Source organism: Pelmatolapia mariae, linkage group LG3_W (genome assembly GCF_036321145.2).
Source record: "Pelmatolapia mariae isolate MD_Pm_ZW linkage group LG3_W, Pm_UMD_F_2, whole genome shotgun sequence".
NCBI classification, from domain to species: domain Eukaryota; kingdom Metazoa; phylum Chordata; class Actinopteri; order Cichliformes; family Cichlidae; genus Pelmatolapia; species Pelmatolapia mariae.
In genome coordinates this window covers 74,739,617-74,810,984 of record NC_086229.1, presented here as the reverse complement: position 1 = coordinate 74,810,984, position 71,368 = coordinate 74,739,617, and the positions used below count along the sequence as shown (strand labels likewise).

General features: G+C 41.0%; 5 protein-coding genes across 6 annotated transcripts; 4 read left to right on the top strand and 1 right to left on the bottom strand.

Annotated features, from left to right (window-relative positions):
• Positions 1-4,604: 4,604 nt before the first annotated feature.
• On the top strand, positions 4,605-6,161 carry LOC134623964 (nuclear factor 7, ovary-like). The gene is made up of 2 exons (XM_063468963.2): positions 4,605-4,654; positions 4,756-6,161. Exon 2 carries the CDS (start codon positions 4,773-4,775, stop codon positions 6,159-6,161), a length of 1,389 nt encoding a protein of 462 aa, XP_063325033.2. The 5' UTR covers positions 4,605-4,654; positions 4,756-4,772.
• Positions 6,162-10,482: 4,321 nt separating this feature from the next.
• LOC134623963 (nuclear factor 7, ovary-like) lies at positions 10,483-11,945 on the top strand. The gene has a single exon (XM_063468962.1). The coding sequence runs from the start codon at positions 10,563-10,565 to the stop codon at positions 11,943-11,945; it is 1,383 nt and encodes a 460-aa protein (XP_063325032.1). The 5' UTR covers positions 10,483-10,562.
• A 23,140-nt stretch (positions 11,946-35,085) lies between these two features.
• Positions 35,086-36,816, top strand: LOC134624811 (nuclear factor 7, brain-like). The gene has a single exon (XM_063469889.1). It carries the CDS (start codon positions 35,112-35,114, stop codon positions 36,501-36,503), a length of 1,392 nt encoding a protein of 463 aa, XP_063325959.1. The 5' UTR covers positions 35,086-35,111; the 3' UTR covers positions 36,504-36,816.
• A 4,949-nt stretch (positions 36,817-41,765) lies between these two features.
• On the top strand, positions 41,766-47,655 carry LOC134624821 (uncharacterized). The gene is made up of 5 exons (XM_063469900.1): positions 41,766-41,838; positions 46,029-46,218; positions 46,401-46,559; positions 46,786-46,922; positions 47,537-47,655. The coding sequence occupies exons 2-5, from the start codon at positions 46,038-46,040 to the stop codon at positions 47,588-47,590; spliced, it is 531 nt and encodes a 176-aa protein (XP_063325970.1). The 5' UTR covers positions 41,766-41,838; positions 46,029-46,037; the 3' UTR covers positions 47,591-47,655.
• A 1,248-nt stretch (positions 47,656-48,903) lies between these two features.
• Positions 48,904-67,692, bottom strand: plod3 (procollagen-lysine, 2-oxoglutarate 5-dioxygenase 3). 2 transcript variants are annotated; one of them, XM_063469879.1, is made up of 19 exons: positions 67,476-67,691; positions 61,305-61,396; positions 60,089-60,225; positions 58,490-58,653; positions 58,297-58,409; positions 57,710-57,773; positions 56,896-56,993; positions 56,598-56,693; positions 56,376-56,507; positions 55,935-56,056; positions 54,886-54,990; positions 53,901-54,026; positions 52,118-52,262; positions 51,896-52,009; positions 51,742-51,813; positions 51,499-51,603; positions 51,277-51,423; positions 50,209-50,334; positions 48,904-50,094 (listed from the first exon to the last, which is right to left on the bottom strand). In XM_063469879.1, exons 1-19 carry the CDS (start codon positions 67,558-67,560, stop codon positions 49,939-49,941), a joined length of 2,199 nt encoding a protein of 732 aa, XP_063325949.1. In that variant the 5' UTR covers positions 67,561-67,691; the 3' UTR covers positions 48,904-49,938. The 2 variants fall into 2 exon arrangements, with proteins under 2 accessions (XP_063325949.1, XP_063325948.1); XM_063469878.1 differs by having other exon boundaries at positions 51,896-52,262; positions 67,476-67,692.
• Positions 67,693-71,368: the final 3,676 nt, after the last annotated feature.

Below are 71,368 nucleotides of genomic sequence, written 5' to 3'. Positions count from 1 at the left end.
GGCCCAGATGCCGGGCCAGTAGAATCGGGCAATTATCCGCTCCAGAGTTTTTTCGCATCACTATGTGTCCGGCCATGGGCTTTGAATGAGTCGCCTGAAAAATAATTTCCCGGCCCTAGCTTACACCTAAACATGATATACCATGTTTTGACTGAGAGATTTCTGAAAAACATTAAAACGTACAGCTCTGCTATCACTTCCAACATAAATAAATACAGAAAACTAAACAGCATTGATGTTTGTAGGGTTACTGAAGTTGGGCTAGCTGATATATAATGATGTGCTATGTGATTGCTAGCTACACAGCTATGTTAGCGTAACATAAACACAGTGAAGCTGGAGGATGAATACTAATTTTTTTCCACTCGATAAAAGTTAATGGGAGGTTTCCCGATGGTTAGGGACAAATGCAATCGCATGGCAGGATGCTGTAAACGGACCAATCTTCAGTCAGGAGAACAATATGAAGTTAGTCATTAATATACTGCAACAACATGGGAATAGAGCAGCCGCGTGAGAATTCAACATTAATGAAACAATGGTACGGAAGTGGAAGAAGCAAGAAGAATGAGTTGAGTAAAGTCTGACTTACTGTATCTGACTCTTTTGTTTCGCTTAATGTGCCTTATAATCCAGTGCACCTTATGTATAAATACAGACCCATTCATCCACAGTGTGCCTTATAATCTGGTAGCCCTTATGGTCCGAAAAATACGGTAATCTTCATAATTAATAGAAAATTATCAGGTCAGCGCATTCACAAACTTAGGTTCCCCCATTTCCCAATACCCCATTAGCCTTTTATGGCTGAGGGGAAAAAACTTTTCGCATTTCAAATCAAAATTTATTTCTATAGCACATTTTGAAAACAACAGTGTTGACCAAAGTGCTTCACAATCAGCCAAAAAGAGAATAAAAAGTTAAATACAAAACATTAGTAAACAAACAGACCAACAAACAGCACAGGTGACAAATATAAAAAGCAAGCTGGATGATAGTCATATGTATTTGATTCAAAGCCAAAGTAAAAAGGGGAGTTTTAAGACATGATTTAAAAAACTGAATAGACTCGGAAGTACGAATGTCAACAGGAAGGTTATTCCAGAGTCTAGGTGCTGCAGTTGCAAAGGCATGATCACCTCTGAACTTCAGCCGAGACCTTGGTTGAACTAAGAGCATCTGACTAGAAGATCTTAGTGCTCATTTAAACATTGTGAAAAACATATTTAACTTATCCAATTACATCTCCAAATTGCATATAAAGCTGTGCTGACATCTTGTGTTTCTTTTTGTCAAACACCATATAAATCTGAAGAATAATCCATGGTGACATGAACAAACATGAAAAAAAGTGACCGCTTGAGTGGCTGATCAAGAGTAATGAGTCTCTGAGACCAGATTTGACTAAACAGCATACTTAGAAAGGACATGGACATTATGTTCAAGAAACTAGATCTTAAACCCTGCATTGTCATCAGTTCTGCTTGAGAACCCCCCGTGTTAGCCATCAGATTTTTTACTGTGGATTAGAATGCTGATGATGATGATGATGATGATGAACCTCTCTGCAGCTAGAAAACAAAAACAAAAAAAACCCCCAAAAGTTATATTTACCCAGTGCCTAAACATGATGTCTAAAACGATACTCTTTCAGTTTTAAAGTTTTTATAATTTCAGGACATAATAAAAAACAAAACAAAAGAACACGACATATTATACTGTGTCGTTATTTATTTAACAAAAAATAAGGTAAAATGCAGTTTGAAAAACTAAGTACATAGTTATTTTTTCCATGGCAATTCGATCCCACAAGGGAAATTTCACCCAATGTATATACTATATATATATATTTATAATGTTATTCCTCTACCCCCCCCCCCCCCCCCCCCTTTTTTTTTTTGCACATGTCGAGGAGCGTGTCAGGATACATTTCACTGTGTGTTATACTTGTATAACTATGCATGTGACAAATAAAGAACCTTGACCCTTGAACCTTGAAATTTTTGTGTTACAGCAGAACGATCAAGACTAAGAATAGCAGTCTACAATACATAACAAATAAAGGACACAGTTAAAACAAAAAAGCACCAAAGGTCGTGGGTAATGCCTTACAGAGAGTGCAGGAATTTATATATTTACAATAGTAATAAAAAAAGTGAAGATAGCCACAAACACACTCCCACCACATACTCCCATTGCCCGACTTAGGCCAGGAGCCATCCGGCCTAGCCTACTCAGCCCCCTCCCTCACTCACGAGTTTGAGAGGAAATTAGAAAGTGCTTGGGCAATATAGATATATTATAGATATATTATAATATAGATATATTAGATATAGATATATTAGAAAAATTGGTCTATTAAAGCAGTGGTCCCCAACCTTTTTTGCGCCACAGACCAGTTTATGCCCGACAATATTTTCACGGACCGGCCTTTAAGGTGTCGCGGATAAATACAACAAAATAAAACTAGTACCGGTACTGAAAAAAAGAAGATTTATTCATAACAAACGCGAAAAGACCCAGGAAAACCGAGTTAACGATAAAAACGATAACAAAATAACGCTGAAAACCGATAAAAACCCCGAAAACCATACATTTCACACCTGAGCCTCAACTCTCGCGGCCCGGTACCAAACTACTCACGGACTGGTACCAGTCCGAGGCCCGGGGGTTGGGGACCGCTGTATTAAAGGTATAAGGGTACAAAATATGGGTCTATTATGGATATGTTACAATGTACACAATATGAAGGTATGTTATGAATATGCTATAACTATAAGTATGCACAGGCTGTAGTGTGCATACTTGTATTTTATGCTCAGCTAAACAATGGGGTCATAAATGCACTGTCATGCCAGGTCTTGTTTCAAAGCAGAGGGGGATGGGTGTGCAATTTGGACACATAAGTTAGTGAATGCGATAACTTGAGATAAGGCAATGCGATACAATAGATCTTTCTACTAAAAACCTTGGACAAGGTTTAATGCCAGTGACGTCAACCTCAAGGTCAATGGGAAATGTAACAATGCTGGAACCTTGTGTGGGATGGTACTATTTCTTATTAGGTACTTCAGGCTAATATCAACCACGACTCAGCAACAAGCGAGTCTGGGGTTTTAAAAGTTTTTAACATGAAATTTTAATTTTGCTCCTTTGATCATGTCAGACAACATGACCAAACTATCAGTGGGATCAGTGGTGGAGGGATTATAGTAAAGTCAAAAAGCTATTCCTAACAATTCTCTCAGTTTCTCTCATATGTTAAAGCACTTTGTAAGGCTTAATGAAAATTCAGACTATACTAATTCCTCTTCCTTTTCAAGAGGAATTATCATCATAAACAGAAAACAGACAGAAGGAGCCAGCAGGAACTGTTCGCTTTCTGAGAATCTTTACATTTTTTAAAATAATTTATCAGTTTCACAATGATTTAATTAAAGTGTTCATAACATGCAAAAAAAGACACTTCACTTTCCAATGCTCTGGTTATTTTGATCTTATATACTCACTGAAAAGGTATTCTTTCTGTTCATTAAATAAAAAGTTTCAATTTTTATTAAGTTGACTGAACGTATTGAATCTCTTCCCCTTTGTAGATGCTTGAACATTCTCATACTGCAGGATTCAGAATGACATCTGAACATCTAAAGCATCTTCTTTTGTCTTTAATGTCTTTCTTCTCTTGTGCTATGTTCTGAAAATTCAAAACAGTAGCTTTACATGAATCATTTGTAAAACCTTTTCTATCCAGGTCATAGTTTACTCACTGAATTCATCCTCTCTCTGAAACAAATCTGGACTCTGCTAACGTGCTATAGTGTAGCACAGCCTGAATCAGTAATTTGTGATTAATATGTGAAGAGAAATATCACTCATCTTGACTTTAAAATACAGTGAAGTTACTAATAAAATGACAAATATTTTTGGTATAATTTGTCTTCTTTCCTTGAAAATATTGACAAAGGGTGGAATTATTTTGATATGGACATACTTTGTCTTCCAGCACCCTAGTATAGACACTATAAACAGTGCAACCTGTCAGAGTACCGTTTTTCACTAATTATCCATTAAATATTTGATGTGCTGGTGTGCTTTAACAACCTATTATTTAAATATAATTCCAATACTGAGAAACAAGTTCACAAGATTTATCACCAATGAGCTGAAAACTGTTGTTCTTGCCAATAAACACACAAAATTCCCTGTGTATATGTTCCTGCATTACACTCCTGAGGTATGTGGAAAAAAAGAACAAACTCCATTGTTTTTTAAACTTTCAAAGCACTTTCAAAATGAAAGCTCACAAAGACCTCAACGACTGAATGACACTTTCTTTTCTGAGCTTCATGCTGTGACCTGTTTTACAGCTGTCGGCAGGTAAGCGGCTGAACTCTGGAATGAAATACACCTTCGTTTCTCGGTAAAGCGAGAGTATTTGAGAAAGGAAAGTGAATTAACCTCCCCTCCTCATCTGACTCGTTTGAAACGAACCAGGAAACAGGATGTTCCTCTTCCTAATTAAAGACAGATGCACAGATGATCAGACAGTTCAGACCAAACTAGCAGCTTCCTCTGAGTGAGTCCAGCTACAGGAGAGAAAAGAGGAAAACTCCAACACTGCTGCTTCAAGCTGCTGACGCTCCACACACTGAATGTGAGTTTGAGCCAAAACACGACTCAAAGGAAGTTTCAGTGAAGGTAGTAGAGGAGGGAGGGGAGCCAGGACTGACTGTACTTCCTGTCTGCTGTTTTCAGCTTCACTCACAGACTCAATGGCTTCCAGATCAGAGGAGGATCTCTGCTGTCCGGTCTGTCAGGAGGTCTTCAGAGATCCTGTTCTTCTGTCATGTAGCCACAGCTTCTGTAAAGACTGTCTGAAGAGATGGTGGAGAGAGAAACCAACACACGAGTGTCCAGTTTGTAAGAGAAGATCTTCAAAGCAAGAACCACCTTTAAATCTGGCTTTAAAGAACCTGTGTGAGTCGTTCTTACAGGAGAGAGATCAGAGAGCTTCAGAGGCTCTCTGCAGTCACTCTGAGAAACTCAAACTCTTCTGTCTGGACCATCAGCAGCCAGTGTGTGTCGTCTGTTGCATTTCAGAAAATCACACCAATCACAGATTCAGACCCATCGATGAAGCTGCACAACAACACAAGAAGGAACTTCAGGAAACTCTGGAGCCCTTAAAGAAGAAGTTAAAGGTTTGTGAAGAAGTTCAAGTGAAGTTTGATCAAACAGCAGAACACATTAAGGTCCAGGCCCGACACACAGAGAGGCAGATTAAGGAGCAGTTTAAGAAGCTTCACCAGTTTCTAGCAGAGGAAGAGGAGGCCAGGCTGGCTGCACTGAGGGAGGAAGAGGAGCAGAAGAGTGGGATGATGAAGGAGAAGATGGAGGCTCTGAGCAGAGAGATAGCAGCTCTTTCAGACACAGTCAGAGCCACAGAGGAGGAGCTGAGAGCTGAAGACGTCTCATTCCTGCACAACTACAAGGCTGCAGTGGAAAGAGTCCAGCGCTGCCCCCTGCTGGATGATCCACAGCTGCCCTCAGGAGCTCTGATAGACCAGGCCAAACACCTGGGCAACCTGACCTTCAACATCTGGAACAACATGAAGGACATGGTCTCCTACACTCCTCTCATTCTGGACCCAAACACTGCTCATCCAAAACTCATCCTGTCTGAAGATCTGACCAGTGTGAGATATAGAGGAGAGAGGCAGCAGCTTCCTGATAATCCAGAGAGGTTTGAGTGTTCCTACGCTGTCCTGGGCTCTGAGGGCTTTAACTCAGGGATTCACAGCTGGGATGTCGATGTTGAAGACAGTACACGGTGGTTACTAGGTGTGTTTGTAGAGTCGATGCAGAGGAAGGGAGACATATGGACTGGATTTTGGGGAATAGGGTTCTATAAAGATAAATACTCTGCACTGTCACCATCAGCTCCTCGCACTGCTCTCCCAGTAGAGAAGAAGCTCCAGAGGATCAGAGTGAATCTGGACTGGAACAGAGGAAAGCTGTCGTTCTCTGATCCTGATACTAACACACACATACACACCTTCACACACACTTTCACTCACAGAATGTTTCCATTTATTAACACTTATGGTAAAGTGAAGGTGTGTCCGTTGAAGGTGTCAGTGTCAGTGGAGCAGATGAGTTGAGGATGATAATGTTTCTAATGTTGTTTCCTGTCAGTGAAGCTGTTAAACTGCAGCTGTCCTCCTGCTGCCTCGTTGTTCCAAAGCTCTTTGTTTCTCTTTTAGTTCTCACTGTTTCTTTCTGTTTCTGCTGTCCACATTTTCACATGGAAAATCATTTCACTGTTTCTCACTGAATGACTCCCCAAACTAGATTTGAAATTCTGTCAAGTTTCTAATCATTACAAGTGATTCATGTTTCTATTTGATGTGTGTAAATGGAGATGATTTGTTGTTGTAGTTGTAAAACTTTAGATAAAACAAGAATAAACAGAAAATGTTGTCAGTTTCACAAAACAAATTTTAAAAAAAGTGTTTTTAGTCTTTGTTAATCAACACTACCAGCCTGGTATAACTGTCTTTCACATGTTAATGTCTACATGATAAGTAGTGTTTATTTGCTGTTTCTGAACTTCTTAAAACTTACTGCTTGACAAATACCATTTTCTTCCATCACTGTTTAAAAAGGACTGGAAAAATAATGTAAATTTGCCATTAGTTAAAATTACAGAAATTTTCTGTATTTTTACAAAAAAATGTTGTATTTTTAAATTTAAGTTTTAATATTAAATAAACTCTATTCACATGTAAGAACAATGGAATTCCTTAATAATATGGTCAAATACCACTGGGGTCTAAAATTGTCAGAACGTTCTGTTATTACTCGTTTATTTAATCTGATTCTATGTGATCTATGTACTTTTATTTAATGTAGTAAAATTGTATATTATCCAGGTTACCAGCAGATTAAACTTTAACCTAAATTTCAGGTAGATAGTATCTTAAAATCCACAAACGGAAAAGTAAAAAGCAAATCCAAAATTCTTCAGAGAACAAGGAGCACATGAGGGAACTTATGCAAAGTATCTGAGAAAGAAAAAGGAAATAGATTATAAATGCAAGATAGTTAGGGGAAGTGGACACAACTGGAGAAAAGGGAACAGCTGAAACTATTCAAGACAATGAAATAAAATAACAAAGGCTAAATGCATAACATGGGAGACAATTGACTAACAAGTTTACAGAATGAATAACACTAAGGGATAACACAGAGGGAACACTGAGGGATCACCTTAAAGTTAGAGACTACAGTACTCTTTTACTTTTTATGTGACTATAAAGAGTTACTTCAAATGTTTGTGATTATTGTGACACATGATGATGATAAACAAGACACTTAAAAGCACTGTAATTTCTCAACTGAGACTTGCAACCTACTTTACGACATGGACACTCGGATTGTGCTTTATTTTTTGCGTAGCCCTTCTTGATGTGTCAGTAACTTTTTAGGGTTTTCACTGAAGCCCCACAGCTATGACAATGAACATCCTTAAAATGGTTTTGATGTAAGCTCACATTCACAATGCTCCATGACACTTCAATAGATAAATTTCTTTAAATCCAAAAAAGCATGTGTACGGAACACTACTGTGTGGCGATATGTACAAAGGTAAAACCAGTAACATCAGACCTGTAATTAGCTTTACTAGCAAGCCCACTCCCACCATCATGAGAGGAAAGCATTGGGTTAATAGTGTAATATTTAGGTGTTAACCAGCTGCAATATGACTAATCACATTAAACATTTGTTTAATAATAATGGTAAAGTTTCTAAAGGTGTGTGGCAATGTGCACCACTGCTGTGTCTGCTGCTGATTATGAATGGTCCTTTTTCCTCCTTCAAAACTTCAGTTTTACAGTGTTGTCTGTAAAGGTTCTTGTGACCCTAGTGAAGAATTCTTAAACATAAAGATATTTAAATCACACAGACTATGAACTTTTCTGCTTCCTGTTGTAACATCAGTGTTGATGCATCAATGGGAAACCAGGATGTTGCTACTGTGATTAGTGGAGTTAAAGTTGTTTTAGCTGCAAAAACTGGATCATCTTCTTTATTAGAAAAAACAAATAAATGACTGCAAAGGAACTCTAAAGACAAATGACTTCTGTTTCCTGTAGGAGGGACGGAGCATTTACGTGCCTGTATCTGGGTGTTATTTTCAGTATTGTACAGTAAAAACACAACAAGAACAAACAAAAAGCATTAGTATGTAAACCAAAGAAGTTCTAACAATGAGACCACACCTGCATCACACTCAGCCACAATAAGACCTAGTCACATTAGTCACTCTGTCTGCAGTATGTTTGTGTGTGTGGTGGAGGAAGGGAGTGGAGCAGACTTTACCCTGCCTGCAGGAAACTGTCGCTCAGTCGCTACACCAACGATAACGCTGCGACCAGCCTAGGACCTTCACAACAGCCAGTGAGTACAAACTAGGAGAACTGGAAGGAGAGATTCACAGCTGGGAAGGGGAGCGGGGGCACCTGATTAGCAGCCAGTTTTTCTTCACTGATCCTGGCTCTGTTCACTCTGATCTCATAGGTCCAGCTCCGAGTTCAGTCATGTGACCGAACGCCTCACCTGTAACATCATAACAGGCAGAGATGGGAAGTAATGAAGTACAAATACTTTGTTACTGTACTTAAATAGAATTTCAGGCATCTGTACTTCACTTGAGTATTTATTTTTCTGGCAACTTTTTACTTTTACTCCCCAAGATTTTACACAAATATCTGTACAATATCATCTATAGTGTTTATACTGAGGGGTTAAAGTGGGCCTGAACAAGTGCAGGTGTCCGTATGTTGTTGTCAGCATCTAGCTAGTGCTACAGAAGAGGAATGAGCACAACATGAGTGACATTTCAACACAACATAACATTTCTATCAGCTCAACAAACATCAGCAAACACACAAATTGTTTGTGTGCAGTTTGTCTCAGTGTGTTGCAGCTAAAGGTCCAGCTGCTGTATTTCACAGAGAGAGAAAAGAAAGAGAAATTAGAGTTTAGATTCCAATAAAGGTGGAAAGTTTTTTTGTTGGTGTAACTAGCCCCACCTGTGTTTACTCTGAAGTGTTAACCTCAAGGTGACTTTGTGGCAGTCGCTCCAAGAAGTATTCATATCACGGTTGAGGATAGAGTGGACTCAGGCGCGGAGCTCTGAATGCAAGCAGTGCATTTATTTACAGTGGAATAAAGGTTGACAATATTTCGAATGTGCAAATAGTGGTTGGTCGTGTACTCCTTCCCATGCTCAGACCGTGCGTGGTAGTGAGTGCCCATTTCTCCTCCAAGTGTCTCCTCGTGCTCGTGAATCTCCTCCGTCCCAGTTCCTGGTCTCACACACACACACGCGCGCACACGCGCGGACACACGCAGGTCGACCGGTCGGAGCACCGTCTAAACCTGACAATTCAGAGCTGCTCTTTTGATTACGGTTACCAACAGGGTTAACTGGTGGAGAAAAGATGATGACGCTGGTCTTGAATATAGTCTCGCTGATCATTAACGAACAGGGTCAGGTGAGTTGCATAGGTAAGAGGACAAGGGCTCTGCCCCGGGCAGATACCAGAGAGTCATGACAAAACACTGGAAAAGTACCAGAGACTCACCGAGACCATGACAGCTATATGTTGTCAGTCTAAACAATGCCAGTAAAAAGCATAGTCTACAATAGCTCTATATACCTTTATTATCAATTTGATATTAATTTTCAACATTGAAGAAAATGTCAGATCTAATGGGACATATTTAAAATATTTAAACAGTACTTTATATATGTTGAGAATACATGCCACATAATTGCAAAAATCATACTTAAAAGGCTCTTTGTAAGTTCTTGACCAAAAAATCATTAAATTGCCCTCGAAGGCCTCGGTAGATGAAAGACAAATTTTGATGTATTGATAATATGACCCCATTCATTCTCTCTCTAAAGGCCGCCTTTAGAGAGAAATTTGTTAATTTGTTATCATGTCATTATACTATAAAGTGGAAACCTAAGGTTGTTCTTATTTTCTTCAATCAATGATGAATGGTAAGATGTTCTAGCTTCACAGAGGGCTTTTTTCATAGATAATGCAGTAAACTCTTTCTCCAGGCTAAATGATGATCTTCTAAATTAGTGAGACATCATGTCCTCTCCAACATATGAGTTATCTGCACATCTTTGAAAGTTAGATGAGGGAGCCAAGAATTTCTGATTTTAATTTTTTTTTCCCCAGAGGAGCCAAAGTATTCAGAGTCATATACAGATAATTAATTAACTTAAAATCTTATTAATAATTAAGATAATTGACTTCTGTCGGAGCAGCGTTCAGGTGGCTGATCTGCTTTTGTACAAGGTATTGAAGCAGATAAAACTGGATGAATTATATTGTTAAACTTCATTACAGCACTGTTTAAATGTGACTTTGTGCAAAAGCACAACACGACTCAGTTTCAGTGAAGGTAGTAGAGGAGGGAGGGGAGCCAGGACTGACTGTACTTCCTGTCTGCTGTTTTCAGCTTCACTCACAGACTCAATGGCTTCCAGATCAGAGGAGGATCTCTGCTGTCCGGTCTGTCAGGAGGTCTTCAGAGATCCTGTTATTCTGTCATGTAGCCACAGCTTCTGTAAAGACTGTCTGAAGAGATGGTGGAGAGAGAGACCAACACACGAGTGTCCAGTTTGTAAGGAAATATCTTCAAAGGAAGAACCACCTTTAAACCGAGCTTTAAAGAACCTGTGTGAGTCGTTCTTACAGGAGAGAGATCAGAGAGCTTCAGAGACTCTCTGCAGTCTGCACTCTGAGAAACTCAGACTCTTCTGTCTGGACCATCAGCAGCCAGTGTGTGTCGTCTGCAGAGACTCAGAAAAACACACCAATCACAGATTCAGACCCATCGATGAAGCTGCACAACAACACAAGAAGGAACTTCAGGAAACTCTGGAGCCCTTAAAGAAGAAGTTAAAGGTTTGTGAAGAATTTCAAGTGAAGTTTGATCAAACAGCAGAACACATTAAGGTCCAGGCCCGACACACAGAGAGGCAGATTAAGGAGCAGTTTAAGAAGCTTCACCAGTTTCTAGCAGAGGAAGAGGAGGCCAGGCTGGCTGCACTGAGGGAGGAAGAGGAGCAGAAGAGTGGGATGATGAAGGAGAAGATGGAGGCTCTGAGCAGAGAGATAGCAGCTCTTTCAGACACAGTCAGAGCCACAGAGGAGGAGCTGAGAGCTGAAGACGTCTCATTCCTGCACAACTACAAGGCTGCAGTGGAAAGAGTCCAGCGCTGCCCCCTGCTGGATGATCCACAGCTGCCCTCAGGAGCTCTGATAGACCAGGCCAAACACCTGGGCAACCTGACCTTCAACATCTGGAACAACATGAAGGACATGGTCTCCTACACTCCTCTCATTCTGGACCCAAACACTGCTCATCCAAACCTCATCCTTTCTGAAGATCTGACCAGTGTGAGAGGAGGAGATGAACAGCAGCTTCCTGATAATCCAGAGAGGTTTGATTTGTTCTGCTCTGTCCTGGGCTCTGAGGGCTTTAACTCAGGTACTCACAGCTGGGATGTTGAAGTTGGAGACAGTGTAGACTGGGACTTGGGTGTGTTAGCACAATCTAGCCAGAGGAAAGGAAATAAACGGTCTGGATTATGGGAAATAGGGTTAAGTTCAGGTAAATACTATGCACGCTCACCATCAGCTCCATTCACTGCTCTCCCAGTAGAGAAGAAGCTCCAGAGGATCAGAGTGAATCTGGACTGGAACAGAGGAAAGCTGTCGTTCTCTGATCCTGATACTAACACACACATACACACCTTCACACACACTTTCACTCACAGGATGTTTCCATATATTTACACTGATGATGAAGTGAAGGTGTTGCCATTGAAGTTGTCAGTGGAGCAGATGAGTTGAGGATAATTATACACTGCTCAAAAAAGGGGGAACACAAAAATAAGACATCCTAGATCTGAAACAATGAAATACACGTATTCTCATTAAATACTTTGTTGTTCTGTCCACATGTTGCCCTTGGGCTCCATTTTTGAAAAACATAATGTCTCTTTTCATTGCTATTCTGATAATATTCAAATTACCTCGACTTTACTGGGGATGTTTCATCTTCACTACATCCTCTGTTTGACTGTTTGAGGGATGTCAAAGACTTATCATGTATCTCTCTGACTCTAAATGAAAAGAAGATGGAAATTATTGTTTTTGATAGAAATATGCCTCTGGGACAACTGCCTGGTACACTTGGGCCTGTTGCTATTCACCTCACTGATGCTGAATGCGGAATCTTGGATTTTTTATGGATAGTTCCTTCAAACTGGATAAACAGGTGTCTACTGTGGTAAAAACTAGCTTCCATCAACTATGCCAAATTTCTAAGGCTAAACCTTAACCTTAATGCAATGATCTAGAGAAACGTATTCATGCATTCATCACAAGACTAGATTATACTAACTTTCTTTACTTGGGCCTCCAATCTTCCCTCCTTCAGCGATTGCAGTTGTTCCAAAATGCCGCAGCACGTCTCTTAACCAGAACTAGAAGGTATGATTCGATCACCCCTGTTCTAGCCAACTTACATTGGCTTCCTATCAAATATGGAATCAACTTAAAAATCTTGTTGTTTACTTATAAAATCATAAATAATATGGCACCTGATTACTTTGCGGATCTCCTCTGTCTGTAGGAGAGAGAGCATCGGGTCAACTGCTTTTAGTGCAACCTAGGTCTCGGCTGAAGACCAGACCCTGCCATTGCCACTGCCACACCCAAAATTATGGAATAATCTTCCTCTTGACACTGGCGCATCAGATTCTACTCAATCTTTTAAATAATGTCTATAAAACGCACTTGTTTATCCTGGCATTCGAGGCTAATTAGTGTGATTTTCATCTGGCTCTGCATTTATATTATGTAATTATTTTATATCTGTAATTGATATTTTATATTGTTATTTTATCTGTATCATACTTTGGTGTACTTTGGTCTTTAAATGTGCTACACAAATATGATATGAAATATAAAATTATATGATATGATATGGGGGCAAAAAAAAGTTGAGCACTTGCCTCTCTAGTCCATGCTGGCAAAATAAAACAATTTATTTCTCTGGCTAATAAAGCGTGTTGAGAGTCCAAGCATAACACATATTGATCATGCCCATCCTCTGATAGCATGGGATGTGGGGGCCGCAATACTTCTGCTCAAAACAAGGGGGAGGGGCAGTCAGCTAACCTAGAAAACACTGAGTATCAGATAAGCCGGCATGAGCAGCCACCTTATTCTCCACTTCACTTTTTATTGTCTCTTTCAGCGCCCCCCTTTTGTGGCAGCCTAGTACAGCAGCTCCTCTCATTTTAGGCTTCTTTCTTATCTCCTCTTTATTTCCTTGTAAGAGATGGAGACGGAGAAAAGGGTGCAGAGAAAGCTGAGAGGACTGATAAGGAATGGGAAGGACAGGCACAGGAGAAGATGGAGAACTCAGCACAACAACGTTAGCGAAGTCTGGAGAGGCCTCAGAACCACCTCAGGCCACAAAGATTAGAATGATCCACCCAGGTTAGGAGGGAACTGAGGATGATTAAAGCCAAGAACGCAGTGGATCCAGATGACATCAGCTCAAGGATTGTCAGGTCCTGCCCAGACCAACTGTGTGGGATGATGGAGCTCATCTTCAACCTCAGCCTGAGGCTGGGGAGAGTCCCAAAGTTCTGGAAAACCTCCTGTGTTGTACCAGTGCCAAAGACTCCACATCCCAGGGACCTCAACAGCTACAGGCCGGTGGCTCTAACATCCCACCTGATGAAGACCCTGGAGCCGCTGGTCTTGGTTTAGCTTCAGCCCCTGGTGAGCTCATCACTGGACCCACTTCAGTCGGAGTTGATGATGATGCCATTCACCTCCTGGAATGGGGAGATTCTGCAGGCCTTTCCTTCCAACTGCTGTCAAACTCCACAACAAAGACTTCACAGCTGACCAAACACACACATCCACACATGTGCCATGACACAAGGTGGAATTCTATTTTTCTGACAACATTGTATTGTATTCTGTTGTATATAGTATCTCCATTGTTTCTTTCTTAATTTTTGCTACTTTAACTTTGCACTGTCACCTTTCTGCTGTAACAAAACAAATTTCCTAGATTTATCTTATCTTATTCAACAAAGTGTGTTTGGTCTTTTTTCTGCTTGTTTCCTTTCTGTTTGTTGTTTTGCGTGTGTGTGTGTGTGTGTGTGTGTGTGTGTGTGTGTGTGGCACTTAGAACAGTAGGCAACTTAACTGCCTACTGTTAAGTAGGTCCCATTGGCCGTAAACCGCGGGCTTACAACAGACAGGAACCAGGCTAAGCAGGTTGGAGAACTCTCACTTGTCGCAGTGAGGTTTGACTGGCGCATAAGCCAGCAAAATGTGGTCAATACACCAGGGGAATAGAGCCTACAATAGTCACTTGAGCATGGCAGCTTTGATTGCCTTTGCTTTAAAAGAGATAGGGGGTAGGGGATTTTGTGCAATTTCATGCAATTTTTTGCGTAAGTTGTGGGGTGTGGCCAGGCTAGCCAGAGTGTCTTAAACATGTATCCACATACATGACCCCCCCATGAAATTTGTAACAGAGTGGAGAGATAGTCTCGATATGATAGCAAACTGCTGGTTCTTTAGTAAGAAGAACCAAAAACACGTGTTTACAATCCATTTCACTTCTCTAACAAAGTCAATCCACCTTAACACCGAGCCCGTTCTCACTCCCGAGGCGTAACATCCCGACGTTTTGTCACGTCCTGCGGCGTTCCTGAGGAACGCGAAAGGTGACCTGCCACGTTGTTATGGTACGCGGCGGTTTCCAGCCCTGTACTGCAGCCCTAAACTTAACCTTATCAGTAAGCCTAACCATAACCTTATGCCTAACCTTAACCATAACCTTATGCCTAACCATAACCTTATTCCTAACCTTAACCATAACCGTATCCCTACGCCTAAACCTAACCTTATCCCTAAACCTAACCATAACCTTATGCCTAAACCTAACCATAACCGTATACCTAAGCCTAAACCTAACCTTATCGCTAAACCTAACCATAACCTTATTCCTAACCTTAACCAGCACTTTAATGAGGTGAAATAGTGTTTTCTAAAGCGATTTTAAGGGAAAAAGCGAAGATGTGTAGATTGAGTCCAAACAGTTCTCATGTGTCCGCAGTTTTCCGATGTCGTGACGTAGGAACGCCTTGGGTGCCCGAAAACGTAATATGTTGACGATTTGTCACCTAGCGTAAAATGTTACGATTTGGGAGTGAGAACGGGTTGTAACACCACCTGTGTTTGTGTGACTGTGAGAACATTACACTCGTACTGCAGGGAACCTAAAAAAAATAAATAAATAAATAAATCAGAATACAGTCTGAAATAAAACAGCTATGTAAAAAAACAGCTGCACCACTAACTCAAACTTTATTTTCTGAGCTTCATGCTGTGACATGTTTCACAGTTATGGCAGGTGAACGATTGAACCTTGGAATTAAAAACATCCCTGTTTATGTGTGAAGCAACAGCCTTTGTACACGACAGCTGAATGAAGATCCTCCCCTCACGTCACCCACCTGAGACAAAGCAGGAAAGAGGATTTTCCTCTTCATCAGTAAAGACAGACACACAGACGATCAGACTGAGTTCCTCTTAGTGAGTCCAGCTACAGGAGAGAAAAGTGGAAAACTCCAACACTGCTGCTTCAAGCTGCTGACGCTCCACACACTGAATGTGTGTTTGAGCAAAAACACGACTCAAAGGAAGTTTCAGTGAAGGTAGTAGAGGAGGGAGGGGAGCCAGGACTGACTGTACTTCCTGTCTGCTGTTTTCAGCTTCACTCACAGACTCAATGGCTTCCAGATCAGAGGAGGATCTCTGCTGTCCGGTCTGTCAGGAGGTCTTCAGAGATCCTGTTCTTCTGTCATGTAGCCACAGCTTCTGTAAAGACTGTCTGAAGAGATGGTGGAGAGAGAGAACAACACACAACTGTCCAGTTTGTAAGGAAATTTCACTGTATGAACCACCTTTAAACCGAGCTTTCAAGAACCTGTGTGAGTCGTTCTTACAGGAGAGAGATCAGAGAGCTTCAGAGGCTCTCTGCAGTTTGCACTCTGAGAAACTCAAACTCTTCTGTCTGGACCATCAGCAGCCAGTGTGTGTCGTCTGCAGAGACTCAGAAAAACACACCAAGCACAGATTCAGACCCATCGATGAAGCTGCACAACAACACAAGACGGAACTTCAGGAAACTCTGGAGCCCTTAAAGAAGAAGTTAAAGGGTTGTGAAGAAGTTCAAAAGTTAAAGTTGTTTTAGCTGCAAAGACTGGATCATCTTCTTTCTTAGAAAAACAAACTCTTGCAAAGGAACTTTGAAGATGACAGGGGATTTCTAAAAATCACCCCGTGGCTACTTAGCTGAGACACCTGAGTTAGAAAACACAAACGCTGCAGTTGTTTTTACTCGCGAGGACGGTCACAGAGCGCTTGTACTCGCAGGAGACACTCACGGACTCGCACTCTGTCACCGTCTGCGTTCTTTATTTATACAAGAGAAATGAAAACATTTGTTCAGTGACATGAGCATGTGCGTATGTGACTGTGTATGTGTGTGTGTGTCTGTGCGAGGTCAGAACTGCTTGTTCAACTTCTTACTATCGCTGTGGAAAGATTCAGATACAAATATCAGAACACGTTTCATAGAGAACAATCAGTTCTGAGCAATGAAAAGAACAATCAGTTCAAAACAAGAAAAAGATCATCATGCAGCATTCTATCACAAATAAACTTATGTCATTAAAAGCTTATACTGACTAAAAAATACAATTTTCTATTGACAGAAGACGACTGACTTCTGTCTCCTGTACAAGCGGTGGAGAACATTTACCCGCCTGTATGTATGGGTTATTTTCAGTATTTTACAGTAAAATCATAACAAGAACAAACATAAACAAAGCGTTAGTATGTAAACTAAAGAGGTTCTAACAATTGGACCACACTTCATCGTCATCACCCAGCCACAATAAGACCTAATCACAAACACACACACACACAGTGGTGCTGCAAGAATTTAATTGGAGATTATGTATCAGAATTTCATGAGCGGGACCACGCCTCCAAACACGCTCCTTCCGGCTCTCATCTATATAGGTTCCCCCCAGTTCTGCAAGACGATCATTCTCGATTATGTCTGATTCTGAAAGAAAATGGATAAATCATGAGATGAACGACAGGTAGTGTGTTTCCTCTCTCGCTTCTGCCAGATCTTTATTTATACACATTCATGTGTTCACAACAGGTTGCAAAAACTTCTTAACTTCTCTGTCTCACATTCCCAAAGCCCAAAATCAGAATAACCTAAAATAATATAAACAAAAATCTAAACAGTCATCTCTGTTGTTTGTTACTAACAGCTATAAATCACACTTTTTTCACACATAGTTTGATAAAGCAAACATTCCAGTACTGTACCAGATACTAATGGTATATCTGTATAGTGGAAATCTCCACATCAACATTGCAGAGCGATCAGAATTATTATAGGTTATTACACTAACTTTAGACAATAACAGTGACAACACATCAAACTGTCTCTGTGAACACATTAACTCAAATATACAGGAGCTGTGGTGTACTTTTGTTACAAGAGGGTGCCTTAAGTTTAGAAAACAACAAAGCCGACGGCTACTCCAGGATGCAGCGAGCTAAGCTAGTTCCTACTCTCGATCGTAACACATTTCAATGCACAAAACGGACGAATACAGATCTCAGCAAAACAAACTGCTGGTCAGGTTTTACCCTTATTTGGCATGTAAATTATGTGGACCACATGTGTGGCCTTATTACTTACGAACCTGAAAGAAAACAGATAAATCATGAGACGGACGACAGGTAGTGTGTTTCCTCTCTGGCTTCTGCCAGATCTGAAGACGAGCAGTAGCGTCACACTAAACCAGGGGTGGGCAATTCCAGACCCCGAGGGCCGGTGTCCCTGCAGATTTTACATGTGTCCTTGAACCAACACAGCTGATTTAAATGGCTAAATTAGCTCCTCAGCATGTCCTGATGTTCTCCAGAGGCCTGGTAACGAACTAATCATGTGATTCAGGTGTGTTGACCCAAGGTGAGATCTAAAACCTGCAGGGACACCGGCCCTCGTGGACTGAGATTGCCCACCCCTGCACTAAACCATCTCACTAGGGCGGAAATGCCACCTTGTGGCGTAACTAGGGATCACACCGCATGTTGGTTCTCCAACAAAAATCACAAAATTAAGGCCCTTCCTTAACAAAACTACACCTAAAAGCTTATACAATTTACAAAAATTAAGTCACATAATGTGACCACACATTACAGTGTGTCATTGTCTGCGGTGGGTGGCTGGAATTTCCATAAGGCTCCTGAACTTACCTGGGATCCGCCCCGGGCAGGGCCACCTCCTCCAGCTCCTGCACACCTGGAGCCAATTGCAAGCAATCAAGCCAGAGGGATTTAAGCCACACGTTGATGTTCATTCACCGCCAGTTCGTCATCAACCTATGTTGGTAACAGGCCCTTATGCTTCAAGTTTCGTCTGTGATTTATCTTGTTAACACGGCTTTCTTGTGCTGCAGTTGCTGGATTCATCTTGGCTCACGCTCTACCTCCGGACTCAGGATACCAAGCAATCATTTTGAAAATCACTCTGTGCCTCAGCTGCCTGCCCTCCTGCCATCACACTCCATCTGAAGACCCCGGATTTCAGGTCAGCCTTGCCACGCCACTCAGCTCCCCTGGATTCTCGTCACTCCCCTCTCAACACTCTGTGTCCCCTACTGCAAGTAAGAATTGCTATACTTACCACTTCAGAGCTACCTCCACTGCCTCCCTAACTCCACTGTCTTCTCTCTTCAGTGTGACTGTTCCCTGCTCAGCTCCATTCTGCATCTCAGGCCCCGTTCCCTCGCCCTAGCCCCGTTTCCCAGGCCATGCCACGTCAAACTCTACGTCTTATTGTTTTTTTGTTTTTTTTCCTTGCTCCGTTTCTAGTGCTTAAGCCTAATAAAATATTGTTAAACCACCTGCTGTTTCTGCGCCTGAGTTCAGTTCAGGACAGACCACGCGGTCCTGTGACCAGTGTTGGGCAAGTTACTTTGAAAAAGTAATTATAGTTACTAGTTACTACTTCAAAAGAGTAACTGAGTTAGTAACTGCGTTACAATATTCTAAATAATTAATTACTTGAAAGTAACTATTGCGTTACTTTAAAAAAACATTTAACCCTCTGGGGTCCAGGGTATAATTGGCCATTTGGAGCTAGATTTTCCCTCCACATTTTACCTTTAAAAACTATTTGCTTTGCCTTGTTTAGTATCTACACTACACACTAACTACACAAGACAACACATTAACTACACACTACAAACATGCTAAACATCACAAATCTCTCACATTTCAAAACTCGCTCTCACTCTTTTTCTGCTGTCTCGTGCTCTCTCTCTCTCTCCGTCACTCCTAAAGCTTCCCCTGTTTTATTTTTTGCTCATAAGCAGAGAGTGCTTGCTGCGCTGTCCTTAGACAGTAAACGTGACGAAACTATTGAGGAAAAAACGCCGCGTATTTATTGTTTATCATGACTCTGGTTTTACGTGGCCTATCAACACAATTTAAAAACTGGTATATATCACCTTGTTGCTTTGTCATCTTGAACTGGTCATGTGATTGGCTTACCACGACTACTTTATTCTTCCTCAGTTAAACAGCAGCACTCATGCGATTGTTTTGCCCCCTTAGCTCCAGGTGTTGTGCTAGACAGTGATCGTGATTTTCGCGTCTGCGGGAGCGCGCGCAGCTGCTTAAAGCTGTAGCGTCCAGATTACTTATGTAGTCAGCTACTTCCGTGCATCTGATATAAGATGCCTTAAGCTGAACACAGCTTCAACCGTCTGTTTGTTGAAAAATAGTAACGGACCGCATTTTCTTGTTAGTAACTGTAACGGCGTTGTAACGATAGGAATAGTAATTAGTCAGATTACTCGTTACCAGTGTTGGGACTAACGCGTTATTAAGTAACGCGTTACAGTAACTACGTTATTATTGTGGTAACGAGCACGGTAACTAGTTATTATGCCAAAACCAGGAACGCGTTACTCGTTACTGGGATTTAGATAGGCTCGTTATTCGTTACTTCGTGTGGTGGATATCGCGGAGCTTCCACAGATTCAGTAACATTAGCAAGTGGTGGAAGCCAGCAGGTGGATGAAGGAAAAGGGAGGCAAGAGGAGAGACCCGAAGCGGCCGCCGGTCCGAGTGTCAGGAAAACTGAACTTCAGGTAAGAAGTTATGACCTGCAATCTATCGGAGTCAGATATAAACCAAGTTTAGGTGGAGTTTATTTTCGGTATGCTGACATTTTCGTACTGCGTGCTAGCTAGCATGACGGAGTTTCTATACAGCTGGGTGGGTGCTATGTTACTGATGTTGAACTTTATTTTGTTCATACGGTTAATTATTAGAGTTGCCAACCGTCCCCTAAAAAACAGAATCGTCTGGTATTCAGAGAAAATATTACGCGTTTCGTACTGAGGTGAAAAGGAACACAGTTTGTCCCGGACTTGAGCTACAATGAAAAAGACACAAAGCTGGAGCTGCACAGCTGCCTCTTCTTCTCTCATTCTCTCCTGTTTCTACTTCAATCATGAAACTGATCAATGATCAGCTGATCGGCTTTTCTCTCTTGTTTGTTTATCGCCCACTTTGCGCCAGAAAGAGGAAACCAGCGGAGGTCGCGTTAAACAACAGCAGCACGTTTAAGCTTGATCAGCTGTTGTTAGAATTTATTTAATATTAATTTCTAGTATCAGCTGATGTTTGCTGGAGCCACAGCTGTAAATCTGCTGGTCATGATGTCGGTTTGGATATCTGGTGAGAGGGAAACATGAAGATGAAACCAGGAGATGTCCTTACTGAATCATCAGAGCTGAACAGGTGATGGAGAAACAGGTTTACCTTTTAGGTGACATGAATGAGTTGAAGGGAAGTTATGAACTGTTTCTGAGAGACAAATAACACCAGGATCCTTTTCTAAGTAGCTGACAGCTGGTAACTGTGCAGGGGCGAGTCTAGCAAAGTTTTGCCAGGGGGCCAGGTAGGGCATTAACAGGGAAAGGGGGGGACAAGGAAATACTTTTCTTTATTATTCTCATTTAAAATGTCTCGCTGTGTGTTTTTCTTTTTTTTTTTTTTTTAAATTACCTGAGTCTTACAACAAACAATTGATAGATTGATACATATATACCATCAGAACAGTGTACATCACTGTCACAACAGTGTTTGTTTTCATTCAAAGGCTTTATGATTTTTCCTATAATGGTGGGCCGGTCTCTAGTCAAAATGCCCGGGACAATTTTTTGTCCCAGTCCAGCCCTGTATGCAGCTCATCTGCAGTCTGGTGTTACCTATATCTTCCTATTCAGAAGGCAGAATTTCCAAGTTCTGAGTACAATCAAAAGCACCACGACTGCAGTTTTTGTGTTGGATATAAAAAGCAGGCTAGAATCACGACGGTCCAGGCCTGGGATTTCTCTCGTGGAAATGTGCACATTATTTTTTCCTTTCTATTGGTAGGTGGCACAGTGCACTTGTGGCAAGTAAGCAAGCTAGAAGACTGGCAATCTTGCTGGGTATCCAGTTACGGAAGCAACACATTAACAAGAGAATTCTGAGTAAAACCAAAGTTACTTTCCCTAGTAACTAGTTACTTTGAAAGTAACGAGTAAGTTGAAGTAACTGAGTTACTTTTTTAGAGAAGTAACTAAGTTACTAATTTAAAGTAACTTACCCAACACTGCTCGTTACTGAAAAAAGTAACGCCGTTATTCCCATCACTGCCCGTGACACAGTGTGTCACACTTACGTGCCCCACCCTCCCTCCTTGTTCTCCATTCTTTAACTTCTTCACTTTTATTTAGTACACGGGGATCTGCCAGGCCCGGGAGCCATCGCCACTCCCCTTCGAGGCCTTCCCCAAACTGCAGCTCAATTCATGTCAAAGCATTCACTTTTACCTACTAAAACGCTGTCAAACCTAAAATGAGGACGTGGGCCCAGCTAGTGAAATATAAAATCTGAAAATTAGTCACTCTGTTTGCTCTGTGTGTGTGTGTGTGTGTGTAGGGAGCAGAGCAGACTTTGTCCTGCCTGCAGGAAACTGTTGCTCAGTTGCCACACTGCCAATGACGCTGCGACCGGTCGAGGAGCTTCACACCAGCCAGTGAGTACAAACTGGGAGAACTGGAAGGAGAGAGTCACAGCTCGGCAGGGGAGCGGGGGGACCTGATTAGCAGCCAGTTTTTCTTCACTGATCCTGGCTTTGTTCACTTATAGGTCCAGCTACAAGTTCGGTCATTTGACCGAACGGCTCACCTGTAACATCATAACAGGCAGAGATGGGAAGTAATACAGTACAAATACTTTGTTACTGTACTTAAGGCAAGGCAAGGCAAGGCAAGGCAAGTTTATTTATATAGCACAATTCAACAACAAGGTGATTCAAAGTGCTTTACAGAGACATTAAAAACAAAAACAAATAAAAAGCACGATTTAAAATTGATTAAGACAAGCAAACAAACAAACAAACAAAACAGTATTTAAAATCAAAACAATAGATAAAATCAGAACAGTAGATAAAGTCAGTAGTTAAAATGTAAGTTTTGAAATTTAAGCTTAAAAGTGTGGATTTGGTGCTTTATTCAAAAGCAGCTGAGAACAGGTGAGTCTTCAACCTGGATTTAAATAAACTGAGTGTTTCAGCTGATCTGAGGCTTTCTGGGAGTTTGTTCCAGATATATGGAGCATAAAAGCTGAATGCAGCTTCTCCGTGTTTGGTTCTGACTCTGGGAACTGATAAAAAACCGGATCCAGATGACCTGAGGGATCTGGAAGGTTCATACTGGGTCAGGAGGTCACTGATGTATTTTGGTCCTAAACCATTCAGAGCTTTATAGACCAGCATCAGAACTTTAAAGTCTATCCTCTGACGGACAGGCAGCCAGTGTAAAGACCTCAGAGCTGGACTGATGTGGTCCACTTTTTTGGTCTTAGTGAGGACTCGAGCAGCAGAGTTCTGAATGAGCTGTAGTTGTCTGACTGATTTTTTTTTAGGTAGACCTGTAAAGATGCTGTTACAGTAATCAAGCCTGCTAAAGATGAATGCATGGACTAGTTTTTCCAGGTCCTGTTGAGACATCAGATCTTTTATCCTTGAAATATTCTTGAGGTGATAGTAAGCCGATTTTGTTATTGTCTTAATGTGTTTTTCTAAGTTTAGGTCTGCATCCATCACTACGCCCAAATTTCTCGCCTGGTTGGTGGTTTTTAGGTGTATAGATTGAAGTTCTCTGGTGACCTGTAATCGTTTTTCTTTGGCACCAAAGACTATTACTTCAGTTTTGTTTTTGTTTAGCTGGAGAAAATTGTGGCACAACCAGTCATTAATTTCCTCAATGCATTTACCAAGAGCCTGTGCAGGGCCTCGGTCTCCTGGTGACATTGTGATATATATTTGTGTGTCATCTGCGTAGCTATGATAGTTTATTTTCTTGTTCTTTATAATCTGTGCCAGTGGGAGCATGTAGATGTTAAACAGAAGGGGTCCCAAGATGGAACCTTGGGGAACTCCACATGTGATACTTGTCTGCTCAGATGTGAAGTTACCTATTGATACAAAGTATTTCCTGTTTTCTAAGTATGTTTTGAACCAGTTTAGTACAGTTCCTGAAAGACCTGCCCAGTTCTCCAGTCGTTTGAGTAATATGTTGTGGTCAACTGCGGTCAACTTAAGTAGAATTTTAGGCATCTGTACTTCACCTGAGTATTTTTTTTCTGGCAACTCTTTAGTTTTACTCTCAAAACTTTACACAAATATCTGTACGATATCATCTATAGTGTTTATACTCGGGGATTAAAGTGGGCCTGAACAAGTGCAGGTGTCCGTATGCTGTTGTCAGCATCTAGCTAGTGCTAAAGAAGAGGAATGAGCACAAAAGGTGTAACATTTTGACGCAACATAATATTTCTACCAGCTCAACAAACATCAGCAAACGCACAAAGTGTTTTTGTGCAGTTTGTCTCACAGTGTGTTGGTAGCTAAACGTCCAGCTGCTGTATTTCACAGAGCGAGACAAGAAATAATACTAACTTCACTCAGACATGGAGAAAGATAAGAAAGAGAGGAGAGGAAGAAGAGAGCTTAGATTCAAAGGTAATGGCATCTCAGTGTAGCTTGATAAACTACACTGAGATTATATTTGATATCATCATTTTTAATCACATATTGGATGTGTATATTGTTTTTTTTATAAATTATGTATTTTAATTTTGTGAAACATGCTGCAAAACAAACGAGTCTATACTAATTTTGTGTTCATTAAATGTTGCATGAAAATACTGCGTAGTTTTCCTCAGGGTAAACAGTCTGCATTACTGTGGTGAATTCACAGTAATGCACTGTGTTGGACTGCTGCACAGTGGCTGTGGTACTCATGGTCAGATTTAGTTTACATAAACTGTAGCAGAGATTGATTTATATTTAAGATGACGATGCCTAGATTCAAACCTGGATTTCATCATTACCAACATTATACTGTCTACCATAAACACAATATTCAGTATACTGCTAGTCAAGAAATGGAACACAGCCAAGATAGCTGTGAAGCATCTGCTGATATCTTGTTGAATTCAGTTGTGTAAATCCACAAAGAGCAGCAGGTCAGCTGATCAGAGCCTGTACAGTAAGAAAAGAAAAGAAAAGAAGATCACATTAGAAATTGCTGTAGTTATTGTTAGTACTTTCCCCACCCTGAGCCACTACAACAGATCCTAGTCTTCCCCTACCTGTCAAATCTCACTTTAATCACTGACTGTGCTAAATTTTCTGTTTAGGTGTTTAAGGCAAAGTCACCCTGTACAACATAAGCAACAGAAAATAGTTTATTTATTGTCTTTCACTGCAGGTGCCCAACATAGCAGATTCAAGAATTAGAATTTAGATTCCAGTGAAGTTGGTGGAAAGTTTTTATTGTTAGTGTGACTAGCCCCACCTGTGTTTACTCTGAAGTGTTTACTTCAGGGTGACTTTGTGGAAAAGGACAAGGGCTCTGCCCCAGGGCGGATACCAGAGAGTCATGGCAAAACATTGGAAAACTACCAGAGGCTCACCCAGACCATGACAACTATAAGTTGTCAGTGCAAGCAATGGCAGTAAGAAGCACAGTCTGCAATAGCTCTACCAATACCTTTATTATCACTTTGATATCAATTTTTGACCTTGAAGAAGAGGTCAGATCAAATGGGACACATTTAAAATATTTACACAGTACTTTCTATATGTTGAGAATACACACCAAATAATTGCAAAAATCATATCTCCAAAAGTTGAATCTGTTCATCTGAACGTAGCGAGTGCAGCTGACTGCAGGTTTGGGGAAACCTGCAATCAGCTGAGACTGAAGAAGTCACTTGGATGAGTGACGAAACGTTTCTCCCACAAAACGCTACATCCAGATGAACAGATTCAACTTTTGGAGATTTACTTTCCTGGATGATTGAGAATGCATCAAGATGCAAAAATCATAGTTAACCTTTTAAACCCTGACCTAATTTAGCGTTTAAACCAGGGGTCCCCAACTCCAGGCCTCAAGGGCCGGTGTCCTGCAGGTTTTAGATGTGTCCTTGATCCATCACAGCTGATTTAAATGGCTAAATTACCTCCTCAACATGTCTTGAAGTTCTCCAGAGGCCTGGTAATGAACTAATCATTTGAGTCAGTTGTGCTGACCCAGGGTGAGATCTAAAACCTGCAAGACACCAGCCCTCGAGACTGGAGTTGCCCACCCTTGCTAAAAATGCTAACCGTCACCGGTGACGGGTTAGGGTTTAAAGGGTTAAAAGGCTTTTTGACCAATAAATCATTAAGTTGACCTCAAGGGCCTCAGTGGATGAAAGCCAAATTTTGATAGATTGATAACATGACCCCATTCATTCTCTCTCTAAAAGCCCCCTTTACTCTGTTAATGTGTTATAATGTCATTATAAAATGGTATTTGGGAAACCCTATAACACAACTGCATCATTAATGTGGAATTACAAAAAGAAATATCCATTGTGCTTCACCTTATCGATCATCTCCAACTTTAACTTTTTATCAATTTTTGAAAGAGTCAAACATCTGCAGAGGAATGGCTTTTTTGACGAGTTTCAATCAGCATTCAGATTTGTAGAGTACAGTGGTCCCTCGCTATAACGCAGACTATTAGGTGGACTATAAGGTGCACCCGATTATAAGGCGCATTAAGTGAAACAAAACAGTCAAACTTTACTCAAGTCATTCTTCTTGCTTCCTCCACTTCCGTACAATTGATTCATTGATGTTGAATTCTCTCGCAGCTGCTCTATTCCCATGTTCTACTGCATGACTGATAGCCTTGAGTTTGAAATCCACTTCGTATGTTTCTTAACAGGTGCCATTTTGGGGTCCTTATACAAAGACAATACGGTAATATTATGTTGAAGCCCACTACGTATTACTCCGCGAGGCTACTTACTACGGTAGCCGTAATGCTCCGACAATCCATCAAGCGTAGCTTACTAAAGTCATACTAAAACATTTTTGACAGATTTTTGAGTGCACCAAATAAAATACCACAGAAAATCAGTTTGAGGTCAGTAAGCACAACCAGAATTCATACATAAGGCGCACTGTCAGTTTTTGAGAAAATTCAAGGATTTTAAGTGCGCCTTATAGTCAGAAAACTACGGTACGTGGCTGTAGGGTGCCATCAGTGTTGGGGAGTAACGGAATACATGTACCGCCGTTATGTATTTAAAATACAAAATATGAGTAACTGTATTCCGTTACAGTTACCGTTTAAAAAGGTGGTATTCAGAATACAGTTACTTTGCTGAAATAAAGGGATTACACGTCGGTATTTTACTTTTCATATGTTCGGCTATGCCCTCTCTATTTTTGGTTTCCATATCCCAAACAAAACACGCATTAAGAGCCTGTGTCTCAATCTCGCGGCCCATGTCACCCCTACTTGCATAATGACGTGAAGAAATTTTTTTAAAAAATATTTACAAAAATGGTTTAATATGAAGGCAATAGGCAGAGTGTTACAGGCATAGCCCTAAAGAATGTAGCCTCATGGGCAGTGTAGTCCGTGCTGCAGGGAGAATGGACTGACATACCCGTTATGTGTCTGTGAGTGAGGGAGGGAGAAAAAGGATAGTGGAAAAATGAGCTGTCACCGAGCAAAAACGGGAGCTGGAAGCATGTAAATATAATAATAATAATAATAACCACTGCAGTCAAGAAGAGTGGCCGACGAGCCCAGTTGTAAGTAAGCTATTAAGACTCGACTGTACACCGTGTTCGTGTTTTCCTCCGAAACAATAAGTTCAGTTGGAGCAGCCTTTCAACGCCTCTCTCTGTCTCTTGCTAGCAAAGTTGACCCAGACAACAAAGTAAAGCTAGTTTTCAGCTACACGACCCCGATGTATTAGCCAGAGGGCCCTTTACTTCGGTTCGGAGCCGCGGACCTTTTTTATATACGCGCAGAATAGTTTTCTATACGAGATCGCTGCAAAAAGTGCAGCCTTACCTAATGTCCACCCTACTGTTACTCATTTATATTAAGATTTAAAGATCTAGTTGGTATTGGTATGGCGAGTGTCCTTCAGTAATAGTAATAAATCACACAGCAATAGTACATTCATGTAGTTGTAAAAAAGTATGATAATATAATAGGTAATCCAAAGTATTCAGAATACGTTACTGTCATTGAGTAACGTAACGGAATACATTACAAAATACATTTTGGGGCATGTATTCTGTAATCTGTAATGGAATACATTTTAAAAGTAACCTTCCCAACACTGGGTGCCATTAATAGTAATAATTATTATTGTACAATAATAATAATAATAATAATAATAATAATAATAATAATAATAATAATAATAATAATAATAATAATAATAATAATAATAATAATAATAATAATAATTATTAATTTGTGCTAAAATCCATCATTATTATTTACAGGAAAACGTTTATATTTTTATTTCTCAAACAAATGTTTGGACCTGAAAACAGGTTTTGATCTTTGGTTTCATTCTATAATATTGGACTTATTTTTCTACCAAGGTTTGAACTTTGAGAGTGTTTAAACAAGAGAGAAAAGTTTATAAAGTGTGTAGTGAGGGGTTTTACAGCCTTAAAACATCTATAATAATTGTAAAAAGTAAAGCTGGCTACTTCGCGCATTTCACCTATCGCGGGTTATTTTGAGAACGTAACTCCCGCGATTAACGAGGGACCACTGTACTTCACTCTCAGGCTACAGGCTTACTTCTTTACATCCAATCTTCATGAACATCTCTTTTGTCGCATCTTCCTCCCTTCACCCCAAACAGCTGCAACAGACAGATGCCCCTTCCAGAGCCTTGTTGCCAGAGGTGTTTTCCTATTGCGAAAGGAGTTTTTCCTTCCCACTATCACAGTGTGTCACAGTATCAAAGTGCTTGCTCATAGGTTGTCATATGATTGTTGGGGTTTTCTCATTAGTATTTGCTCTTTATTATATAACATCTTTAGGCAACTGTTGATGTGATTTTATAGTGTGTGTTTGCCTCTGCTTGTCGTCGCTCCATCTGTGTTACTCTGTATTCCATGGTGTTCTCTTCATTCGTCCTACGTCTCTCTGCTCTTCGTCCTACTTTATTATTATTTCAGGTCTCCTTTTTAGTTTTCCCAGTTTAGGTTTTTGGTAGTTTCTCGTGCCTCATTTCCTGTTTTCCACTTTGTAAATAAATGCTCACCTGCATCTAGCCGTTTCCTGCATATTGGTCCTCTTTCCTACAAACACCACACGACTGCTGCCCCAGCCGTGACGGTACACAGCGACCACATTGTGGACTCAGCGGATTCGGTGAGGGAGCGTCGCTCACCTTTTGACGGGCTAGCTCTTGGAGGGCCTCCATGCTGCCATTCCTCGCTCGCAACCTACCCTTCGGCCTACTCATGTTTCCTCCCCTTGGACGCCAGCGCCCTGGTCTCGCAGAAAACGCCCCAGCTGGCACCAGGAGGATTACTATGAACCCACGAGCAGCCAGCTCACGCCAGCACAGGTGTTTTACAAAATGTTGGGGATTGTCATTGTGCCACCCGGCTCACCCAGCGTTCCCACACCACAGCCTGAGCAACCACTGCAGAGTTTTCCCTCATCAGGGTCAAGCACCCCCGCTCCCTCCTCCACAGGGACACGACGGATGTGCGATCGGCGCCCTCGGCTCCAACGGGAAACCAACTTCCCTCATGGAAATCCAGCTGGGGTGAGTGATAAAGACTCCGTTCCTCCGCCTTTTGTGTCAGGGGATAAACAGACTGTTTTCACCAAGGCTACTAAAGCTAGCGTTATGAACCCCAGAGCTCCTATTGGTAAAAGTAAAAGGAGTGCTCATTTTGTGAGAAATTACACCTCTCTAGGCTCTAAAGACTGCAACTTATGTTCTTTCTGAGACAAGTGATGGTAAAATTGTTTAATCTGGGACTGTTTTGCTTTCTAATGCGGACTCAATTTATTTTGCTCCTTCTAAGCCCAGAGTTATTCCTGGAGAATCCGTCTACCGTAAGCCTGTTAATTTTGTGTCAGTTGCTTCCCAGCCTATAGCACAGTCACCAGCACAGTCTGCTGTCTATCCATTAGTTAACTCATCAGTTCAGTCTGTAGCTCCACCACTTATCCTGCTCCTATTCCTTTTATTAGGGCTATGTCATCACAACCTTCAAAGGACTGCTTCTCACCCACTGTTTCTGAGCAGAAAGAAAAACCAATTAACAATGGACTGGTTCCTCAAAAGCTGGCCAGTTCAAAGACTGTGACTCACTCCAGGGCATCCCCAGAGGCTGGGTTATAGCCCTCAGTGGACTCTGGACCCCTGGAGGCTAAGAAGCCAGCTGAGGACTGCACCCGGTTGTCGCTGCCTGAGCAGGGTCAGTGTTCTGCGCAGCTCCAGCCTGTCTCATGTGTGCCAGAGGTCCCCATGCCTGCTGGTTCTGCGTCTGTTCTCGCTGGGGGGCCGAGAAACCACTTCAGCCTCCTGAAGCTTCAGCTAACTGGCGACCTCCAGGTCGACCTCCAGAACTGTCTCCACGTCGCTACTGCCTTCTGCATGGCCGACCCCTGAACTGTTTCACCCTGGACTTCTGGGCTATCAGGCCCCGGGTCAGCTCCGGAACTATGTTTTGGGACTTACAAGCCCCTGTGTGTGTGGGTGATGGACGTTTTTGTTTTGGGTCTGCCCCGAGCCCTCCGTACTGGAGCTCCCACCGCCCACCAGGGTGTTTAGAGTTTATTGTTATTATTTTCTAGTTTCTTCTGTTTTTGTATTAGTTCTTAGGGTTTGGGTCTTGTGTTTAGTGTTTCTGTTATCCCTACCTGTGTCCTCTCCCGGTGTTCTGTTTGTGTCTCTGAGTTTGTGTTTGTAAAACAGTCTGTGAATTTCCTGTTTTACTTTGAAGGACTATGCCCATTAGTTCCAGCTGTGTCCACCCCTGCGTGTCATTTCCTCATTACCTAATTTGTATTTATAGTGTGTGTTTGCCTCTGCTTGTTGTCGCTCCATCTGTGTTACTCTGTGTTCCATGGTATTCTCTTCATTCGTCCTACTTTATTATTATTTCAGGTCTCCTTATTAGTGTTCCCAGTTTTGGCTTTTGGTAGTTTCTTGTGCTTCATTTCCTGTTTTCCACTTTGTAAGTAAACGCCAGTGTTGGGTGTAACGCGTTACTAAGTAACGCGTTACACCCAACACAGTAACGCATTACTGTAATTAAATTACTTTTCCACTGAAAAAGTAGAGTAACTGATTACTGTTCATTTTTAGGTATTTTAATTACAGTTACTTACAATGTACTTGCGTTACATTGTAAAATAATTAAACTCGCTGAATATCATTATTTAATTTCAATAATTTATCTTCTAAACGTAGAAGTAAACTCTGCCGCTTTAACATCGCTGTAGTGCAGCTGCACGTCATTTCGCGCCAGTTTGCTGCATAGTCGTATTCTAAAGCGGAAGATGTCGGACTCGGCTGAAGCGAGTGGCTGTTTTATGAAATGAACATATTCCCGTCTCTTCACTTTTCTGAAACTAGCAGACAAGAACATTACGGTAATATGTAAGCTATGTCCTGGGGAGAAAAAACTATCGGCCGCTGTTAATAGCACGAGTAATCTACTGAAGCGATGACACGAGAGCATAGACGAACACTTCTGAGTGATCCTTGTTCATCATCCATGGATAACACCGCGGCAACTCCTGCTAAGCAGGCAAAACTTGATTTTACTTCAGCAGCACAGAAAGCGTCTGAAGGTGAGCTTAAAAAATGATTGCAGCCTACATTGTGGAAGAGATGCTACCGCTGCGTACTGTAGAGTCTCCATCTTTAAAAAAAAAAGAAAAAAAATATTATTTAAAGAGTTTAATTTCTATTGTTTGTCCACTCAAGGTTAAAAGGGATTTTAAGAAGTATTTAGTTAAATTACTTATTAAGTTACTTTTCAGACACAGTAATTAGATAATCAATATTGTATTTAAAATACTTAAGTAATTAGTAATTAATTACTTTTTTAAAGTAACTTTCCAACACTGGTAAACGCTCACCTGCATCTAGCCGTTTCCTGCATATTGGGTCCTCTTTCCTACAAACACCACACGACTGCTGCCCCAGCCATGACATGGCTTTTTAAGTAACAGTCTAACTACTGCCAGTTTGAAGGCAGATATGTTCAGAACATTTAAGACTGAAGCATTAATTAATATTCTTTGAGCAGTCTTGTAGGAATGGGGTCTAAACTACAAGCTCATGGTTTGGAGTAAGTAATTGTTGAAGTTAACTCGGAAAGATCAATTGAAGAAAAAGAGTCTAATTTCATGTCAGTGCTAATGACAGTGCTGTATATAATGTTAGGTCTGTGAAATGGTTATGAGTAATCTTTTCTCTAATTTTTTTTGTGAAGAAATTCAGTAAGTCATTACAAGTAAAGGTTAAAGGGAAGCTTGGCTCTTTTTTTGTCAGCCTAGCTACAGTGCTGAAGAGAAACCCAGGGTTGTTCTTATTTTCTTCAATCAATGAGGAATAGTAAGATGTTCTAGCTTTTTAGATGATGCAGTAAACTCTTTCTCCAGGCTAAATGGTGATCTTCTAAATTAGTGAGACATAATGTCCTCTCCAGCTTACAAGTTATCTGCACAGTTAGAAGTCTAGTACTTCTGATTTGACGCAATCTTTTGCAGAGGAGCTTAAGTATCATATACAGATGAGATATTAAATTACTAATTAATTATTATTAATAATTAATATCAGGGGTGGGCAACTCCAGGCCTCGAGGGCCGATGTCCTGCAGGTTTTAGAGCTCACCCTGGGTCAACACACCTGAATCAAATGATTAGTTCCAGAACAGTTAAATCCTTCCCAAATCAAAAACCCTGGATTAACAGAGATGTTCGCACAGCACTGGCGGCACGGAGCACCGCTTTTGCCTCCGCGAACACATCGGACTACAAACACGCACATTACCAACTCCGGAAGACGATCAAAGCAGCCAAACGTGAGTACAGGGACAAGGTGGAGCAACAGTTTGACAACCCTCGGAGTATGTGGCAGGGACTAAACACGATCACAGACTTTAGAGGGAAAACCAGCACACCGCAGACCACGGCCTCTCTGTGTGAGGATCTAAACGTATTCTACGCTAGATTCGACACAGCGAACACCACGAGACCGGACAGTGTGCGCACCGCGGATGACGTCAGTGCGCACACTGTGTCTGAGGAGGATGTGCGGAAGTGCTTCAGGAGGGTGAACGCACGCAAAGCTACTGGTCCGGACGGGATTCCCGGCCGCGTCCTCAAGTCATGCGCGGCTCAGCTGGCTGGAGTGTTTACACACATCTTCAACCTTTCCCTCTCTCTGTCTGTAGTCCCAGCCTGCTTCAAAATGGCCACCATCGTCCCTGTACCCAAATCCTCCACCATCTCCTCATTGAACGACTGGCGACCCGTAGCCCTGACCCCCATCGTGAGCAAATGCTTCGAGAAGCTGGTCAGGGACTTCATCTGCTCTGCACTACCCGACTCACTGGACCCTCTACAGTTCGCATACCGCCACAACAGGTCCACTGATGATGCCATAGCCCTGACACTCCATGCTGCCCTGTCACACCTGGAGAAGAGAGACACGTATGTGAGAATGCTGTTTGTAGATTACAGCTCAGCATTCAACACCATCGTTCCCTCGAAGCTGGACAGGAAACTGCAGGATCTAGGACTGAGCAGCTCCCTCTGCAGCTGGATCCTTAACTTCCTGTCTGACAGACGCCAAGTGGTCAGACTGGGCAGCACCACCTCATCCCCCATCACACTGAACACTGGTGCTCCACAGGGGTGTGTACTGAGCCCTCTCCTGTACTCACTCTACACCTACGACTGCACGGCCACTAGAAACTCCAACATCATTGTGAAGTTTGCGGACGACACTACAGTGGTGGGTCTTATTACCAACGGTGATGAGACGGCCTACAGGGAGGAGGTCAGCGCCCTGACCCACTGGTGTCAAGACAACCATCTCACCCTCAACGTCGCAAAGACAAAGGAGTTGATAGTGGACTTCCGGAGGTGCAGAGAAGTACACACCCCCATCACCATCAACGGCGCTGCTGTGGAGAGAGTAAGCAGCTTCCGCTTCCTTGGTGTACATCTGGCTGAGGATCTTACGTGGTCAGTACACATAAACAAAACAGTGAAGAAGGCGCAGCAGCGCCTCTTCTTTCTCAGGAGACTGAAGAGATTCGGCATGAGCCCCCGCATCCTCAGGACCTTCTATCGCTGTGCCATTGAGAACATCCTCACTGGATGCATCACCACCTGGTACGGCAACAGCACCGCTCACAACCGCAAAGCTCTCCAGAGAGTAGTGCGGTGTGCTGAACGGATAATTGGAGGTGAGCTTCCCTCCCTCCAAGACATCTACAGGAAGCGGTGCCTGAGGAAAGCGGAGAGGATCATCAAGGACTCCAGTCACCCCAGCCATAAACTGTTCAGACTACTTCCATCAGGAAGGAGGTTCTGCAGCATCCGGTCCCGTACCAGCAGACTGAGAGACAGCTTTTTCCATCAGGCCATCAGACTGCTGAACACTTCATAGACACCTCACCCTCACTACTGGAACTTCAACATTATGCACTCCATACTGTATATAAATACCACTGTTTTGCACATACCAACCTCTGTATATTTTATATATCTTATTTTATTGTTTACTTTATTTCATTTGTAAAACATGTATATACATACTATATACACACTCAAACACACACACGTAGAAAAACATATTTAGTATACACATTCAGTAATGTATATACCTTTACATATTGTACATATATTCATTACTTTTTAGATTAGCCATTTTTATATTTTGCTTGTTTTACGTTATTGTATTTTGCACAACTCTGTTGCTTGTGAAGCTCGCACACAAGAATTTCACTCACATGTACTGTACCAGTGTACCTGCACATGTGATGTGACAATAAAAGTGATTTGATTTGATTTGATTTGATTAGTTCATTACGAGGCCTCTGGAGAACTTCAAGACATGTTGAGGGGGTAATTTAGCCATTTGAATCAGCTGTGTTGGATCAAGGACACGTATAAAACCTGCAGCACACCGGCCTTTGAGGCCTGGAATTTGACACCTGTGATTAAAATAATTGACCTCTGTGGGAGCAGCATTCAGGTAGCTACGATGCTCTGTTTTGGTACAAGGTATTGAAGCAGATAATACTGGATGAATTATATCATTAAACTTAATTACAGCACTGTTTGAATGTGAGTTTAAGGAAAAACACGACTTAAAGGAAGTTTCAGTGAAGGTAGTAGAGGAGGGAGGGGAGCCAGGACTGACTGTTCTTCCTGTCTGCTGTTTTCAGCTTCACTCACAGACTCAATGGCTTCCAGATCAGAGGAGGATCTCTGCTGTCCGGTCTGTCAGGAGGTCTTCAGAGATCCTGTTCTTCTGTCATGTAGCCACAGCTTCTGTAAAGACTGTCTGAAGAGATGGTGGAGAGAGAGACCAACACACGAGTGTCCAGTTTGTAACAGAAGATCTTCAAAGGAAGAACCACCTTTAAACCGAGCTTTAAAGAACCTGTGTGAGTCGTTCTTACATGAGAGAGATCAGAGAGCTTCAGAGGCTCTCTGCAGTCTGCACTCTGAGAAACTCAAACTCTTCTGTCTGGACCATCAGCAGCCAGTTTGTCTCGTCTGCAGAGACTCAGAAAATCACACCAATCACAGATTCAGACCCATCGATGAAGCTGCACAACAACACAAGAAGGAACTTCAGGAAACTCTGGAGCCCTTAAAGAAGAAGTTAAAGGTTTGTGAAGAAGTTCAAGTGAAGTTTGATCAAACAGCAGAACACATTAAGGTCCAGGCCCGACACACAGAGAGGCAGATTAAGGAGCAGTTTAAGAAGCTTCACCAGTTTCTAGCAGAGGAAGAGGAGGCCAGGCTGGCTGCACTGAGGGAGGAAGAGGAGCAGAAGAGTGGGATGATGAAGGAGAAGATGGAGGCTCTGAGCAGAGAGATAGCAGCTCTTTCAGACACAGTCAGAGCCACAGAGGAGGAGCTGAGAGCTGAAGACGTCTCATTCCTGCACAACTACAAGGCTGCAGTGGAAAGAGTCCAGCGCTGCCCCCTGCTGGATGATCCACAGCTGCCCTCAGGAGCTCTGATAGACCAGGCCAAACACCTGGGCAACCTGACCTTCAACATCTGGAACAACATGAAGGACATGGTCTCCTACACTCCTCTCATTCTGGACCCAAACACTGCTCATCCAGAGCTCATCCTGTCTGAAGATCTGACCAGTGTGAGAGTCGGAGATGAACAGCAGCTTCCTGATAATCCAGAGAGATTTCAGTTGTTCTGCTCTGTCCTGGGCTCTGAGGGCTTTAACTCAGGTACTCACAGCTGGGATGTTGAGGTTCGAGACAGCATAGACTGGGACTTGGGTGTGTTAGCAGAATCTAGCCAGAGGAAGGGAAATAAACGGTCCAGATTATGGGAAATAGGGTTAAGTTCAGGTAAATACTATGCACGCTCACCATCAGCTCCTTTTGAAACTGCTCTCTCAGTACGAAAGAAGTTCCAGAGGATCAGAGTGAATCTGGACTGGAACAGAGGAAAGCTGTCGTTCTCTGATCCTGATACTAACACACACATACACACCTTCACACACACTTTCACTCACAGAATGTTTCCATATATTTGGACAGACGATGAAGTGAAGTTGTGTCCGTTGAAGGTGTCAGTGTCAGTGGAGCAGATGAGTTGAGGATGATGATGTTTCTAATGTTGTTTCCTGTCAGTGAATTGAAGCTGTTAAACTGCAGCTGTCCTCCTGCTGCCTCGTTGTTCCAAAGCTCTTTGTTTCTCTTTTAGTTCTCACTGTTTCTTTCTCTTTCTGCTGTCCACCTTTTCACATGGAAAATCATTTCACTGTTTCTCACTGAATGACTCCCCAAACTAGATTTGAAATTCTATCAAGTTTCTAATCATTACAAGTGATTCATGTTTCTATTTGATGTGTGTAAATGGAGATGATTTAGTTTGCTGGGATATGGACTGACATGTGTTGAATGGGAGGAGCAGTTTGTTGTTGTAGTTATAAAACCTAAATAAAATATGACTAGATGAGTTTTTTATAATGTTGCCGGTTTTAGTCTTTACTAATTTCTTTTATCCATACAGTCACCCTGAGGTTTTCATATATCTGTCTATCACACTCACATGAGAAGTAATGTTTATTTGCTGTTTCTCATTTTTCTGTTATGAACTTCTTAAATCTTAGCCTAACAAATACCATTTGTTTAATTACACTACAAAAAACGCTTAAAAACCTGAGATATTCCAGCAGCTAGGGCACCAGAAAATGACATAAGGTAATTAAATTTACAAAAAACTACAGATTTCTTTTTAATTTTTACAAAATGCACATTGTATTTTTATATTTACATGAAATTTTAGAGACATTTGTCTTAAATAACATATATTTACGTGTCAAAACAATGAAATTACTAAGTAAAATGTTCAGGTAGTATTGTAATACAATGAATGAGGTTTAAAATTGTAGAAAATTTATTTTACTAATCAGATTTTATCACCTGGTTTAATGTAAAAAAAAAAATATCCATCATAAAACTGTTGGTAAACAAGTAACTGGGTTTCTAATGAAAACAATCTACTTTTCACGTTTAATTATGTCAACTGTAAAACAGGTTTGTGTGTGAAACTTAATTAAAACATCTGGCATATTTAATAGATATTTACCATTACCAAGGTATTCCACACATAGGGTTAATTGGGGTTTTTTTTGTCAATATCCAAAAAATAGTCTGATAATTAATCCACTAAAGTGTATACTGATTTATTACCGATCTGATAAACATTGGAAGAAATATGTTTTTTGAAACATTAGCTTTACGTTGCTTAATGATATCATAATACAGCTGTAATACAGGATTACTGCAGTTCAGTAAACTATATGTGGCCTTCAATAGGTAATTAATTGCATCCATTAAATTAAAAAACAAAGCATGTTCGACATTAGGCTCAGTCATTCAGAGTCTATACACAAATACACAGAAAAAGAAGTTCATTTTTAGATATTTCAATCAATTGCAAAATACAAATATTATTTAAGATTTAATCAGGCACAGCTGAAACTATTCAAGACAATGAACACAGGACACAAATAATCACCAAAATAAAAAACAGGCAATAAGTTTACCGAATGAATAACATAGAAGGACCGCACAGAGGGAACACAAAATGAACACCTTAAAGTCTATAATCAGGACTACAGTATCTTTTTACTTTTCATGTAGCTCTATAAAGTGTCCCTTTGAAGTCCTGTGATTATTGTGACTCATGATAACAATAAACAAGACCCTTGAAAGCATTGTTATTCCTGAAGTGAAACTTGCAACCTACTACATGACATCGATACCAGTATTGCGCCTAATTTCTGTGTAAATTTTAATGTGTCAGTAGCATTTTAGATTTTTCAATGAAACACCACAGCTATGACAAACTTACTTTTAACATCCCTAAAATAATTATGATGCAAACTCACTTGCACAATGCCCCTAAGCACCAACAATTCATATAATGCATCTACTGAAAAAAAGAAAAGTGATTCTGTGTACAGTATACAGGACATTTGAATAGATACATTTGTTTGAACCCAAAGAAGCATGTGTACTGAACATTCACTGTTGTATGCAGATATGTAAAAAGGTAAAACCATCAGATCAGTAATTAGCTTTGCTAGCAAGCCCACTCTCCTCTCATCATTATGAGAGGAAAGCGCTGAGTTAACAGAGTAATATTTAGATGACTCCTCTGTTAACCAGATGCAATATGACTCGTCACATTAAACTTTTGTTTAATATTAATGGTAAAGTTTCTAAAGATGTGTGGAAGCGTGCACTACCGCTGTGCCTGTTGCTGATTATGAATGGTCCTTTTTCCCAACTTCAAAAACTTGCCCTTGTAAGGTCCTCCTTCACCTAATTCAAACTAGAAATGGTCCGTTTTTATCCCAGAGCTTTTTCTTATTCCCAGGTATCTTATTAAAGCCTTTTCCTTCTCTACCAAAAGGTTAAAAATTCAACACTGTCCGCTTGTAAGTACCCAGAAACCACAATGGTCTCTTTATGTTAAGTGTGTTTTGTTACTGCATCATTGCTGATTTGAAAGTTATCTGATGTTAAAGTTAAGAGTGTGCACCCTACACCCAGGCATTAATGTTTATTGTTCAAATTAATTAATTATGTAAATCGCTTCAAAAATGATGCAGAACATGCTTTTATACTATTACTTGTGTGTAATTTTAACAGTTTGTCAATATTTTTAAAAGATACACAAAATATGATATAAAACATAAAATACACTATCTGCAAAATTATCATAAATATACCTTTTCACAGTTTATTTTTGTATCCATTATAAAAAACAAAAACATAAATTACTATTTTGTGGTGATTTGGAGGAGCTGATTCTCATTCCCACTGCTTCACACTACGCAACGAACGGTTCCAGTACAAGCTGGAGGCCATCACCGAATGAAGCCAACAGAACCACATCATCTACGGAAAGCAGAGATGAAACTCTCAAACTACCCAAGTGAAAGCCTTCCACCTCTTGGATACGCCTAGATATTCTGTCCATAAAACTCATGAACCAAATCAGTGACAGAGGGCAGCCCTAGCAGAGTTCATCAAGCACAAGGAATGAGTTTGACTTATTGCCGGCTATGCAGACCAAGTTCTTGCAAAGGTTGTATAAGGATCTAATAGCAGTGGGCCACACAGCCCGTACTCCCAAAGCATTTCCCACAGGACACTCCGAAAGGCAGAATCCAATGCTTCTCCAAGCCCACAAAAATATGTAGACTGGTTAAGGAAATGCCCATGCACCCTCAAGTTTCCTTGAGAGGATAAAGAGCTGGTCCAGTGTTCCACAACTGTCATGGCAGGTGAGTGCGGGAACGCCTCTGCGTGCCAGTGATTCCACCTTGGGGTGGAGCCACCGCACCTCCTTGTCATCACTTCACCTGCGAGTAATTAGGCTGCAGGATTTTTATGACCAGCGTTCTCAAGCACTCACCGCCAGAACGTCTGCTAACTCACGTTCATGAAGGCCGCTAAAATCATGCAGAAACCTAGTCGTAGTTATTCTTGTGCTAACTTTGATTTCTGTCCACACAGAAATCTTCTGGATGTCAGTGCTTCCAGCTGCTACACCTGCTGCTAAAGTAAGAAAATTAAAGTAAGACTGATTACATCAAACTTTTTACACTCTGGAGTAACGGCTGGATGACCTCCTAACACCTGTCTCCCTTGTTGGGGTGACTGTAAGGTTTCTTTTTCCTTGGCTTCATCTCACAGTTCCAGCTCTGGCTGTTACCTGGTGTCGGGTTCCCCCCTTCGGTCCACAACAGCCCCAAGACTCCGTCATGGACGCCACTAACCTGTTTACCAAGTGATAAACCAGTGTCTCGTTTTTTAGTTTAGGTTGCTTAGCCCGTTAGGGTCTGAAGTCTCCTTCACAGAGTGCCATTAAAGAGTTTGAATGTTGTCTGTAGATTAACAGTGTATTTTCGTTCATAGTACCTTCGTAGAAGAAGTAGTGTATGTTCATAGTATTGCGGCTAAGAGCCCGCTCACAGTATTTCTCCTTTTTAGGAGTTAAGTTGCACTTCCAGCAAGGCAACTTTAATCCCGCCCCCTGTAACATATTAAGGTAATTTAGTTTAGTATCCTGTCTCGCCTTTTCTTAGTTCATAGTGGATGTATTAGGTGTGTTTTGCTCACAGTTTCTGCATCTCTGAGTGGTGTCCGCACCTGAGTCCATTTCCCTCTGTCTGGCCGCTTGGCTGTGACAACAACTATGACAAAACAGTATTGCTCCTCCTGTAGCCGAGGTTCAACTAATGGACATACTCTGTTTTCCAGCACGCCAGTATAGACCTTCCCAGGGAGGCTGAGGAATGTGATACCAGTTGAAATACACCCTTCTTAAAGATGGGAACCACCACCCCGGTCTGCTAGTCCAGAGCTACCACCCCTCAACTCCAAGCAACATTGTAGAGGCGTGTCATCCAAGACAGCCCCATAACATCCAGAGCCTTCAGAAACTCAGGTCAAACCTAATCCACCTCAGGGACTATGGACTTAATGCATACATATTATTAAACTATGGGCTATAACAGTTGTATTGATGTATAGCAACTTTAAATGCTCCCATAAATGGCACTACTGCATGTAAAAATATAAAGATAAGCTCTGGCAGACTTGGTTCTATGGTAGGTCTTAAAGGGTTAATAGAAAAAACAGATAAACAGCTACAAAGAAATTCTAAAGACAAATGACTTCATCTAACTGTTTCCTGTAGGAAGGGTGGGGCTTTTGTCTGCCTGTACCTGGGGGTTATTTTCAATATTGCACAGTAAAACTTTTGAGTTGTGTTTCTTTGTATGTGCTTTGTGTGTATTACTCCTACTGTGAGTTAGAAAAAGGCAAAGTGTTAGTATGTAAACGAAAGAGGTTCTTATAATGAGACCACACCTGCATCACACTCCTTTATACCTTTATGTTCACATCCAGCACACGCCTGGAAATACTTCAGGTAAACACAGACCTCACAGCTCCTTTGTGCCACTTCCTGCTACAGCAGGCGGAACCAGGACCACATTAACATCTAATCACTCTCTCTCACACACACACACACATTTGCTGTAACACAAAAAGAGACAGAGAGAGTATTTAAATATAAAGTCTGAACATTAGTCACTCTGTCTTCAGTGTGTGTTAGGAGGGTAAAAGTCCAGCTGGCTTATTTTCCTACCTGGAATCCATGGTAACGTCATAAAAGCACGTCAATAATTAATATGGACTTTTGTGTGTGCGTGTTTTCAAAGTTTTCCTCACACACACACACACTCTCTCTCTCTGTTATTACAGTGTAGGTGTGTGTGTGTGTGTGTGTGCGTGTGTGTGTAGGGAGGGAGGGAGCAGAGCAGACTTTGCCCTGCCTGCTGGAAACTGTCGCTCAGTCGCCACACCACCAACGACGCTGCGACCAGCTGAGGAACTTCACACCAGCCAGTGAGTACAAACTGGGAGAACTGGAAGGAAAGATTCACAGCTGGGGGTGAGGGGGGACCACATTTAATGCCTCTGTCACTGATCCCGGCTATGTTCAATCTGAGCTTGCAGGTCCAGCTCAGAGGTCAGTCATGTGACTGAAGGCCTCGCCTGTGACATCATAGCAGGGCCCGTGTTTATATATGAGGTGAAAACACTAACACACTGTATGAGAATATTATGGTTTATCAAAGTTGGGGGAAAAGTTTTCATGGTCAGTGTGATCGCTTCTACCCGTGGTTACTCTGCTGTGTGAACCTCCAGATGACTTAATGGCAGTCGCTCCAGGAAGTATCCAGAGCTGCTCGTTTGATCTTACATTTCCCACTGCAGTATTTTAAAGTATTTAATTTACTTTGTTTTGGAAAGAAAATAATTGATTGTATGTAGAAGACTGATTTCTGGACTGCATCCATAGACTGAGGAGCATCACACAGGCACAGACAGACACCTGGTCATTAGCACTGAGTCCAAGTACAATCCAAGAATTTCACTCACAGACTTCTTGAATGGTCTGTTAGTACAATTAACTGCAGCACAGACATATTATTGATCATGTAATCAATTAAAAACGACATGCTCCAACAGCAGGTCTTTGACGTAGCCACTGTTGAAGCACATTCAACCTGCAATCTTCTTAATGTCCAATAGGGGGCGACATCTGGGGTCCGATTGTATGGACGTCTATGAGAAAATGAGCCTATTACGCAACTTATCTCTCACCTCAGTAAATACTTTCCTAATGAGTTTATGGTCTCAGTCTCCACTTTCAGGTCTTATCAAATACAACATGGTGTTCAGTTTGTAACTTACGGACCCATTAGAGGGACAAAGGATTGAGTAGGGAAGGATTTAGAGCATGGATAGGAGCATGCAGTGTAGGAAAGAGCCATTGAAGTTATTTTAAGAAGAGAGGTGACTATTGGTGAGCAGCAATATAGCTTCATGCTGAGAAGGAGCACTACAGATGAGGAAGTCAGGAGTGGTAGGTAGTAGGTGGAGGTATGCCCTGGAGATGAGAGAAGTAAAAGTCATTAGAAACAAGACAGAATAGAAAGTGGATATATTGGACAAAGGCAGCAGAAGGAAAAGAGGAAGACCTCAGAGGAGGTTCATGGATGTAGTGAAGGAGGGCTGTTAGTGAGGTTGGCAGATCTGCCGTGGTGATCCCTAAAGGGAGCAAACAAAAGAAGAAGAAGAAGAAGAAGAAGAGTGTCTCTCATTGATTTCTAAAAAGTCTGTGGCACTAAAATCAGGCAGCTTTGAATCTTGTCTAGAAGTCTTTGTACATCAAGCCGTTCTTCAACAGTTTTTGTGCAGTGGTGCAGCCCACTGACCTGATCTAAGGGCGTGGTGAATGCCCCAAGCTGAACCCTGAATTCAGCTGTCTGTCTTCAACTGCAACTGCTAAATAGCACTGTTACAATGACGTCTTCCTGATGCTCTGTTTTTCTGCTGTTTCTGTGTATCTATTGCTGGTTGGGGGCCGGGATAATCCCAGTCCAAAGAAGCATAGTTGAGACAGCTTTGGAGGCAAGGTGTAGTCAGACTCAGAAATCTGTGTGGCTTTCCTGTGTCCTGGTGGTCTGTGGGAGTTTCTGTCAGGTCATCAAGCCTTAACCTGTGTGACCTATGGATTATGATGGTATGACATCTGCACGGGCACCTGTCGATTCAGTTTGTGAGATTGATGACACACATTTGCCATCAGGATGGCCCTCCCCAGTGCTCGGAGAGCACATTACACCAATGTTACGTTCATTACACTGGCTTCCAGTACATTTTAGAATTCATTTTAAAATCTTGGTACTGACTTTTAAAGCTTTGAATTGTGATGCCCCTGCCTACATTTCTGATCTTTTAGAACCCCACGCTCCCTCTCGCAGCCTGAGATCATCTAATCAAAGGCTGTTGGTAGACCCACAAACTCGTTTTAAGACCAGAGGTGATAGATCTTTTAGTGGTAGCCCAGGTTGTGGAACGCTCTCCCTCCATCATTATGTTGCCTTGATTGTATTTATTCTTTTAAAAAGCAGCTTAAGACTCATTTCATTTAGATTGGCTTTTAATTCGATTTGTGCTGTATGTTTGATTTTTGATGTATTTTATGTATTTCTGTTTTATATTACTGTGAAGCACTTTGTGGTCTTTATCCTGTGAAAAGTGCTATATAAGTAAATTGATTTGATTTGATTTGATTTGATTTTGCTCGCTCTATTACTTTCATTCTTCTCAGTGATCTCTTCAGTCAAGAGAATTTGGACTTCATAACGAAGACTTGGCAGCACAATTTGGAATTTAATCATCTGACTGAGCTCTGTCCAAAAGAGTGCTCCTTTGTTGGTGGTGGACTCGCCGTCATCTTTAAGAACTGCGTTATTTGTTAGTCTGTGTTTTTTGGACATATCTATATCGAAAACACCTCTTGTAGCTTAATGCTGCCCTCATCCCTGTACAGCACGAAAGCCATACCTTTATACTTGCAACATTAAATTTCTGGATGTTTGGACATTAGTTGTGCTTAGCCCCTAACCCATTCCACAATTTAGCCCTACACACAGACACACGAAAACTTTTCCTAGTAGTTCTCACCATGTGCACTTTTAAAATCTTATTCCCGTTCAAATTGTAGCCTCCATCTCTCTGGTTGAAAAGATTTTGAATATTGATTGGTAAAAGATTATTTCTAGCTCTAAACATTATCTGTGCTATATTGTAATTAACCAAGTCATGAAGCTTTAAAAACTTTGACTGTAAAAATAAGAAATTTGTATGATGAAGATACCCAACTCTGTGTGTTATACAAACTGTACATTTCTGTAATATGAGAAGAGAATTTAGTGTATTTTTACAATGATTTCCCCATACCTCTACACAGTAAAGTAAATATGAAAGAATTAAAGAACAAAACAGTATATAGAGACAATTATAATCTAGAACCTGTTTATTATTCTGTTGTTCTTCTCCTCCTGGGCATTTTTTAATCTTCCATTTTAAGGTTGGACATAGTTTTAATTTAATTGTAAATTGATGAAGCAGGTTGTTCCCCTGCACCTCAAATTATGAATGTTATGGAGTCATATAATTTTGTGAGGCATGTTACTGAGTCTGTTTTCTGTAGGACACCATAGATCTGGTTTTCTCACATGGGCTTGTCTGTGTGGAAGACCTTCCTATCACAAAACATAGTTCTGTCTGTTTTGTCTGTGTCTGTCTTTTAATATAGAGCTTACCCTTCCTAAACAGTTATTCAGTCAGCATATTATCATCCAGCATGCCACTGAACTTTATCAGATTTGTTTAATGTTAAGTTAGAGTCAGTATTGGATGCAGAAATGTTTGTTAGAGATTTTAATGAACAGACAGGCATTCAAAGAGTCATTCCTCTGGATAAATGAAGCTTGTCTGCAGTTAGAAGGTCCAAACCACCGAATGAAAAGTGCACAGGCTTCATGTGAAAGAATGCGAAAAGGGAGTCTGCATATTTGATCAGTATTATATTGTGCAGTAAAAGAAATCTTAATGTCCTTTTGATAAAAATAAGCAGACAGGTATCTCCTGCTTTTTCTTACTCACTCGTGTTCTTTAACAGGTATTCTCTAACATTTCTTACTTTTATTATTAAAAATAAATTGTATTATTTATTTAGTAAATAAAGTAAATAATGTTTGCGAAAATGCTGTACCTTCATCTATTCACTCTGTTACTGATTTTTCTTGTTCTTTAAATCTGGATTGTTTTCAAAACCCTGTTGAGTATCACTGATCTGACAGGCAAAATGAAACTTTCATCGAGCCCTGCAGGTGTGCTTCCCACATCACTGTACTAAATGTTTTTAATTCAAAAGCCCAGAAACAAATCTCACCTGGACTCATCCTCACCTGAACATTGCAGATTGGTATCCAGGCCGTCGTTTCTTGTCAAAGATTTGAGAAAAGCCAGGTTTTGTCAGAGGTTTCTTCCTGTTAAAAGGGAGGTTTTTTTTCTCAGTGTCCCACTTTGTTATTGTTGGGGTCTTTGCCCTACAATATAAAGCACCTTGAGGTGATGCTATATAAACAAAATTCAGTTAAATTGAAAAATTATCTGTGAAATGTTGTTTAGAAGTAAATGTATATACTAAAACTTCACTAAAGCTTGTCTCACTGCAGGTGTTCATCATGAATTCTTCAGCACCACCTCCTCCAACATCATCATCATCATCATCATCACCGGCATCAACATCTACCTCAATTAGAGCTGGGAAACAAACCCAGCTCAACTCCTCCTCATCCTCTCACGCTCCTCCTCCTTTTACTCTGTCTCTCGGAAGTCCTGAGCTGCAAGCAGAGTTTCTAAGAGGTAAAAGCCCATCTTCCAAGGTTCAATCTTGTGTTAATGGATAACTGAACAGAACCTGAAACAGGGCCCTGAGGGGCCCGGGTGGTCCTGGGTTTCTGTATCAAACTACCACAAAAGAATTGCAAAACCCCAAATCCCGAGCACAAACAGCCACAAATGTCTTCTTATCTTTGTCTTTCCAGAGTGTCGGAACAAGTTTAAGACTCACAGCGATGACAGTGAATCCAGTGGGGTTTCCTCTACCACCTCCCCTGTGGCCTCCCCCTTCAGCCTAACTCCTTCCTCCTCCCCCTCCAGTTCTTCATCCACCTCGCCGTCCCCTGGCTTCAAGGACAGACAAGGTGAGCCGGCTGGAAGTACTGTCCTAACCTATGTGAAGTGACTAGCTCGCCCTGTTGGAGAGGACCCATTAATAGAAAACATATCTCTGAGAGACTTTGACGAGCTGTTACTGGTTTATTGTGCTGATGTAAAACAAAAAGGCTCCACTCTTGGGTGTTGCATTTTGTGTTTTAGAGATTTCGTTGGAGCCATATGAAAACTGAAATTTGTTTTGTCTTCGTTCAGCTCGTCTGTCACTGTCACTGTCCAGCCCCGAGCTCCTTTCTGAACTGAAGGAATCCAAAAACCGCTCTCTCCGACACGTCCCCGCGCAAAAAGGAATGACCACCGTTTTCTCAGGGCGAGGAAGAGGATCAAGACAGGTGAGCAGAAACAAAGGTTCTCCATCTGGCTCTCCAGCTTTCCTTCTTCTCATTAAGACTACAAACTCTGCTTATTAAAACCTTACAACACAGCAGCCATGATGTAGATTCAGAAACATGTTAAAGCCTTTATTTATTTTATCCATCCATCCATCATCCATTTATTTTATAACATTTATAAACAATGTGTGAAACAATGACACTGAGAAATTTTGTTGATGTTTAAAAAATATTTGATCACCTTTAATACTCTGAAAGGCAAATCTTTCCACTGATGCATTTCAGTTGCTCCATGTAGTCCTACTTTGATTTCATAGAATTTGAGATGCTTCTAGTGGCTGACGGTTCTGGACTACACACAGGCCAGTTTAACAGCTTTACTCATTAATAGAATTTGATTTAGTGTCGTCTTGCTGGAGTAAGAAAGGTGTTGTCTGGATGGCGGAATATGTTACTTCTAAACCTGCAGATATGGTTCAGCACTGGGGCCATCCAAAGAGTGACTTCCAAAAGGAACCAGAGATGTGTTGGTTTTCTGAGACAAAGTTAAATTCGAAGGATACGTTTAAAAGAATTAAATGATCTGAATTAAATTCTTAAATTTTTCTTTTCAGGCTGCTGACTCCACTACACCCACCAAACCAGCCAATCCGAGGGTTTCTCGCTGACTTCATGAGCAACGTGTCAACCAGACGATGAACTCTAATTCTCCGTATTAATTATTTAAATACAGTGTCACAAGCTAAATGTTATGAATGCTGAAAGTGTAAAAACTCATCACCCTCGCCAGTTCCTGAACCATGTAGAAGACCCTGAAATAAAGTACAGAACAAGGCTCTGCAGATTTATATTTGTTCACCAATTAAAAATGTTCAGTTCATTTTTAGAGAAAGGAAAAATCATTAATTTAACCAAACATCTGGTCATGCAGGTTGGAGTGTGGACTTCAATCCATGACTTTGTTGTTGCTGGGTTATCTTGTCTTGCCACTTAGAGTTCTGAATACTAAAGCTCAAAGCTATAAGGAGTAAAAGCTGATATCCAAGAGGTAAATGTTGAATCATGTAATAGTAATTAAGGAACTTGCGTAGTTATTGCTGTGGATATAGCTCAGTGGGGAGTGTCTAAAGAGCAGTTCTTGAACTTTTTCTCTCTTGACCACTGTTTTTTCCCCAATACTGATTGGTACATTAGGATGCCACTTTGTCACATACCTTTAAAGTTGTATTATTCATATTAGACGTCAGGGTTTAAAATACTGGAGTAAATGTACTGTATGCAATCCTTTCAATCAAAATGTTCAGTCTTCAATTAAAATGTCCATTTCAAAGATTTCTTTTGCTGCTTCTGTGGACCAGAGATCCACCAATCAGCACTGAGTGAAGATAGGCTTTCAGGGGTTAGGATTTTAAGGTTAGCTGTCTGTTAGACTTCACTGCATCTAACTGCAATCCTGATTCTGACAGTTTTGCACCATTTTTAGTGCAATTTTCTAACCAATAATACGGCTCCTAAGCAATTAACTGACACAGTGTCCAAGAAATCTATTCTGCAGGTTTGTGAGAGAAATAGTTGTTCTTTTGTGGATGCTACTCAACAGCATGTCTCTGTGTGATGCAATTAGAAAAATGTTATATAGTGGTGGCAAAAACACCAAAATCAAGGCTTCAAAGCTATAGGTAACATCACCTTGGCTACACCTGTATTTAAATTCATTATTTTAACTCCAGGGCCAGGCCGGGCCACACTTTTCTGTAATACCAACTTGTAACACAGGATGGTGCAGTAAGACAGTGCAGTGAATGGAGGAAATACTGGTACTAGTTTAAGACAAGTACTGCCAGTTAACACCACCAGCACAAACTCGCAAAAATAAATAAGAATATTCTTAAAGTAAAAAGATAAATACTAGAGTAAAAAATGGAGTCGTTTTCCTGAGAGTTTGAGAGCCCCAACAAAGGACCACTTAAACTGATGTGACAGTTCTTTTTTTATTAAAATCTCAAAACCTTATTCAGTCAGTCATCAACAAATAATTTAATGCAGTTTGTACAAAGCCAGAGACTTTTGATAAACAGGCACGTATAGAAGAAAACCAGAGGCTGGGTGGAAACACTGCACCTCAAACAGACTAAAAACCATCACAGCATTTTTTAAATAAAGACATAATCCTGCAAGAGGAGGCAGCGCTTCACACCCTAATGATGACTACCCCATGGAAACCTAAGGAGCAAATGTAAATTTTAAAAACAAGACTAAACAACAAAGAATAAAACAGAAATACATAAAAGGCCTTTAGAGTTTACAAAGTAAGAGTCTAAAAATTCCTCAAAGTGGAGTTCCACTTGCTTAAATCTTGTTTTTACAGACTTTTACCAAACATATAGACTTCTTGGCACATCATTCACACGGTTTTCTTTAAAGCATCTTTATATCCATCTTTTTTCTCTGTATCATATTAACTGATATTGAGGATTTGCATGTCTACAATATTGATGCTCAAATCCAGCCGATTTGTCTTTGAGGTGGATTTACCCTCGAGCACATCACTAATACTGGTAACACCCTCTACTTGGCACAACAGGTGGCATTAATCTTTTAGAGTTTGATGGAGTGTAACAGCTGATTGTTGAAACACAACTTGGAGTGTGTTTTGCTTGCATAGATTTAGTTAACATTTAAAACGTAAGGCAGCACGGTGACAACTGAATTTAAGCATGAGACTCTTATTTTGAAATGTCCGACAGCGATGCCTTCAAGACCACAAATCTCCCGTTTTTATTTGCTTCACTAACGTCAGGAATAAAAATAAGGTAAAAACAGAAAACTCTGAAATGTCAACGATGATAAGTCAAATCTTATGTACACCTGAAATAAGGACACAGTGAAATAATAACATGATGCATTCAAGGTCATCACGTCTTTTCCTCCATTATGAATATGATGATGAGGTTGGCTAATCTTCTCATGCTCACACAGACACACCAGCAGCCTTTTATGCACACGCTCTGTATGTTTAGGGGTCGACAAAGGACACCATGATGTATCTGGTCCCTTTGGTGACGCGCAGGCCTTCGTGGTAGTGCGTCAGTCGACCTGGGTGCATGAAGGACCAGCCCTTCCTAGGAGACTCCACCTTACAGTCGTACCGCAGGAACCTGCAACCTCCACCCTGACACAAGTAAACATGTTGCATTAAGAAAGGCAGAGCTTCAGGGAAATTATTCAGGATAGCATGTTATTTGGCTTCCAGTTTATTCATCTTTAGATCAGCAGGATATGTTACCTCGTAGTCAATGTCCTTCCTGTTCAAGGCGATGTTGATAGTGAAGGTGGAGGAGTCATGATGTGGCCGCAATAAAGGCTGCTCATCTGGACGGTAACGCACCACAAAGTTCATAATGGCTTGAGCCTGCATGTAAACAGTACCAGATCATTTTTAAGAGGATTAACAAAAGATGGCACAAACACAACAATGTTCCCAACATCAGATAAAAATCTGACTCAGAAACTTTCTAAAGAAAAACATGATTAATGTATAGCTCCTTAGCATTGTGAATTTGTACATGAAGACTATTTATTTTCTTAGAGTGTACTAGAGAGTGCAGTAGAGCACAGTGTACCCTGACTGTACCCTGGGGCAGATACTGAATATTTTTTTCTGTAATGCCTGCACTGTCAAAAGTTTTGTAATGGATCAATATCTGGGATTAATTTTGAGGTAAGCATTGGGTCTGAGATCATGAGATATTTCTGGGCTGAACTTTGGGTAAGTTCTTGAGAGAACCTCTGAGGACGGTAAGGAGATATTCTGAGGTAGAATTTGGACTGCACCTTGTGTTCAGGGTGTGCACCCTACCTTAGAGGAAGGCTCTGAATGATAAACGTATCTGGAACTTGAACATTATGGTTATGGTGTGGATAGTACCTCAAGCCATGGGGTGACTCTAACCTTAATGTTGAGTCTGGACCCGACCCTCTGGTTAATATCTGGTCTGTATCTTAGTGTAAGGGTCTTGACAGTACCTCGGGATTGAGTATAAACCTAGGGTTTGTTCTGTATATTTAGGTTGGAGGTATTGATGGTACTTTGGCAAAGACTCTACACTGAAAACTAAGATTAGGATCTAAACTACACTTTAGGCTAAAGTGTGGACTCAGAGGGTCTAAACTGTACTGTGGGATTAGGATCTCCTGAGCAATACCTTGGCACAGAGTCTTGAATTGAACCCTTAGGTTAGAGTGTAAACTATACTTTGGGGTAAGCTCTGCTCCCATGAGGGAGGTTGTGGATTGAACTCCTTGGTGGGGTAGGGAGTCTGAACTTGAGACTGGGGTTAGGCTTTTACCGTACCCTGGGGTAGTAGCCAGGATAGAGTTTCTCAGTGACAGGTGAAATATAATCTTTGAGGAACTTGAGCCACTCCTTCTCAAAGCCGATCTGGTTCATGTGGATATCCACAGTTGGGACATTTTCATAACCGCCAGCCAGACGCTCATCCTAGAAACACAGAAAACACAAAACTGTTAAATCTTAGTACTTAGCCCTTGTGTGACAGTTAGGATAAGTGTTTACCTTGTGCGTTCCACCAGACCACTCGCCATGGTCTTCCATGGTTTCTACCATATGGTCACACATTTTGTCTGAGAAAGCTGGAAACCAGTAAACATCTGGACAGGGCTGAAATACAGAGATAGATTACTAAACCCAAGATGATTCTGCAACAAACATCAATAATAATAATGATCTGAAAATACTCTACATGGGAGGTGGTGTTTTGTGCCTCTAGTTCCTGATTTCCCTTCCTCACTTTATTACCTGCTCTACATACGTCTTCTCATCTTCAAAGATCTTGGAGTAGTTTTCGTGGACATACTTCTCCTTCCAGTCCTGCAAATACAGACAGACAGTCTGAGTTTTTTTCGCTTTACCCACATCATCTAATTTGAGTCTTCATGTATATTTTCCTGACCACAGGGTTGTCGAAGATCTGCCACATGTCTGGGTGGAGCCTGGACGTGTTGAAACTGGACGAGGCCACCAAACGGCCAAATTCGTCACGGTTGGACACATACATGAAGACTCCCTGTGGACATATGTTCAATGAAACAACATCATTACTGCTTACAAAAGAACTTTTTTGTAATCCACTCTGACTGTGCTTACAGCTAAAAAATGAGAACGTCTGTGTTACCTGGTCTCGGATGCTCCTGCAGAACACCATGTCAGCGTCCATGCCCCCTTCGTCCATATACAGGCTCACCTGGGACAGTTTAGTCCGCAGCACGCTGCCTTTGATCAGGTAGACCTGAGTGATGTACGGCACATTCCACAGACCTCTGCACAAACACAGACAAAAGGTTATTTTACAGACAGGATGTCACGGTCTCAGAGTTTGGTGCTGGTTCTTAATTCTTATATGTCTTATGGATTCATCTTTAGTTGGACTTGCTGACTTTCTGGACTTTTTCTAATCTGCCAAATGCTTTTTGCTATTTTTGCCTGTTTGAATCCCACATTTGGTTATCTATGCTATAAAATCTGGCACAGGGATTAAAGAGACTGAAACACCAGTGACCCCAAAATAGTAGTCAAAGCAAAATCTCAACAACTGAAAACACAACTGTGGCACTTAAAACATAGCAGGGTGAGCGAGAGATCAGCTGAAAGTAGGAGAAGACTCACTTTTTTCTTTAATGGGAAACCCATCTAAGGTTGGGGTTGGTTTAACCAGATGCTAAACAGTCACCTCTTCACTGGATACTAGAAATCACTCGCTTTCAAATGAGGTCTCAATTAGGGCTGCACGATTAATCGTTAGAAAATCGCGATCTCGATTCATACTTATGTGCGATCTCATTTCCAAATGACAACGATTTAAAAAAAAAAGAAAGAAAAAAAAAAGACAACGATGATTGTGCCGCATTTTTGATCCGGGACGTAATCTTCATGAAAACAAGCGTTCACTCTTCCTGCTCAACAAATGACAAGGGCGGAGCCTTATACCACGTGATACAGAAGCTGTGCCGTGATGCTCAAATTGGCAGGGAAAAACAACGGAGAACACGTCAGGGATGACGAGAAAGTGACAGGAGAAAATCTGTCCCGGTCAACCACCCAAACATCAATAACGGGAACCTTATACAGCGCTTCCCTATACACGTCGAACTCCCGCAGGCACAAAGAAATTACGGAGGCTATTACTTATCACCTGACCAAAGATATATCAACACTGTGCAAAACCAGGGATTTAGGAAAATGATCAACACCCTAGACCAACGCTACACAGTGCCGTCCCGCAACTATTTTTCTATTGTTGCACTACCTGCTCTATACACGCAGTGTCGAGCAACGGTGGAGACGGAATTTCAAGCAGTACAACATTTTGCGGCAACCACAAAATGTGAGGCATTTATTGTTTTTATGTTTATTTATTGTTTTTATGTTCAGTTTAAACTGTTACAAAGTTGATGTGCAGTTAATAAGTGCAATAAATATATATAATGGAAAAGAAAATCGTGAGAGAATCGTGATCTCAATTCTAAGCAAAAAAATCGTGATTCTCATTTTATGCAAAATCGTGCAGCCCTAGTCTCAATCGTTCAATGAAAAAACTAAAAACATATGTAGAGTCTCTTATAGTTTTTAGAATAAAAATCAGAACATGCCAAGAAAACTGCAATATCTACCTCCTGAATAGACATCATCATTATTATTATTTTCATTATGCCATATCTATTCACTAAATGATGGAAATTTAAGACACAAACCGATACCACAATCTAAAATAAAATCACTGAATCAGTTTGACCCATTTTTTTATTACTTAAAATTTAGAAATGGATAAACAGCTATAGGTGGGTTTTTGCTTCTGTTTCATTCATTTAACCTTTATTTAAACTTGAAATTATTTCTTTTGTGACAGTGTCTTGGATCACAATAGGCAGCATTAACCAGTTTCTGTGTGTGTTACTTACACCCTCTTGCCCTGGACGATCTCGATGTAATCTTCAGATCTGGAGTAGTATCCTTCAGGACTTAGAGCACCCCAGAAGTTACTCCACAGTTTTCCGTGTTTGGACAGCATGGGTGCTATGACAGACCTGCAAGAAAAGCAAAGGATTTCAGAGAACTGCATTAAAATAAAAATCAACAGAATTTAACATAAAGCCTGACTACTGAGGTGTTTACACATAGCGCCTGATATGTGGAAAGGAGTAGCAGAAAGTAGTTTGAGAGTATTAAAATAGAAGAGTGACGCAGGTCCCTTTAGTCTGAAGCCATTAGCTGTTTTTAAAATCAAACACTGAGAGCTCAAAATAGTCAAAATTATTTGGCTCCAGTAGAATAATCAGTGTTGCCGTTTACATTCAGGCATCCATCAAACTGAACCTTGGATTTACACTAATGGTTAGCGTCTAGTACACCCTCTATGCTATTAGGGTCTCGATGGTACCTTAACACAGAGTCTGGACTGAGCTTTGGGGGTTAATGTCTAAGCTGAAAAAGATCTGGATAGCTTGGGATAATACCTTGATTTGGGGTAGAGCCTGCAATGAACGTTGAGGCAAAATGTGGCCTGAGCTCTTGGTTAGTGTCAGAGCTGTTTAGGAAAGCTGGATTTGACCTTGGAGTTATAGTCTGGACACAAATACTATCATAGGACAGGAGGAAAATAGCAAAAATGAACCAAACGTCAAGAAAAAGAAAATCTGAAATGATGAATCCTGGATCAGTCACCATGAAAAAGTCCTGATAATAAGCTTAATGTCCACAACGAAACCCTCGTTGGCCTAAAGCATTTAAATATTTGGCACCCGATGCTGTCAGTTTTTAAAAACTTATCAACAAACATGCGACAGTGACATTTTTTGTAGTCTTTTGTTTTAGTTTTTAAGAGTCTCATCCAGTGCAGGATATGCTCAGGGTTGAACTGACGGTTTAAACAGAGCTTCTACGTACTTGTTCTCCTCTATCAGGATCCTCAGGATGTCGGGGTTCGTCAAAGCCACATCGGAGTCGATGCTAAAGTAGTAGTCGCACTCTGGATCCTTCTTACACACCTCGCTGCAATCAAAAAAACACAAATAGCCAGGAAGGTTCATTACCTTCGTATTTAGAGAGTTTCCATAAAGCTGAACATCAGACTTATTTTTTATCTTACTACAGAGAGAATCTGACCTTTTTTAATGTAATCGTTCTAAATACACTCCTCTCATTAAAGAGATTTAACTTCCTGGTTTATAAATATGCGTCACAGAGCAATTTAAGTGTTTTGTTCTGGCTCATTTCTGTCTTTAAATGTCCTGCTTCAAAGGCTCCTGCCAAGTCATGGTTGCTAATGCTGGGTTTTAAGCAAAGAAAGAGATTCAAGGTTGTATACAGCAGTGAGAACTGCTCAATTCCTGGTTGTTTTCCATGTTTTAATGTTTCTCTGTCTCATCAATATGTCTACCTTTATTTTCCTGATCTTTGCGTGTCTTTTGTCCTTTTATTTCCTGTCTTTGTATTCCTCACGATTCCCTGATTGTTTCCACCTGTAGAGTATATTTGTCCTCAGAATTTATTCTCAGCCTGTTCCAGGTGCTTATTTTGGGATTTAGGTTTTATCTTCTTTTGGATTTTCCTAAATTTGGACTTTTGTTTCACATGAATTAATTGCTCACTTTTATTTCATTTATATGTTGGCAAAGTTCTGTAATATGCAGTTGATGAACACTAAATGTACATAAATCCAAATAAAACCACAGAAGGAAAACTACGGTTTATTTTTGCCTTATTGTCAAAAAATAAATAAATAAAAGTTTTAAAGGTTGGTGCTAAAAATGTAAATAGTTAAATATTTGTAAATATTTGAGGCCAATTTTGCTGACAGTGTTGATAACATCTTGGAAATCTACATTTCGTTTTTGTGTCATAACTCTGTCCCAGTTCTTCAAACCAACTCTGTTCTGTTTCCAGGACTTTATGTTTCACTGTTTTTATAATGTCCTTAGAGGTTGTGCACTCACACAGCCATGGTTCTGGCTTCGTCCTCCTTCAGGTTCTCCTCTGGTCCGACTACCCGGGCGTCTGGGAACAGAGACCTGTGACGCTCCCAGAACTTCTGGATGTGACGCTCGTGGTACACAACCTGCAGTACAGGCACACAACAGGTCAGAAATCACATGACACAGGAAGGAAGTTTTGTATGCTGCAAAAATTAACTTTGGCTCTAAATTTAGTGAACAGGCAAAACATTTTTCACAGTTAAAGGCTACTCAAACTATTCTCTGCTTGAGCCACTGTTAGGAACCTTTTCCTTGTGTCAAAGTTGCCTAAAATCTCTTGGTGAATTCCACAGATTGTTGTTGCAAAGACAATTCTGACTTTTTAATTGTGAATCTTTTCCCTCCCTTTGATGTTCCAGTGAGAGCAGTGAAACTGCAACTCTGTGCGAGTGTGCATCGTACATTGTTGTGGATGAAGAGGCGAATCCTCGTTTTTGGGTAGTTCAGAGTGGACAGGCGCTCCAAGAACTCCTCCATGAAGGGAGTTGCGTGTTCGATGAAAACAGCGACGTAGACCAGAGGCATCTGTTCATCCTGAACACACAAACACACATGCAGAGTTCAAACACTGACAGGAAAACGTTTTCTCCTCATTATGTCCTCCACTGAGAGTGGCGCACGCACCTCGTTGAAGAAGAGCACATCATCATCGCAGATCCCACAGCCGGTTTCATAGGTCCATGCCGTGGGGACGTAGTTACCGAGGTAGTTTAGCTGCAGCTGCAGAGAATTATTAAATACATTTGTTGTGTTTGAAAATCAGATTTTTAATGATAGGCAGGAACAGTTTCAAGTGTGACGCTTTAAAGATCAAAGAGACTTCTTTAGTTTTAAACAGCGGTTTACTCTAACACGTCACACTTGACTCCTCATCACAAACATCTATCTGTGCTCTGCTTTTACTATCACATTGTTGTGTTACCTTAGTGGGTCCGTTGCCATGGATAACAACAGGAAGCGTGTCGTAGGCGACATTCCTTGCTCTGACCTTTGCCCTCTCAAATTTCAAGACGACCTCATCTAGAGAGGAGATTTAGTATAAGTATTTCTGCTCAATAACAAACGTCAGTTCCTCAAATGTCCACTTGAGGCTCCAGCAGTGAGTCAGTCCTCATAAACCCCTGTGTTAAAATGTTCAACTTTACAGTAGAAACAACATGGTTACACCTCGGTACAGCTGGATTCAGTCAGGACCAAACATACTTATAAGAGCCTGAGTACAGTAAATGCATGCTGAAAAAGTTGGGGGGGGAGGATTTATTTAAAAAAAACATGAATACACATGTATAATAAACCTCTTAATATCTGAATTGAAGTATTTCACATTCAAATCAAAGGTTTTCAGGATGAAGTAACCAGTAGAGTGAGTAAAAAAACCCAGAATGAATGTTTCCTTACAAATCGTGGAGCTCCACAGGGCTCTATTATCGATCCTCTACTTTTTACTCAGATTTAAACTATATGCTTGTAAAAGTGAGTCATTCCCCATAGACTGAAATAAACATGTTTACAGCCTGATACAGCTGTTTTGGTTTCTTTAGCTAATTTCACCTTCATAACAACAGGTTTGGAGTTGCATTATCAGGAGCATAGCCTCTTTGAATAACAGGTGGATGGAGACAAAGAGTGCTACATGTGAAACAGCTGGTTCACATGTAAACTGAGCTCTCACGTGAGGCGGAAAAGATGCTGGACAGATTTAAGTTCAGAAGGAAAAACATATTTGTGTTTCTTACCAACAGCTCCGTTAAGGTTTTGGAAGATCCGGGATCGATGATCCAGGGTCATGTTAAACTTGGTCTGAGGTGACAATGATCAACAGAGCAGCTTTGTCAAGATTTAGACACAGGACAGATAAATTCAGACATAACAAGCTGGGAGAATATCTCCCAGCTCTTCTTCTCTGAAATCACTGCTGGGCTAATTTTCTAAGAATATGTTCAAAATATTGGAAACAATTCAGTTTTTTAACCAACAGTACAGATGAACTTGTTTTGTCTGCAATGTCAAAGACCTTCGACCTAAGGTAACATTAAAGAAGCTAACCTCAGACTACCGTAATGTTAGTTGTTACTAATGGTAACAACAAATGCAAAGTGAACTGCAGCCATTATTCTGACATTGGAGGGAACATAGTATGTTCTTTAACTTACATTACAATTGGTACAGAAAAGAGCAATAAAAAGTATTTACATGAAAACGTTCCTGTTTTAACCGTCACTGTGACTTGTTCTAGTATTAATTGAGGAGGTAAAAGTCTAACAGTGGCTTTAAAACTGTGGGTTACAGGTTGTTTTTTTAATGTTTGTGGAGTTGTTTTTACCCTGTGCGTCTTGTCCAGGTAGATCCTGGTGTAGAAAAGTTGGTCGTCATCGCTGTCTTTGTACTTCCACTGCTGGACAATTGCAATGATCTCTGGAGCATAGCCGATGAACCCTGAAGAGCAAGAAGGCATGTCTTACTTACTGCTTTAAACTTTTTATAGTATTTTAAAGAAATAGCAGTGAGCTCCTTACCTCCTGAGTTCAGGTAGCGTTTCCCAGTACGCACCTCGGGGTATTTGGAGGCTAGGCGCTGGTCAGGCCAGCAGAAACCCTCAGCTGAGAAAATAACTTTGTGACCCATACGGGAAAACTTGGACAGCAGCTCCTCAGGACCCGATGCAAAGATCACATCGTAACTGCATGGAGAGGGAGAGAGAAAGAGGGGGGCCTGTTACTGTTTGCAACAGTTTGAATATGTGGGATAAGCAGACAGAGAGCCATGTTTATGACAGAAACAGTCAGAGGACTGAACACTGAGCAGTGGCTAGAAAGAGTGAGAGCCAAGTCAGCTTACATGTAAACAGGAAAAAATAAAACATTTAAAGGACGATAAATGGAAGAAATTAGTAAGAGTTCAGTGTGAGCTGCAGACCTCTACAGTCGAGTGTGGCTCATTCACAAGTGCTGGCGGTCAGTGTGAAACAACACTGAACTTTATCTGTCTCTTTCCAGAAAGAGCTCAGGTCTGAAGTAATGACCGCCTACAACAGCTCCAGTGCAGAGTTTAAGGTGTTCATTAAAACCTAAAACAGGAAACAGAGGGGTCTCCTGCTCCTGCTGTGGTCTCCTCTCTACCAGATAATCACCTCATCTCTGTGATGTTCCACAACTGGGTTATACTGGAGGAAAGGGGAGTTTTACAGTTGTGGTCAGAGGTTTAAATAGTCTTCAAGGGCATAAATTCATGGCAATTTTGGACTTTTAATGATTTATTTGAACTGTTCCAGGCTTTTTCAGGGTGGAGGAATTGCGCAGCAAACATCGTACATTAGAAGAAGATCGCCATGAAAGATGATGACCTGTCTGCAAACGCTCACTAATTTACCACCATGTGACAGTGAAACTTGAAAAATGTCGACCGAACCTTCACCTTCAAAGTAAAAGTTTACCTTTACTACTGCAGCCAATACATTTCAAAGTCGCAAGTTTTACTTCGAAGGCAAACGTTGTGTGGTTTTTCTGCCATGTCGCGAGCAGCTGATGAGTCTTTACATGCAAGTCGTCTTTTATATAAACTACAGGAGACTGTGGCAATCTACTACAGACTAAAGCGTTCCAGAACCTTGTCCTTCTTCCATCTTCATGGTTTATCCAGTACTCATTTGCTAACTTGTCACAAAACACTAATTTTTCCCCTAACAACCAGTGGTCACCAATCCTTCACTAAGCCTGTGTGGCCGGGTTTGTATTTCTGAACTTGTCTGAACTTTAGTTTTAGTTAACAGTAACAACACTGGAGCTCAGAACCATTGAAACCCCAGCACAGGTCACAGGTGGTGCCTGAGCTCTGATTTCACTGTTTATCTGCTAATCGAATAATACACACTTGAAAATTCATATCCTTCATTTGTGTGAACAAAGCTTTGTCCTCATGTGTGTCAAAGTAGGTCAGAAAGAAAAAGTAAAGACACAACAAAAGCAGTGAAAACTGAGACCGACAAGATAAAAAACAGGAGGAGAGCTGAGGGTGAAAAGACAGAAATCAGGACAGAGCTGATGGAAACGATAAGCAAGTATATGACACACACACACACACGCACACATACAGAGATCGAGCCAGACGGTGTTTACCTGTCCACAAACATGATGACAAGCTCCGTCTTCTCCGAGTGTTTCTGCACCTCCTTCTTCAACCATCTCACCTTCTGACCTCCACCCACCGTCCGAGCCACGTCGCCTCCCTTCCACTCCTCGCCCAGACCCAGGACCTGCACACCACCATCATATCATTAAACTCATCTGTGTCCAATAAACCCTCTGATAGCTGAGCTGCTCGTATGATCACTGAAAGTGTTTTTAAAGGATCTGCAGCACAAAAAAAACAGAAACAGTTTTATTTTTCTCAGAGATGAAAGCCTGCCGCTGGAGTTGTTCCCTGCACCTTAAACAAAGACGTTTTACTGCAGACAGAGCTGCACTGTGTGGCCCGACAGGTTCTCCCTGCATTCAGGAACTTTATACAGGAACAATCGGCTCATTCATGAAGCCAGCAAAAACCACAAGTTATAGGCTCTGAGCTATTTCAGGTACCGACCACTTGGACAACAACACATTAGTCTCTGTCTCTGCATATTGCCAACAATCAAGATGTGACTGAAGCACTTTAGCTTTAAGGCTGTTTCCACACCTGCAGTTTGAACACACAGAAAAAAATCCAAGCAAACTCATCAGAGTGGAGCAATAAAGGTAAACACAGGAAGGAGGTGAGGAGTTCTGGACTACTGAAGAACACAAAGAATTTACTTTAATTTCAATGATATTCTCAAAGCTATGGCACCCTGCTGCTTCCCAGAATGCAAAGCCTGGACTGGAGTTTGTTAGGAACCAGCCTGAGACCACCTCCTTCAAAACGTTTCAGTGTGGATGATTTGGTGCAATTACGGTGTTCAGAAATGAACCGGACAAAAGAGGAAAAGGGTCTAGAGTTTGATTTAAACACCACAGGTATGAAAACACCTTTAGGTCCTCCACTGGCAAACTAACTCACTAAACCTCTAAATAAGACTGGAAATGTGCAAACTTTGGAGCAGCTGACTCCAAGTATCATGGAGGGAAGCTGTGTGGACACTTGTACAGACCCACTGCTTCGATCTGACATTTAATCTCAGACCTGAATCTAACTTGAGCGAGCGACAGCACCGCTGTGCAGCCGTGCATCAGACATCAGCAGCACGATAACCTCAGCCAGGGATGTAATGGATGACTCTTTAATGACAGTAACCTCACCAGGTAACAGGTTACTCTTTAACACAAAGTTACCCAGCAGTGTAACTTGTGTGTGTGTTACCTTCACAGTGTAGTTGAACTCTCGGGCTGTCCTCATGAAGCGCAGGTAGCCGTCCGTCTCCTCTGTTGCCACGGTGATGACCAGCAGGTTTTCTGCAAACACATCAGGTGATCAGCATGACGTTGTCAAATCAACAGAGAACTCTTGTTTTTTGTTTTGTTTGTTTTTTCTTTATGCCATTGCAATAATGAACAACTCGTAAATATATAAAGATCCATTTTGGCAAATATTTAAATGTTTGGAGGATCTGCTGCTGTATGCTGGTAACACTCAGTCCTGTTTGCAGACACGAGCAGCTGCCAGAGTTTCCCTGCAGGCTTTTTATTAGGAATTGGGAGTAGAATTCCTCTGAAATTCCGGGGAAAGTCAAAGAGGGGAGGAGTAGCATGGGGGAGGAGAAGAGGGTCTGTGACAAAAGCCTCTGCTGTGCTTCTGAAGGGTCTGACGTGTTTTAACGTGCGAGAGCAATAACACTTTCACTGCAGCGTAGAGCCGAGAAAACAGCTCTCAGCTGTGCAACAAAGCTCCTTAAATATCCAGAGAAATCGCTCCCAGCTGCCGCCACAGATCATAGATCAGCTCCGTGTCCACGGGCTTCCTTTAAGGTCCAATGGAGCAAAGTAACACACTGAGAGGTCGGATGGAGAGGCAGGTATTTTAATCTGAAAACATCACCCGGCGAACCTCCACAGTCTGACCACTTAGCTGGTTTTACAGAACCCGGGGTCATTCGGTTACCTGCAGACAGACATGTGAGGCTGACCTACAGTCTGACTCTCTCACCGATTATTTCTGTGCATCCAGTCTGTGAGGATCCACAGATCAGATGAATAAAACACGTTTTTAAGTCAGAATAATCCAAGTTAAGCATACTGTATATCATCCACTCTCTGTGCAAACAGCTGGTTCAGATACTATCAAACCAAACATGGGAAAAGCTCCTCCTCCTCTGCTCCTTTTTTGGCAGCGTTTGATTGAAAGTGTCTCGAAAGTTTACTGTGAAGTTTCCAGCCAGGTGTCACTGTTTTTCAACACGTCATTAAATAACGACTTCCCCTTCCCACCAGCAGCACTCATGGGTAGTTTGGTTTGAGTTCAGCTGAGCTGTGCGAGTGCATATGGAAGGAAATTCTCCTATTTTTAACCCCTATCATTTTTATTTTTTAGAACTTCTAGATTTTTGAAAGGGAGTTTTTCCTTCCCACTGTTGCCAAGTGCTCACTCACAGTCTGACTGTTGAGGTTTTCACTGTATTATTGCAGGGTCTTTGCCCTAAAATTTAAAGTTGTTATGCCTTTGTGCTATATAAATAAATCTGAATTGAATTGAATTGAATAGATTCCTAGGGGTGTGTCAAAGGGCATTGTCAACAACCCATGAAAGTCTCTGCAGCTGCCTGCAGGGCAGACTCTGGGTCTCAAACTAAAAGGAAGGATTTCAGCTGCCATCTTATGGCGGGTGTTTGGCTTTGTAGATCACAGATCTTTGTATTGTATCTGTCCAGATGTTAACGCCACTCAGGCTCACCCAGCTTCTGAGAAGCTCCGGCTCCCAAAAATCCAGCTGCTACCAGAATTCATTCAGGATTAATTATTAAATAACTGATAAATATCTTTTTGTTTTTTAATTCCACGTTTCTAAATTCGTCCTCTGCAAATTTCAAACGGAATACATCAGTTCTGAAACTATAAATAAATGTTCCAGCTGTGGAAGTCTGTAGCTGGAATAAGTGTGAATCCTCATGTGAGGCTGAATGGTGGGAATGTTTTTTTCCTGTTTGTAGCTCGAGTGTCGGACAACAAACCCCCCGACAGCACTCGCACAGCTGTGGAGGGTTTGTTGTCTCTTTCCTCATCACGCTGCTTTCCTAATGAATGAACGACAAAAGCAGATGTGAGCCAGCAAAACCAGAGTCACATCCTGACAACCAATTCAAAAAGTGATCTCTGCCCAGCTCTTCCCTACATGTTTACACTGAATCATTTCCATAACCAAATATGAGCTGAATTCATATTTCGCTCCTTCTTACAAAGATGTTTGTGTGTTTGCCGACTCTCATGGAAATATGTTCCTGACACGCATGATGGAAATTTAAAAATGGCTTCAGGAGACTTCCTTTTTCCATCCCTTGATTTGAATCTGTGGAACCAGGTCGGAGATGTGGGCAGTAATGTGGAGCCTTGGAGAATGTTACAGATCCAAACAGCAGATCTGAGTGGGCTCATTTCTTTCATTATCAGTTTGCACAGCGTGCACATCATAAACACATTTCGGATTCTTTCTCAGCTTTGATCAAATGTTTTTTAGGGCAAGTAGGACACTTAAACATGGAATACTGGGGATTTTCTTCTTCTAATGAAGCCAAAAAGTTTTCTACCTGAGTGTTTTCAGAGTTACAAGCCCCTTAAAGTACAAAGAAATATTGGTCCAAATGTGGCGCTTTTTACTCGTTTTATAGCCCTCTTAGCTATATAAGTTCAGGACATTTCCACGTTATCAGCACAGTTTAAACACAAGCAGTTCATACTATGAAGGTACTACAGCTGATTGTGAGGGGGTCAGGAGGGAACGTTTCACAGGAATGGCCCATATGAAGGAAATACATGAAGTTTATATCAACATAAACATTTAGTGTTTGTCCAAATAATGTTTGCATAATGTCACTGTGCTAGTGTTAACATGCAGAACCGTCCAGAGAAGGCTTCACACATGCAAGCATGCAGGCCTACAGACTGTTCAGAGACTGGTCAGGACTACCTGCCGGGTTCAGGTGTTTGAAGTTAAACCTATCTGGGCATTTTTTTCCTCTTCCTGCTCGTCTCACATAGGGCTGCCACGATTAGTCGACTAGTCACGATTACGTCAACTATCAAAATCGTCGACGACTAATTTAATAGTCGATGCGTCATTTGAAGCTTTGTAAGATCCCAAAAGATGCTGCAATATATAGTAGGATTTAAGAGTGTAATAACGGACTGAAACAGAAGATGGCAGCACTGCATTTACAAGGATGCCAGCTGCCGTTAAACCCCGAAGAAGAAGAAGCTGTGTCTGTTATCGTAGCTGTGTCCAAATTCAGGAACCGCATCCTCCTGTGCCCACATTTGTATGTCTGTTACCCACCAGCTCGATAGCTAGCCGGGGTTCAAGGCTCACTATAGCCGGTGAGAACACCGGACTCCCGGCAAATCGTTTTCAAACCCACCGCCGTCTTTCACTACTCAGGTTAAACATGATATATAAGTCACTTCGATAACTTAAAAATGTTATTGTTTGGCTTTTTTCAGTATTTTATCTGTTCCTGATTAAATCGGTTTGGCTGAGATTAAAGTTATAGTTTTTACACAGCTGAATAAACGTCAAGCAGACAACTAACTATCAGTTGTCTGCTTGACAACTGATAGTCAGTTGTGAGATGCTAGAGAATATACTCCAGTGTCCTGTTATATTTTAGATAGCAAGGAGCAGACGGCTGAGATTATTAAACTTCACCTAAACAATCTGCAGATTTCATTAAAATTTAATAAACTATCATCTTGTCTTTATTTTTAGTTAGCACATACCTTAAACACTTAAAGCTGTAAGCTAATAATAGTTATATAAGAGCAGATGCATGCTGGTGCAATAAACTGTAGTTTTACGTCCAATGGATGCATGATCTGATTAGTCGACTAATCGCAAAAATAATCGGTGACTAGTCGACTATCAAGATAATCGTTTGTGGCAGCCCTAGTCTCATATCTACCGACCATGCCCATGTACACAAAGGATGGATTTTCCATTTTGCAGACTGGAGGGGTTCACACCGGTTCCACATGCGACAGACTTCAGCTGGGTTCATTTTCATCAGTGGCACAAACCCCAGCTGATGGAGATCCATACCTGCCTCATCCGGGCTCGGAGCTGATCCCTGTTCTGCTTTTTAAGGACTGACCACACTAAAAACCACCTTCTTCCAACCTGCCAGGAGCATTTTCCAGCCTGATGGGAGCACCGTGTCAGAAAATATGACAACGCAGAAACTCAGAAACTCGGCGAGATCCCCAAATTAACATCTTGGGCCCATGGACACATCTTAATCTGATCCACGATCTATGATCAGTGCTTAAAAAGCAGGTGGACAAACAGGAGCCCACAAACTGTGATTAACTAAGAGCCACAGAGATCTGCAGGAGTTATGAAGAAGAGTCAACACTGTAAATGACTCCTATAAAAGTCTCTCACAGAAATGTAAAAAATAAATAAAAACTGATGAAACACAAACTCTGTGACTGCAGTTATAACGAGAACCAACTCTGTTAAGTTCAGCCAATAGAAACTCGTCATGCTCAGTGTCATAAGTCAGATTCAGAGACGCTGAGCACAACATGGAGGAAGTGCTCAGATATACAACAACCTCCCAGAGGAAGAGGAAGAAGGTGAGTTTAAGTAAGATGTTCTCACTGGTTCAAAACTCACTTTGTGACAGAGGTACAGCCTCTCGGGGTTAACTTCATTCTGTCCGTGATTGTCTGAGATGTTTTAGGGAAATACGTCTTCAGCTGAGCTGTGTTTAAAATGTGCCATAGAACCTTAGAAAAACTGAGACACTTCATTGTGAGCTCAGATATCTGAAGCATTTAGATGAGCTAAAACACCAGCTTATTATCTATTATTAACAATTTAACAGCTTCTTTATATACACAAAAAGGTGTTTTACTAAAATATAACAATCCTGGCGTTCCTCTGAAGAACAAGCATCAGGACTGGGATAAAAGTGCAAGCAAAGAATTCACTTTTATGTATCAAAAGACCAAAAATATGAGGAAAGTGCACAGGACTTCTGTTTGACTCTGTGTCTCAACTACAAACAAGCAGCCATACTCAAAGATCCTGAAGGAGGAAGACCTGTAAACTGATTATTGATTTGATCAATGAAGCAATCTCAGGATAAATCAAAATAAGTCTTTAAATTGGATCCCATGAATGAGTGAAAATGGCTTCAGATTTCAGTCCAATATTTAAAAACCTAATTTGTTCAGTTATTTTATCTGTGACTATCTGAGTGTCTGTTAACTTTTTAAAAAAGGTTTACAACAAGAAGGAAATCTCCTCCTGAGTATCCCATGTCTGACTCTGCTCTCTTTAAAAACGCCTCACATAAGTAATATAAACATGAATACAAACCACAGCTGAGCAAACAAACCTCACAGGGACGCACCAACGACAGGACTATATGGAAAACACAGATCAGATTTAAACCGGTTATTCTTTTTAAAAACGTTTATTCTGTGTAAGACATCATCTCTGCTTCACAGACCTGCCTGTGAGAGGTTCATGATGGAAATCATTAATCCTGCTACATAAACATGCTGTGGGCTCCCACAGTGGCTTTTTAAACCTAATTTAACCCATTTACAATAAATGTTTGACTTATTTAAATGCAGTTAACTGAAATTCTTTATTCTTATATGATTATAAAATATTAAATCAAAACAATCATACTGATTTTAAAAGTCCCAGCTTTCATTTGAAGCTGTAAAACCTCGTTTGAGTGGGTTGATCAGTGATTTGTAATCTTTACTGCTGGATGTAAGCATCCCTGCATGAGTGTGTGTCTGTTTGTGGGGATGTCTAACTTTCTTTAATATTTGGATTTTATCCAATATGTGAAGCACTTTGTACCTTTGTGTTGCTATGATTAAAACTGATACATGTTAACCACACTGTGTATCCGCAGTAGATTATACGTGGAAAAATGGAAATAAACAGCCAGGAAACAAAGTTGCGCATTAAGATTTTCCAGAGTTAAAGGAATCATTAATAACCTGTAGGGATTACAATAAGAGTATATGAGGTTATAAAGGGAGCAGGTTCACCGTGAGCCCCTCTGGTGAATATTTGGGGTCATTATTGAGATTTTTTGCCTATGTGATATTTACATTTTGCTCTGACATGAACACAAACCCCTGTTAAAGTTTGCTAACGGTCCTGTGGCGCTAACGGTTTTAATCATTAATAAACATCCTTCCTAAACTCACCCAGCAGCAGAAAAACGGAATAAACTCTGAAAATAGTGAATAGGTTTGTGACGTGATGAGCAGCCTTTCCGTAACCCACCCGGAGCTCCACAGCTCCAGCGGGTCACGGTGGTCCGCCTGGCCGGGAAGGGACCCCGCAGAGCGGTCTTACCTGGAGAAAGCTTCCGCTGTTCGGCCCACACGGCGCCCTGGAAAAAGGCGAGAGCCAGCAAGCAGAGAAGACAACAGGAGGACATGTTGGATGTTTGGAAACGGCTCCGTTTAAACTGTAGGCCGTAGCTTTAGTCCACTCTTTCTCCTCTCTCCCCGGCCCTCTCTCTTCACGTTCACCGCTCAGTCGGCACTCGACTCTCGCGATACTCGCAACCTTTTTCGACTTTTGGAGAAAGTCGACAGAAACCGCAAAAAGCTATCCAGCCAATGAGAACAGAAATAGCGCGGTACATTTTTGACGGACAGAGCTGGTATCCAATCAGCGCAGATAGTCGGAAATCCACCAGCCAATAAAATGCAGACATATGGGAACTTTTTTTTCTCTTCGTTTTTCGGTGGGCTAAACCACAGAAAGTTCGTGAAAAATGGAGTACGTGAATCTTTGCCACGTCTGAGGCTTTCAGGAGAGGGAGGGAGAGGGAGAGACATAGCGTGGACATGGAAAAACGGAGAGAGAGCGTGCGTCGGCAGAGGTTTTATATAGCTTCAAAGTCGCATGTCTGCAATAAAATCTACGATCATGTTTAATCATTATAATTAGACCCAAAATGTATTCATAATTTAGTATTTATTTACATAATTTATTTAAGAAACAATTAACATTTTCCTAATGAAATATTAATACTGTGAGTTCTTTTACTGACATTCAGCATACATAGGATTCACTGCATGAATAAACTTTCAAAATCGTTTTTCTTTAGCTCTTTTGTAAAAAAAAATAATAATAAAAATCACTTTCTCCCAAATAATTGACTCAAAATATAAAAGTAAAGAGCTGGGGGAAGAGACTGCAACCATAACTGTTCTGTAAATACAGCAATCCAGCATTTATTCTACATTTAACCATCTAGTAAGCTAAAAGCATACGTTATTAGAGGGTGGATGTATAGGATGTTCTAAACTCTAGATCACTGGTTTCTTTCTGTGTGTCTCAGGATTTAATAAAACTACAATCTACACCACAGTGTCACAACAAGGGACAGTGTTAATCAACTGGGACCAGGAATTCTATTCTATTCAATAGGGGGGGGTCATGTCAGTAAAACACGAGTATAGATGTATAAAAAGGAGGCAGAGGTTTTATAATACCTTTTTAAAACCTTTTTCTTTCAAACTGACCTGGTTTTAATTTTCATTTGTCTTAAAGACAGTATTTAACTCTTTGTACTCTTAAACTCTTTAACTCTTTACTCAAGATATAAAAGTAAAGAGCTGGAGAAAGAAACAGTAGCCACAATTTGTTAGCAATTACAACAATCAAACATTTAGTTATTGTATTTTTTATTTTATTAAACAGATTTCAGTCATATCACAGTAATCCCTGCATTAACTAGTGGGAAGTGACCAATTACGCTGGAACATATCCAGGTTTCAAAGTACAAACTTGTCTGAACACTTATAGCCCCACGTCCTCCTGCTTGAAAGTCTGAAAATCTGAAAACATTACCCGTATCAACATTTTATGCATGTGTGAAAGAGACATTTTGCCATCTACTTAATTAACAGTACACTTACCTAATGGGTTGTTGGATGGAATACCTTGCGCTCTAAACTGCACATTCCTTTCTGTGTTTCTGAGGATTTAACAAAACATCCTGCTATATAATGTCAAATATCACTGTAATTGTCAATATTATTCAGTATATTGTAAATTCTGTGACAGACTGGTGACCTTTCCCGGTTGCCGTATGACAACTGAGATAGGACCACTCCCCCATTAGTGATGGGAATTCCGGCTCTTTTTAGAGAACCGGTTCTTTCGGCTCCCAACCGGTTCTTCAGGTTGTTTTGTTGCTTTAATTAATTTATTATCAGCAACAATATAAAATTATGCACAAAAGGAATTTCTAATGTAAAAAAAACGTGGTTTTATTTATATATGTTTATATAAAAATATATGCAGTGGCCTGTAGAGACAAAGTACATACAAACTCCGAAACACATTGCTAAACAAAAAGAAGATGCACATTCTCTGTCATATAGGTCTGGGATGATTTTTTGGGCGAGTCTTTTCCTCCGTGGAATTGCATAGGATTCACTGCATGAATAAACTTTTTGAATACTTTATCATTCACAACTGAAAATAGTTGTGGATGATTACTGTTATAATAATAGTAATAACTATACCTTTTTAATGTGATGATGTTGTCTCTTGTTGTTGTCCCTGGCTCTCTTTCTCTCTCTCTCCCTCCCGCTCTGTTCCTGGGCAACTGCGAGTGTAACTACCGCCCCTCCCCTCTCTGCTCAGCGCAAAGCACAAGGCTCATGTGCGGAGTGAAGTGAAAAAAGAAAAGAAAAAAGAGAGAGGGTGGGAGAAAGAACAATACAAGCACTTCTCCTTCTCCTGAAAATTGCCTGAGTCTAGCCTCTCTGTTATACAGGCGTTGCTGACATTCCTGGTCCTGAAACAAATTCTCTTTTGATAATCTGCCCGATGTCTATAGTTTTGCTCTCAGGTCCAGATCAAATCTATTGAGTCTCATTTTCAGCTGGGCTTGTACCTTCCTCCTAATTTTCTTTAACTAGGTCTATCACCCCTGAACAGCAACTCAGAGGGAGAAAATCTCGTGCAAAGCAAACAACAGAGGATCCAACCAGCTCCAACCACCACCAATCAGCCTCTCCACCAACCTGTCAGTCTGAGGGTGGTATACGCTGATCTGAACAGACCCAATTCTCAGTAATTTGTACTCTTCTTTTAGTGTGGAAGATATGAACGAGTGTCCTGGTCAGTCAGTATCTGTTTCGGGACGCCGACTCAGATGATTTAAACAGTACCTACACGGCACTCTTCACAGAGATGCTGCGCAGCCCTACTGTTTTGAAATACCAAAATGCATAATCCTCGAGCAAATACAAATCTATATCCCTGTGGTCGTAACGTTTTCCATCAAATCAAGAAAAAGCAATTAGGAAAAGATATAGCAGGCAATTTTTTTGATAAATTAAAGGCAGTCAGTATCCTATCACCAGAAGCTGTGATAACTGGAGGAGGAAAAAGTTCAAGCCTAATTAGAATAATAACAAGATGCTCCAAAGAGTTATCATTATATTGATTAAGTAAATGTCTGTCAGCAACAGGTGTTGCGCCCAGGTTCAAGGGATTTAACTCTTCTGCCCATTGTTTACTATACCTGTCTGATCCTACTGAGCAGTGATCCTCGTGGTGGTGGGCTGCTGTAGAAGTGAACAGTTAATTTAACCGTTCTGCTTTGTGTTGTTTCCTTTTTCATTTTCTTCAGACAAACATCTCTGCTGAAACAGGTCAAAATGTCACTCTGCTATTTCAAGCTCCAGACAATATAGTCATGACTCTTGTAAAGTGGATAAAACCTATGGTGGAGAAATATGTGTGTTTATTACGTGATGGTCACGTTCATTCAGAAGGCTAGGATCCATCTTTTCAAAACTGGGTTTTTTTCTTTCATGAATGCTATATTATGGAATTTGATTCTGAAGAATGTCATGAATAATGACCCTGGAATATATGAGTGTTGGGTCTACATGAATGAAACACTCTTGGAAGCTCATCAACAGCACCAACCTGAGTGATGTTGATCCTCCAGGTGAGTGAGTAGAGTTGAGTGTGTGTGTGATCCATTTTCATGCTACACTCTTTTTTGTGGGAATATTAGTACTTGTTTCTGTATAATATTTCTTTCAAGATGTTTTTATGCCAGCAATTTTCTAATAGTTTTAAAAATAGTCTTAAAAAACTTTAACATCTCAGTGTATGTCAGGTTTCCACCAAATTAAAGTTAGAGCTAAAACTCTTAGAGAGAAGAACTGCAAGGCCAAACTGATTCATTAAACCACAAATTCTGGTTTCTG

What these genes read in the sequence shown, in the direction of transcription:
- LOC134623964 (XM_063468963.2), top strand. Translation starts at nt 4,773, where the DNA reads ATGGCTTCCAGATCAGAGGAGGATCTCTGCTGTCCGGTCTGTCAGGAG.
- LOC134623963 (XM_063468962.1), top strand. Translation starts at nt 10,563, where the DNA reads ATGGCTTCCAGATCAGAGGAGGATCTCTGCTGTCCGGTCTGTCAGGAG.
- LOC134624811 (XM_063469889.1), top strand. Translation starts at nt 35,112, where the DNA reads ATGGCTTCCAGATCAGAGGAGGATCTCTGCTGTCCGGTCTGTCAGGAG.
- LOC134624821 (XM_063469900.1), top strand. Translation starts at nt 46,038, where the DNA reads ATGAATTCTTCAGCACCACCTCCTCCAACATCATCATCATCATCATCA. An exon ending in GCAAGCAGAGTTTCTAAGAG is followed by an intron (nt 46,219 to 46,400) that starts GTAAAAGCCCAT and finishes TTGTCTTTCCAG; the next exon opens with AGTGTCGGAACAAGTTTAAG. An exon ending in GAGGAAGAGGATCAAGACAG is followed by an intron (nt 46,923 to 47,536) that starts GTGAGCAGAAAC and finishes TTTTCTTTTCAG; the next exon opens with GCTGCTGACTCCACTACACC.
- plod3 (XM_063469878.1), bottom strand. Translation starts at nt 67,560, where the DNA reads ATGTCCTCCTGTTGTCTTCTCTGCTTGCTGGCTCTCGCCTTTTTCCAG. An exon ending in ATGGCAACGGACCCACTAAG is followed by an intron (nt 56,694 to 56,895) that starts GTAACACAACAA and finishes AATTCTCTGCAG; the next exon opens with CTGCAGCTAAACTACCTCGG. An exon ending in GGTCTGGTGGAACGCACAAG is followed by an intron (nt 51,424 to 51,498) that starts GTAAACACTTAT and finishes CTGTGTTTCTAG; the next exon opens with GATGAGCGTCTGGCTGGCGG.